Source organism: Macrobrachium rosenbergii, chromosome 16 (assembly GCF_040412425.1).
Source record: "Macrobrachium rosenbergii isolate ZJJX-2024 chromosome 16, ASM4041242v1, whole genome shotgun sequence".
Taxonomy (NCBI): Eukaryota; Metazoa; Arthropoda; class Malacostraca; order Decapoda; family Palaemonidae; genus Macrobrachium; species Macrobrachium rosenbergii.
Window position 1 is genome coordinate 31,788,750 of NC_089756.1, and position 65,012 is coordinate 31,853,761.

At 35.9% G+C, this 65,012-nt stretch overlaps 1 long non-coding RNA gene across 1 annotated transcript; it reads left to right on the plus strand.

Annotated features, from left to right (window-relative positions):
• Positions 1 to 6,037: 6,037 nt before the first annotated feature.
• Positions 6,038 to 60,553, plus strand: LOC136847019 (uncharacterized). Its single transcript, XR_010855580.1, has 3 exons — positions 6,038 to 7,936; positions 8,631 to 8,719; positions 60,438 to 60,553. It is a non-coding gene; the product is annotated as an uncharacterized lncRNA (long non-coding RNA).
• Positions 60,554 to 65,012: the final 4,459 nt, after the last annotated feature.

The window sequence follows — 65,012 nt, forward strand, 5'->3', positions numbered from 1 at the left end:
ACAATGGGACTTTGTTTATGTAGTTTCGGGACGGATTTTTATCGGAGAGAGTGAAAGGTTAATCTTAAGAGTTTCCCATTAAAATTGTTATCTGCTTGTAGTTGCAGTGTGATGCCTCTCTCTCTCTCTCTCTCTCTCTCTCTCTCTCTCTCTCCTGCAGTTATGCAAGGTAATTAAACGTGGATCATTTTCAGTGAATTAAAATAAAACGATTGTTTATTGCTAGTTAAAGTTGAGCTTACCTTATTTTGATTATGGGTATTATCATTCGATAATATTTTATTTTTATGCGGTTATGAATGTGCAGAGAGAGAGAGAGAGAGAGAGAGAGAGAGAGAGAGAGAGAGAGAGAGAGAGAGAGAGAGTGTATTTATATGGTATAATATACATGTATATATATATATAGTGTATATATGTTTATAATATATATATATATATATATATATATATATATATATATATATATATATATATATATATATATATATATATATAGAGATATATATAGAGAATATACATACTGGGGAGAGAGAGAGAGAGAAAGAGAGAGTGAGAGAATATTTATATGATAATATAATATATATATATAATATATATATATATATATATATATATATATATATATATATATATGCACTGAGAGAGAGAGAGAGAGAGAGAGAGAGATTGAGCTGATGATTTTTAGGTTCTTTGAATATATTGTGTTCCTGTTATAGGCAGTTACTACACCGTGATCTGTCTCTTCCTTGAATAACAACGCAGAAAGCAATAGAAAAAAAATTTAAAATATGACCAACCATAACCACAGCCCACTGCGCATGTTTAAAATCCCATGAAACCAAAGCCACATTGAAGAAATTATGTTGTTCGGTAATGGGACCCAACTAGAAATTAAGTAAATAAAAATTTCTCTCACCAGTGACTGCACAATACATTATTTAAACAATTGACTATTTACTGTTTTAGTTTTCTGAGAAGAAAACTATTGTGCCGACTTAGTCTGTCCGTCCGCACTTTTTTCTGTCCGCACTTTTTCTGTCCACCCTCAGGTCTTAAAAACTACAGAGGCTCGAGGGCTGTAAATTGGTATGTTGATCATCCACCCTCCAATCATCAATCATACCGAAATTGCAGCCCTCTAGCCTCAGTAGTTTTGATTTGATTTAATTTTAAAATTAGCCATAATCGTGCGTTTGGCAACGATATAGGCCAGGTCACCAACGGGCCATGGTTAACGTTTCATGGACCGCGGCTCATACAGTATTATACCGAGACAGATAGATCTATTTTCGGTGGCTTTGATTATACGCTGTACAGAAAACTCGATTGGGGAGAAGAAACTTCTGCGCATTTCTTACTCGCCAATATACACTGTAATGCAGAGACTGTTATTATTATTATTATTATTATTATTATTATTATTATTATTATTATTATTATTATTATTCAGAAGATGAACCCTATTCATATGGAACAAGCCCACCAAAGGGGCCATTATCTTGAAATTCAAGCTTCCCAAGAATACTAAGGTGTTCATTCGAAAGAAGTAACAGAAGGTAATGGGAAATACAGAAAGAGGAGATCTATTAGATAAACAGATAAATTAACTGATTAATAAATAAATAAAAATGTAAGTAAAATACTAAAATACAAGTTGAATTATATCAGGGTAGTAATGTGTTGCATCTTCGCTTGAACGTATGAAAAGTTAATTAATGATACACTGAAAAATATTAAGCAATGAATCAAGTCGACAGCTTGTATGAGCCTCGGCAAACTACCGTAATGGCAGCAGCTGAAGGCTCGCAACTACCGAAGTGGCAGTTGACGTTCGATTTTCTTCAACAGTTTATTCCGCGTTAAGGGTTTTGTTTACATTCCAAGGACCATCTTCCTCATTCAAGGCTTTGCGTAGCCTCGACACCGTCTGTCACTCCCGAGCTGAACTGTCAGAACTGTTGATTTTTGTTGTGTGACGTAATCTTCAGATGCGTTTGGTTATTGCTCCGAGGATTTAACTGAAGGATTTTTGATTATCATTTCATCGTTTTGATTCGCCTTTTAGGGGTGAGTTGTATTTTGATCTGTGCACGAGTCATCATCATAATTACGCTGTTAGGATTTGGTAGTTAGCAGCTAATGTAAGCTAATAAGGCTTGGATAATCGTACCCAATTCCACGTTCATATTACTTTATCGTAAATTGAGCTAGTTATGATTCGCTGACTTTTTTCTTAATAGCAGTATTTAGGATTGGTTTCAGTGGAATTATTTTTTTTTATATTGAATGACCATATGGATGTAACAAATTTTATTGATTAAATGAAAGACAATTTTGATCGTGTTTATAATTATTTGATTTTGCATTTTTCATATTAAAAGGTGGAAATGCACTTAGTCTTTGATAATGATGTGAAATGAGTTAAACAGCCATTATCTTGTACAAGACGTGCTGGCTAATTTAGTTTTATCCACGGATGTTGGGAGAAAATATTAGTAGTCATATCCATTGATGTCTGAAAGAGTGTCTAATGTTTGGCAAGTGTCCCAGGGTCCACGCCAGCCCTCAGACTCATTTTCATACCCTAACACACATACTGGTAGATTTACGATATCAGAAGGTGTTGATTGACAGGCCGTATAAAAAAGTGGTAAAATTTTATAAGTTGTCAATAAGACTCCAGCCAGCCATTTTTGATTGAAAACCGTTTTGGGTTTTTCATGCAAAAATGGTTAGGAAATGATAGGGCACTAAAAGAACCTAAAAATACCAACCTAACGTAACCTAGGGGTGTTTGCTGGTTACAATTTGCCGTATTAGGGTAGCGGGCACTGCCCGGGGCAAACACTGTTTATTGTTCCACTATACTGACCGACCGAGTATGGAGCCAAAACGATGTCAATGTCTGGTAACACTGCTTGAAAATTGCTGGAAGTGCCCGACGGGCATTAATGGACAATTATTTATTTATCATATTTATCATTTAGTGTTTATGGGGTTCAAAATAACGAGAATGAAGAGCTCTTTTCAAAAAATGTAGGTTACAATTTCTAACGTAGGCAATCGTTTCATGTACTTATCGGCCACAAATTGGGTTACACACCGGTTAGGTCGTGTTTTTTTAAATATATTCTATGGGAGCGTTATTTTTTGTGTGTAAATAGCCAGTGAAATCACTGATGAATCTTCGATGGCCTCGATTGAATGACAGTAGACATGTACTTTATTTTATACAAATGTGCGTCCACTTGAATTTTGTCAATGTTTGCCATTTTTAATGGTACCTCCGGGGAAAATATTGCTAAGTGGCCTGTGTTCTGTTATTTCTTGTATTGTTATGAATCGTGGCTAAATCTCTGTGTTGTAAAAGTTCCCAAAACATCTGAATAATAATAATAATAATAATAATAATAATAATAATAATAATAATAATAATAATAATAATAATAATAGGTACTTCATAACCTACCCACAATATAATCAGCAGAGCTGACCTCTTAGGGGGATAGTACCGTCAGTGCACCTTAAGCATTACTAAAGGTTCTTTGCAGCATCCCTTCGGTCCCAAACAGCAACCCCTTTCATTCCTTTTACTGTACCTCCATTCACATTCTCTCTCCCATCTTGATATCCACCTTCTCCTAACAATTGTTTCCTAGTGCAACCGCGAGGTTTTCCTCCCGTTACACCTTTCAAACTTTTCCACTCTCAATTTCCCTTTCAGCGTCGAATGATTTCACAGGTCCTGTATTCCATTCCGGGGCACCTCCGAAAATGTTGCCTTTATTGAGACCGAGGCCTTTCCTTGTTAAGGCGTTCCCCTTCCGTAAATAGAGAAAACGACGCATATAAGTGTAAAATGCGGCTTTGTTACATTCGTTTTCCCCCCGTAATAAGACGTTCGGGAACTCCTGAAAAGGACTTCACGTCTCTTGGTAAACTCTCTACCAAACTTTTCCTCGGCTTTCCAAAACTTATGGTTAGTTTATTGGTTTCGTTCTTTTTTTTTTTTTTTATTCCTTTGCTCCGGCTCTCTCTTTTGACCGCGTATGTGGAATGAATTTCTATAACAGTCTTATATTAAAACGTGTTGTATTTACGAGGCTATTGAAGTGGTGTTTGTTAAGACAGAGTCATTTTTGGTACGTGTTGAAGATGCTCTGTGTTTTTAAGACAGAGTCATTTTGGTACATGCTCTGTTTTGCAAAAAAAAAAAAACATAATGTGGAAACTCTTCTCTATTATTTACTTTCTAATGAGCGCCATAATCTTTGGAAGCTTGAATTTCAGGTCAATGGTCCCAGTGGGCTTGTTCCATATGAATGGGGTTAAAGGTTATTTGTAGAGACCCTTCGGCCCCTAGCTGCAGCCCCTTTCATTCCTTTTACTGTACCTCCATTCATATTCTCTTTCTTCCATCTAGCGATCCACCCTCTCCTAGCGATTATTTCAGACCTACCTACTCTCAATTTCCTTTCCAGCGCTGAATGACCTCATAGGTCCCAGTGCATCGCCTTTGGCCTAAGCTTTATATACCTTCTCTCCTTTCTTCCTTGTATTTTTCTAGAGTACAGAGTTTGTGCTTAATGATTTATTTTACAGAGTAAAAAATGTAAGCCAGTTAGATAGACCAAATCATGTCTAATAGAATGGGTTCTAAAAATAAACCTTAACGATGATGGTGAATGAGTGTACAGTATTATGAAAAATGACGGTAATAGGCGCCTTCTTCTGATAGATATGCGTGAGTGGGTGTGTGTGTGTGTGTGTGTGTGTGTGTGTGTGTGTGTGTGAGAGAGAGAGAGAGAGAGAGAGAGAGTGCAAGAATTAGTGTTTTCGTAAGGGGTTCTGTATTTAACTCGTGTAACTATATGTAATCGTAAACACCATATAAAATATCCGCAGATTTATCTCTATATTAATGCAAATGCGAAAAACGAACGGCTGAATTAATAGCGGGCAGAAGTACCAGTAAGCATCGTAGCTTCGTAAACTGGCGTTTAATGGCCTGTCCACACTAGCGGCCACGCCCGTCGGGCACTTCCAGCTGTTTATATTTTCTCCCGCATCTGAAGCAGTGTTACCAGACAATGGCATCGTTCTGGCTCCATACTCGGTCGGTCATTGTAGTGGAACGGGTTATGGGAACAGTGTTTGCCCGTCGGGCAGTGCCCGCTAGTGTGGGCAGGGCTTCAGGCTTATCAGTGGTCCCCTCCCCAGTTGAACTGTGGATGGCTTGTACGGTAAAACCTACTGGGTAAAAAGTGTCACTGCAAGAGATGTCACTGCAAGAGATGTCACTGCAAGAGATTTCTTATATAATGAAATTATGATGGTTCTGTTATGTGCCCATAACGTTATTTGCACCTCTCTCTCTCTCTTTCTTATATAATGTTATCTGTGCCGATATTTGCACCTCTCGCTCTCTCAACTCCTATGTAACATTATCTGTGCCCATATTTGCACCTCTCTCTCTCTCTCTCCAGCTAACTTGAATACACAGTCTACCAACTCGGAATTCTAAACCTCCCTTAATTCTCTGTCATTTAGTTGCATGACTAAGGGAAAGACAGTTACCCAGAAGTTAGGACATTTTTCTTTTAACTGAGCGGAATGTAATTGTCGTCTTTTTAGGAAATGTTTAAATTGCAGTTAAAAAAAAGTCATTCTTTTAAGTTAGGCTGGTGTGCTTAGTCTGGCTGGGAATTGGACACGTCCGCCGAACCAATCAGTAGATTTTAAGAAGTAGCAGTGCTTACGAGTGTGCTTACTGTGATGGACTGTTATCAGATGAGCACAGTACAGTGATTAGGGAATGGTGATTTCATGTTGATGGAGAATCCTTGCCTGAAATTTTAGGCGATGAAATTCTTGCACTCATGAGCTTTCTAAAAGGCGATATGATTATCCTTTGTGATTTAGTACTATAGACTTTTTTTTATGTTAGGGTTTTACAGTCTTAAATGCAGAAAAAGTAGGTTCATTATAAATTATAAACATCATACTAATGATTTTCATTTTTCTTCCAGAGAGATCATCTCCAACAGGTAGGTCGTTGCTTATCACTGTGCTATTGGAGTCACAAATTGTTGATTATTTACGTTACATTGTGTCCTGGTATTTTACAACATTTGACAAACCCTTTGTATTTTACGATGCCATCGGTTGGAAAAAGGAATTTGAGAAGGTAGTTTACTGTGGTCCGCATAAATTTTCGGTCACAAATTCGTGGTTTTATCATTTTTAGGTTCGTATTTTATACTTTTATATTTGCGCTGAGGTCTTTATCGAGTTCGTTTTTTTTATATTTTATATTTTTGTGTGAATTTTTTTATTTTTTTATTTTTTGTCGTATGTTGCATGTACCATCATTATTTTTTGTTGAATATTTTGTGGTTTATGTTACTTGTATGTGTTGATTCTAATATTTTAAATTTTGCCATTGTCTGTCTATACATTTATTATTTTGATGATGATTTTCAATTTTCCTGTCATTTTAACTCCAATAGCACGTGATATAAGCAACAGGTTATCCAGAATGATAAGTAAAAACAAGTCACCTCAGATCCAATAAGGAATTGATGCTATTGCTATTTTTTTCTAAACAAATTTGCTATTTTTTATTTTTTATTTTGTAGAATTCTTCAGTAAATTATAAAAAATCGTTCACTTGCTGAATCTCAAGTTGGTTTTAAAATTTACCGTTTGATCAGACCTAAGTTTGATCAACATTTCACTTGAAGTTAAATGCTTAAAATGTATAATTTTCACTATTCATTTTCACAATTTCTTTGGTATTCAAATTTACCGTTTGATGAACCCTAAGTTTGATCAACATTTCACTTGAAGCTAAAATACTTAGTGTACAATTTTCTTTATCGCATTTTCATCTCTTGCAATCAGTCTTTACCGTACTGAAATTTCATGTCATTCTGGATAGCTATAATTCGCTAGGGCCAACTTTACGGATTCCACAAAGGTATGGAAACTTCAAATCATGTTGACGTTCCGTCAGTTAGCTCAGGTCACTGTATAGAAAACATTAAGTGCATTAATTTTTAGAGTAATCTCTGCTTAAGCTCATTTGTGCTTTTAAATGTGAATGTAAAGAAAAGTCACTCTAATTCAATGGATTTTGAAGGATATTGTGCTTATTTAGGCCACATTTAATTGGTTCTGCAAGAGAATCTTGACACTGGAGCTGCTGATACTCGTCTAGAGAAGGAAAAGGTAAGCATGACTGACTTTTAAATTTTTTTTACTTTGGAAATATCTGAAATAATTATATAAGAGGAGTAAAATATGTGAATTAACGCAAATTTTTTTTCTCTTTGTACTCTGTACTGCTTTATTTTTCAGTATTGATATTTGGTTAAATTTCACCTCAGTTATTTTGGTAATCACGAATGAAGAAAGATTTAGACCAGTGGTTCTTAATCTTTTTCATTGCACGCCCCCTCTGAGAGTTGGTCCTTTCCTCCACGGCCCCCCTTTGCATCTATGAGTAAAATTCCCTTCCAGATTTAAATGAAAACGAAAAAAGAAAAGAGAAAGATAAAGGGTGTTTTTATTTTTAAGCCCAACGAGTCTAGCTAGAGTAGTAGACTATAGGAAACTAAGGTGATATTTTTGCATTTTTTCTTAAAATTCTCAACATTAGTTCCTCACTCTTGTTAAGAGAATAATGAATATAATTAGAGAATTTTTAATTTTTTCATAGGGCCTGCCCCCACCCCTGGAAATTGCTGACGCCCTCAAGGTTGAGAACCACTGATTTAGACAGAATAATTTCAGTAGTCACAACAGCCAGGCAGAGAAGTTTAACCTGACTGAGTGAGTTAAATATTGTTTTGTTATTTTCCAGGACTGGATGTTCACGTGGCCAATTCGAAGTTGATTTCCCCAGTTTCTCCAGCTTTTCCTCAGTTTATTGCTGGTGAGTAACTTGAAAGTTAACGAGTCTTTTTAGTAAAGAGGGCTATTTGCTCCTCTGTATTTATGTAGTGTTTTGGAAGGGGGTTTTATACGAGGAAGGAGAGTTTTTTTTTACGAGGAATGGAAGTTTTTTTGTGAGGAATGGGAGTTTTTTAAGAGGAATTGGAGTTTTTTTGAGGAAAGGGAGTTTTTTACGAGGAAGGGAAGTTTTTCGAGGAAAGGGATTTTTTTAAGAGGAATGGGAGTTTTTTTTTTACCAGGAATGGTTATTTTTCTAGGATGGGGAGTTTTTTCCGAGGAAGGGGGTTTTGTTACGAGGAAGGGCAGTTTTTTTTTTACCAGGAAGGGGAGTTTTTTACTAGGAAGAGGACGTTTTTTAATCGAGGAAGATGTGTTTTTTCTTTAACTGAGGAAGGTATTTTACCTAGGAGGGTTTTTTGTAACCGAGGAAGTTTTTTTTACTGAGGAAGGTTTTTTTTTACCGAGGAAGGTTTTTTTACCGAGGAAGGTTTTTTTCCGAGGAAGGTATTTATATTGAGGAAGGTTATTTTACTGGGGAATTTTTTTTCACCGAGGAAGGTTTTTATTGAAGTATTTTTTTTTTTTTTTACCAAGGAAGGGAAGTTTTTTTTTTTTTAACGAGGAAGGGAAGTTTTATTCTAAGGTTTAACACCTCTTCATATCATCATTTTCAGGTTCGTCAGTCCCCACGAATTGAGAAACCAGACCACCAATTGAATTTCTGACATTAGCAAGGGATAATCTCATCCAGGCTCTGGATTATGTGAGTGTTGTAAGCCAGTTTTTGTTGTGTAATTTTTTGGTGTTTTTTTTTTCAGCGAAAGTCTGATGTTTTTTCTTCTGCGAGTGCTTCATTTCGAAAGGATATTCCGTTCTCTTTTTGAGACGCCTTTTATGGGAGAAATGGATGTGTTGTTGCGTTCGTTTTAGTGGGAAAGATGCGCATTTTTCTTTTCGTTTTGTCTGGGAATGTAAGCAGCGTTATTCTCTGAAAGTCTGTTTTCGCTTGTGAGTTCGATGGTGTTCCTTTGGCAGTCAGTTTGTGGGAGACGGGAGTTAGGCCTTTATCTTAAATTTCGGGAGTCCTGTTGGAAAGGCCTGGTGGAGGTTTTTCTCTTGGATGTTCGTACATTTGATTAAAGTATATATGTCATCTGGAAGTAAGTCCTTTCGTTCGAAATTAGTATTATTTTAAAAGGACTTCTATGTAAGCAAAGCAATTTATTTCCTTTTGACTCTCCGTTCGTGTGAACAAGAATGTATAAATTTTCCCTTCAGAATCCGTTTGTCTGATAACGAGTCTCGTAAATATTTGAGATATTTCACCTATATTTCACCTATATTTAGCTCTTGTCTTTGATATAGTTTGTTACGAGAAAGATTAATATCTTTAATTTAAACGATAAAGAACATGCGTTTGAAAATCTTTCATACAGAAATTAATTTATCGTTTTCATGGTAAACAATCATATATCCCCCCTACCCTCAACTCTCTCTCTCTCTCTCTCTCTCTCTCTCTCTCTCTCTCTCTCTCTCTCTCTCTCTCTCTCTCTCTCTCTCTGCAGCTTCTTGCTTGCGTGTTTTGATCTTGCATGCTTTCCATTTTGAGTATTTTTACTTCTCCTTAAATTTAAATCGGCCAAAAAGCATTTGCATGTCTGAATCATAACTCGCTTTTACACCAACTCGATTTTTTATTGCACGAGATCTTTCTTTCCGTGGCGAACATTTTAGATTGTGTACATTATTTAATGGCGTTCTTTGTAGTTCCTTGAATACGTTATTGAAACAACTTTGCATTATCACCTGTTTAGTGCACGAGTGAATAGGCACGGCGATTTTACTTGAGTGTAATGCACGTACCTTTTTTTCACAACACGTATTTCCTTCAATCGTGGGTGGCTCCCAAGAAAAACGAGGTATTAGTCACTGACACACATTATTCGACTCCCACATTGTTCTTCCATAAGGAGAGTAGACTCTATGATGTTTCATACATCAAAATATTGATTTCCTTAAGCACTTCTCCAGTCTTCAAAATCTTCAGCATGCACCCAGGTGCCTTCCTTTGCTTCATCTAGTCTGCGACTCTTGATACCCTACCTGTAAAATGTCCATTATGGTAATAGACATCTTACTCCAAAACTCTTATACAAAATATCATCTTCGATTTTTCCGTCATCTGTGTTGGCATTCATTGGTCCATCTTTTTTTGTGTCCATTCACTCTCGTAGCTTTAATCTTTCTCATATTCACTTTCAATTTTTATTTTTCTCAAGCTTTTAAACTCACTAGTTTCTGGAGTCTTCCTTCATCATCAGCAAGCACAACCCATTCCCTCAGTCGGTTCATGGGCCACTTTCCCCAGCCATCTGGTGAATTTCACCCCACGCAGAATGGTCAGAGTGCTATTATTTTCTTTTCTCGTCATGCTGCTGGGGTGACAAAACGTTTATACTTCTGCCTTCAGCAGAAGAGGCTTATCTATCATTTTGAGGTCTTTTCATCATACCAAGGGGTCCACAGACCTTGGCTAGGCATTCCTGCATGTGGAGGAGGAACATATTTGTAAGTCCCCAGCAAATATAGCCTCCGTACGGGGGTAGCGCCGTTAGTGCGACTCATGCAGTGCACTGTAGGCAGTATTACTTAGGTTCTTTGCAGTGTCCTTCGGCCCCTAGTTGCATCTCCTTTCATTCCTTTTAATGTACCTCCGTTCATATTCTCTTTCTTCCGTTTTACTTTTCACCCTCTTCCTAACAACTGGTTCATAGTGCAACTGCGAGGTTTTCCTCCTGTTACACCTTTCAAACCATTTTACTGTCAATTTCCGTTTCAGCGCTGAATGGCCTTATATGTCTCAGCGATTGGCCTTTGGCCTAAATTTTATATTATGTTATATTCCGCAAATATGCTGACCTAACAGGCTAACAGAAGAGAAAACTGTAGTTGCTCCTGTACTTTTGTGTTAGGGTGTATTTGAATCTCAAGTCATTTATATTTCCTAGGGCAAATGTAGCCGGGTAGTGTCGCTTACTACCTTCATAATATTACATTTGCGTGACTTCCTTAAATGCTGTCCAATACTGCACTTCCATTATATAAAAGTTTCACGGTGTTCTGAATATGTTTATAAGATTGAAACTAAGATTCGCCAAGAAGCACGAATCACTTTCCTGAAGCTCTCGTTATACTTTGCCGAAAGTTGCAATGAAGATTTTTATTCCTTTACAGATGTCCGCATTTGCATTTTTAAACGTGTTATCAGTAAGGCGAAGCGGTTATTTCTCAATTCTCTGTTAGTGTATGTGTGTGTGTATTAGTTCTGCATGCAAACCACGGCTTAGTTTGCCTTTTAATTCAAACTCTCTTACTTACTCCAGCGTGTAAAGTGTTCGAGAGTTTGTGTCGTCAGCGATAAAGGCCACTTTTTATCGCGCAAAGTCATAACGAACGCTCGCAATCCGTAAAAAGTGATGGAGCCCACGCAGGCGAATAAAATGCTTTCGCGAGCTCACAGCAATAAAACAAAAGTGATAACACTCCCATTTCCGCTTTAATGGCGTACCTAAGCGAATAATAACGCTGTCTAATGATATCTCATTACGGTAATCTGCTTGTATAAAGGTGTTTATTTTTAACGGCCTTGAATTTATTTTAAGTTTTTTTCTTTGGGCAAATGCTTCGGAGAACCACTGCTGGCGTGGGTTGGAGCTTGTGAATATTACATAGTAATGTGCAGGTTAATGGCATTTTCTTGTATTTTCATTTTAAAGTTTCAGTTTCACATTTATAATATTGTTTCCATATAGTTTCATTGTTAACACACACAAACGTGTGTTTGTGTATATATATGTATATATATATATATATATATATATATATATATATATATATATATATATATATATATATATATATATACATACATACATACATGCCATTAATACGTTTTTGACTGCTCTTGGCAATACGCAATAAATATTTCAGCAGAAAAAAAGACCTGACATATTTAGAGAGATTTATTCTGTTATTATTTCCCCTAATTTTGTTTCTGCTATTTTCCACTTAATTTTAAACCTAACCTTTCATTTACAAGGAGTTTGAAGGCTCTCACGAAATCTGGTAGCTCTCTCTCTCTCTCTCTCTCTCTCTCCCTCTCTCTCTCTCTCTCTCTCCCCCTCTCTCTCTCTCTCTCTCTCTCTCTCTCTCTCTCTCTCTCTCTCTCTCTCTCTCTCCTTCTGAGCCAATTCTAGAGAAAACCATTTTTAAACCTTTCCATTTGTAAGGAGCCTGAATCCTCTCACAAGATCTGGTCGCCTCCCTCCGGACTCTCTCTCTCTCTCTCTCTCTCTCTCTCTCTCTCTCTCTCTCTCTCTCTCTCTCTCTCTCTCTCTCTCTCCCCTTTTGGAACTAATTCTAGAGAAAACATTTTAAACCTTTCTATTTATAAAGAACCTGAAGGCTCTCGCAAGATCTGGTAGCCTCCGTCAAGACTTGGCGACTTCTCTCTCTCTCTCTCTCTCTCTCTCTCTCTCTCTCTCTCTCTCTCTCTCTCTCTCTCTCTCTCTCTCTCCCTTTTGGAGCTAATTCTAGAGAAAACATTTTAAACCTCTCCACTTATAAAGCGTCTCACAAGATCTGGTAGCCTTTCTAAAGATTCGGCGACCCCTCTCTCTCTCTCTCTCTCTCTCTCTCTCTCTCTCTCTCTCTCTCTCTCTCTCTCTCCTCGTGAGCTAATTCCAGAGAAAACATTTTTATCATCCCCTTTTGTGAACAGAACGCTGCTCCGCCATAACCGTATCAACGAGTCAGTGAGAATTGAAAGAAAAAGTTGAGGGGAAAAAGTTTTCGATAGCGGCCGAAGTGTTTCCCCTGCTCGGTCAATATTTCGCGCTGGAAGGGGAAAAGGGTTATGTTTCCCTGGGCAGGGGTTTTCTGTGCTGCGTTCGTTGTTCCTTCCAGTGTATATATTTCCCTTTTCGTTTCATTTAAAACAATTTTTTTTTTTTTGCGTGTGAGGTGTTTGAATGATCTAAGTCGGATATTTCTTTGTCTCTCTCTCTCTCTCTCTCTCTCTCTCTCTCTCTCTCTCTCTCTCTCTTTTACATCTCTTTCTCTCTGTATTTTACATCTCTGTATATTCATTTCTTTCTCTCTCTCTCTCTCTCTCTCTCTCTCTCTCTCTCTCTCTCTCTCTCTCTCTCTCTCTCTCTCTGTTTTACATCTCTTTCTCTCTGTATTTTTTACATTCATCTCTCTCTCTCTCTCTCTCTCTCTCTCTCTCTCTCTCTCTCTCTCTCTCTCTCTTTTCATATCTCTCTCTCTCTCTCTCTCTGTTCTCATCTCTCTGTATATCCATTTCTCTCTCTCTCTCTCTCTCTCTCTCTCTCTCTGTACATGTATCCAATTCTCCTTCCCTATCCTGATTATTCATCCTGATTATCCTGATCCTTCGTTCTCAGTTGATTGATTAACTAATTAATTGATTTGATTATATACGTATAGAACATTATCAACGAATCTTGAAAAAAAAAACTGTTGAAAGATTCTTATAAGAAATTGCATAATAATTACGGTGGTGGTGGCCTATCCTATATCGTTGCCAGAAGCACGATTATGGCTAACTTTAACCTTAAATAAAATAAAAAGCACTGAGGCTAGAGGGCTGCAATTTGTTATGTTTGATGATTGGAGGGTGGATGATCAACATACCAATTTGCAGCCCTCTAGCCTCAGTAGTTTTTAAGATCTGAGGGCGGACAGAAAAAGTGCGAACAGAAAAAGTGCGGACAGAAAAAAGTGCGGACGGACAATCAAAGCCAGCACGATAGCTTTCTTTTACAGAAAACTAAAAGGGTCTTTGAAAATTACTAGTGATGCATAGAGGGAAATAAACAGTGGACAATATTTAGGTTACCAGAAATGAGAGAATCGCGAAGGTTGTCATATTTGATAAAATCTATCTGGATTTAGCTTGGAACTGAAAAATGCTGCACAGTAAATATTTGAAAGGTAACTGAAGCCTATACATATTCATTACATTAGCGAGATGGTGTTCAGTTCCTCCTTACCTTACATAAATAGACAGTTTACGACACTGGAGTAAGGTTAGGAAAACCTAATACTTGGAACTAGTAACTAAAACAATCACACGCTTGCTTACAAATCACTTGAATTCGCCAGTTTATAAAAGACGCAATTATGTTATGGAACCAACGGTCATTAATGTGAATTACTTAGTGTAGAGAAGAGAAATGGCTCCGAGTTTACAGGTTTATAATTTTTTTTATGTCCATTTAATGAGGACTAGTTGCATAGTGTTCATTGAAGTTTGAAATACCTCAGTTGGTCGCTTTGAGCATTATTCTTTAGAAGCCGGCAGTTTTAAAATTATTTTTATTCGGCAACAATTTACATAATGGATTGGGAACGGTATTAAGGTACAGTTCGCTTGTTCATTTCAGAATGGTCCTTTCCCTGATCTTTTAACATAAATAGTTAAGATTATCATGCAGAAAGAGAACTTGGCAAATATCCAGTATTATTATTATTATTATTATTATTATTATTATTATTATTATTATTCAGAAGATGAAGAACCCTATTCATATGGAACAAGCCCACCAAAGGGGCCACTGACTTGAAATTCAAGCTTCCAAAGAATATTATGGTGTTCATTCGACAGAAGTAACAGAAGGTAAAGAGAAATACAGAAAGAGTTGATCACTTATTAGAAAAACAGATAAATGAACAAATTAATAAATAAATACTCATATATAAGTAAACTATTAAAATACAAGTTGAATTGTATTACGGTAGTAATGCATTGCATCTTCGCTTGAACTTCTGAAATTCCAGTTGCACGACCGTAATAAATTGGTTGGTATTAGTCGATTAATAAAAACAAGTTTCAGTAAATAGGTTTGCCTGGGCCACACTTATGATTTCTATTAGTCATTAAGTTGGGGATTTTGACCATAAACTTTATTGATTATGTTATAAGACGTACAGATAAGGGCGTAATTCATGCACACACATATATATATATGTTGTATATAATATTATATATATGTATATATATATATATATATATATATATATATATATATATATATATATATATATATATATATATATATATACATATATATATATATTTATTCTGGCGTCCATAACGAAGTATTCGCTCAGAACAAAGTCTTTCTGTGGCTGTTTTTGTGTATTTTAAGGCTTCACAGTTCTTAACCCCTAAATTTCCCGCGAGCATTCCCATTCCTTGACGCGATTCCCGGAATTCCTCATCGGTTTTTGTCGATGTCATAAATTGGGAATTCTCGGAACGATATTCTTTCATTCGGATATCCTTTACGGTTGGCTGAATAGGTAAAAGGGGAATGTCAGTTTGTCTTTGTACGGCGAAGTGTCTTGCTTGTAGGGTACTGTGTGTGTGTGTATATGTATATATATATATATATATATATATATATATATATATATATATATATATATATATATATATATATATATATCAAATATATAGAAAAATGCCAAGATGTGGAAAATAAAGGCTATATTTCAGAGACCAAACACTCTCTCCTGAGGAGAGACACAGTTTGGTCTCTGAAATATAGCCTTTATTTTCCACATTTTATGTTTCTATGGGATCACTTATATTTGATGGAATTCTGTTTTAACAGAAAATATTTCACAGTCATGTAATATATTATATATATATATATACACATTTTTAGTTATATATATATATATATAATAATATAGATACATATATATATATATATATATATATATATATATATATATATATATATATATATATATATATATATATATATATATATATATATCAAACTCGAGGAGATCTTTCAACTACTGAACTATATACATGCATACATACACACGGGTGTATAACGTGTGTATATCGTAAAATTTTAGTGCTTATAGATAAATGGGTATACAGAAACCGGGAGATGGGATGAAATTTATTTCATTCTTATTCTTTTAACTGTTTACAAACTTGTACTTAAGAATTGTATAAATACAGGTTGGAGTAATGATTACTGAAACAGCTGAGCTTCTGATAGGAACTTGTCATTAAAAATGAAAAAAAGCCAGTTTGTTTGTTCCATATTTCGTTCCACTGTGGATCACTTCATTAATAACTAATATCTCTCTCTCTCTCTCTCTCTCTCTCTCTCTCTCTCTCTCTCTCTCTCTCTCTCTCTCTCTCTCTCTCTCTCAGGGTTCATAAAGCTGCCAGTAGCGCTTGAACACCTGTCATTAAAAAAAGCGAATGTGCATGTGTCTCATATTTTGTTCCACTGTAGATCACATCAGTAATAATCAATTCTCTCTCTCTCTCTCTCTCTCTCTCTCTCTCTCTCTCTCTCTCTCTCTCTCTCTCTCTCTCTCTCTCTCTCTCTCCCCCAAGGGGTTCATAAAGCTGCCAGTAACGCTTGAACACACACTTGTCATTAAAAAAAGCGAGAGTGTATGTCCCGTATTTTATTCCACTGTGGATCACATCAATAATAATTAATCTCTCTCTCTCTCTCTCTCTCTCTCTCTCTCTCTCTCTCTCTCTCTCTCTCTCTCTCTCCAAGGAGTTCATAAAGCTCCCAGTAACGCTCGAACACCTCGGAAAAGGTCTTTCCGGGAATCTTGTACAAAGCCCGATTCATGGATTACCTTCCAGTCGATCAACCCATCCGTCCTAATCTTTGAATTCTGCAAAGGCACAGTAGCCAAGGAGAGACATTACTCGTGCGGGAAGAGAGACATTACTCGTTTCACTCACTCCTCCTCGTATCAATGGGGGTTATTTGTGAGAGACATTGCTATCTTGAGAGCGAGGCAACCTTAATTTATGGTTGGGTAGGGTTTCGGACGTAGTGTTCGATCTCTCCATTATGTTGGAAAGTTAAAAATTCCATTAGGTTGAAAATTCCATTTGGTTGATAATTACAGTGTATGTATGTATGTATGTATGTATGTATGTATGTATGTATGTATGTATGTATGTATGTATGTATGTATGTATGTATGTGTTTTTTCTCGAAAAGGTGGGCTAATGTCGAAAGGGGGCATTACTTAAATTCGACTTCTCCATGATGTTGGAAAGTTAAAAAATTCCTTTAGGTTAATAACTACAGTGTATGTATGTATGTATGTATGTATGTATGTATGTATGTATGTATGTATGTATGTATGTATGTATGTATGTATACCCGTCTCGAAAAGGAGTGTGTAATATCGAAAGGGACCATTGCTTAGACTTTATATTTGAAGATGAATGTGAAAACTGATGCCCCCATTGTCCACAGTAACAATAGCAGACTGTATAATCAGGGGACTGTCCAATATGGCTTCCATGAACGCGAGGTACCCCCCACTAATATAATAGACTATGGAACCAATCTACATTATAATCAGATGTTTCGTTAACAAAACTAAGTCGTTTCAGCGCTGAATGACCTCATAGGTCCCAGTGCTTGGTCTTTGGCCCTAAACTCTATATTCCATTCCATATATATAACTGGATTTGTTTCTCCATTTCAAGACTCAAGCTACTATGAGTATTTTTAATAATAATAATAATAATAATAATAATGATAATAATAATAATAATAATAATAATAATAATAAACTTTCTTTGCATCTTTTACCTCTTCCATTTGGGGTCGATGAATAATAATAATAATAATAATAATAATAATAATAATAGTAACAGGAAAAATATGTAAATGAATACTTAGACAATTTGTTTTTCTATTAAGTGCAATGAATGGAATTCAGGCAGGAAGATAGATAAGAAAAATGATATTTTTTCTCAGCGAATAGAGCAACGTTTGTTTTTCTCTCTCTCTCTCTCTCTCTCTCTCTCTCTCTCTCTCTCTCTCTCTCTCTCTCTCTCTCTCTCTCTAACATGTAGACGAGTTACACTCGCGAGAAAACTTATCGACAGATCTTAAGTTACGGAAAAGACAGAACAACGAACTGGATATTTTTTTTCTTTTTGTCAGTGAAGGAACATAAATTCATTTAGTCCGTTTCATGGTCTCTCTATTTTTATTTTCCTTTTTGGGTGCGGCGGTGGTGGGGAGGGAGGGGAGGGTAGGGAGGGGGACAGTTCCTGTACCATATTTTTTTTTTTTTCGAGGGGAAAAGAGAGCAATAAGGACAGGAGGAACTTAACAATGTTTTATTTGAACTGTGTGATTTATTATATATATATATATATATATATATATATATATATATATATATATATATATATATATATATATATATACATATATATATATATATATTTTTTTATTCATTTTTTTTTTTATTTCAGATTTATTATTGGTATTAGACTGTGTACTTGTTGTAAGTAGGTTTCATATTTGTATATATCTATATATTTATCTATAATTATATATCTATCTATCTGTCTCTCTCTATATATATATGTATATATATAATATATATACATGTATATATCACATATATGTATATATACCTATATATACATCTATATATATTATATATATCAAAAAAGATACCTACATATATATTATATATATACATATCATAAAAGATACCAGTATGTTTTGACTCTTTAAACTTTAACTGAAAGCTATAACTGAAAGCCATAATATTCCTGGTTATTGTGCATATACTGACATTAAGCTGAAGTATTTATATTACAGATTTTCTTTCATGACATTTTATTCCATTTGAGAGTATCCCTCTCTCATTCTTTTTTTTTTTTTTTTAAGAGGTCAGAGAATCTGTCGAAACACTATCAGTCCAATCGAACTTTTTGTTTTCTAATTCATTTTCACTTCTTACCTTTCTCAAGTAGACTGGTGTCTCTCTTGATCAGTTCTCCTGTGTTCAACTAAGTAAGTTAAGAGAGAGAGAGAGAGAGAGAGAGAGAGAGAGAGAGAGAGAGAGAGAGAGAGAGAGAGAGTAAAATGACCCTCTGAATCTTTGAGAGAAAAAGAGAGAGAGTGGGTGATACTAGAATGAACCTCTGGGACTTAGAGAGAGAGAGAGAGAGAGAGAGAGAGAGATTAAAGTTATCCTCTGAAACTTAAAACTTAGAGAGAGAGAGAGAGAGAGAGAGAGAGAGAGAGAGAGAGAGAGAGAGAGAGATTAAAATTATCCTCTGAAACTTAAAACTTAGAGAGAGAGAGAGAGAGAGAGAGAGAGAGAGAGAAGAGAGAGAGAGAGAGAATAAAATGATCCTCTGAAACTTAAAACAGAGAGAGAGAGAGAGAGATCCTCTGAGAGAGAGAGAGAGAGAGAGAGAGAGAGAGAGAGAAAGAGAGAGAGAGAGATTAAAATTATCCTCTGAAACTTAAAACTTAGAGAGAGAGAGAGAGAGAGAGAGAGAGAGAGAGAGAGAGAGAGAGAGAGAGAGAGAGAGAGAGAGAGAGACACTAAACTGATCCTCTGAAACTTAGAGAGAGAGAGACTGACTTTGATGCCTTTGGACCCGAATGACTTTTGAGGGGGGGAAAAAGACCAATAGATAATTTTTTCCGCCCTCCGCCAATTTTTCTTGTTTCTGCCAGTTGGGCTTCCAAAGCTGCCGGTAAAGCTTAGTCATTAGTATTTTTAAATTCAGTCCTTTTAACCCGTTTTCTTTTTATTTCGTCCTTGGTTTATTTTTATCTTTATTTTGAAAACCGGGGAGTGGAACGTTAGCTGTGGAGGAAAGGGGATAATGATTTGTTGACGTGCTTTTGTCATCCGGGTTTAAATCTTGGACGATGTCGATTTACATGGCGTGGATGTATGTCACTTGTTAAGGGGTTAATTTTAACATTTTATCTTAACTTTCATTTTTCGTTTGTGGGGGAGAGGTTGACGTGTTAAAGAATGCTTTCATATAACAGAGCTGCATTTTTTTGTGTTATTCCTTTTAACTGATACTTGACATATTTGTTACATGGGTGAAAAATGCGTTTCTCATTTTGTTATTCCATACAAATGACGTTATGCATGTGTTATATGGGTGAAAACTACATTTCTCTTTTTGTTATTCCATACAAATGACTGTTATACATGTGTTAGTATGGGTGAAAAATGCATTTCTCTTTTGTTATTCCATACAAATGACTGTCATGCGTGTGTTTTATGGGTGAAAATTGCGTTTTTCTCTTTGTTATTCCATACAAATGACTGTTATGCATGTGTTGTATGGGTGAAAATTGCGTTTCTCTTTATATGTCGTTCCATTTATATATCATTAATATTTTATAGGGGTGAAACCTGATATATTTTATCTGAAGGTATCGGGGTACTAGGAAATTATAATTTGTTGAAATGCATGATCTAAACCAGCTGTCACAATAACAGATGTTCTTTATAGTCAGTTTATAATTACATCTGTACTACCCATTTTGGTGCCTGACTCCTTGAAGCGGCTTCAAGAATTATAAGAAAAACTTTTGGAGCTCATATTACTATCTCACGTATCTAGATTGTGAGTATTGTCTCTACTTTGTATATTCCATGTGTATGGCCTTGAGATGAAATAAAGTTTATTATTATTATTATTATTATTATTATTATTATTATTATTATTATTATTATTATTATTATTATTATTATTATTATTATTATAATACCCGTTTCGAGGGTTTCAGGTTAGTATGACAGGGATTTGGTGTTACACAGAAGTCTTGAAATTCATCCATCAGGTTCTTGAAGTAAATTCTCTGCATTATCCCTCAAAGGGGCACCAGAGTTGTCACAAGAAGAACATCTCGGTTCCAGAGGTCCTTTATTCCTCACACCATTGGACTGTGGAACAGTCTCCATGTCAGGACGACCTTTGAGGGCGTAATCCCGTAGGGGGATAGTGCCGCCAGTGCACCTCACGCGGTGCACTGTAGGCATTACTTAAGGGTCTTTGCATCCTCCCTTCGGCTCCTAGCTGCAACCACTTTCATTCCTTTCACCGTACCTCCATTCATATTCTCTTTCTTCCATCTTACTTTCCACCCTCTCTGACATTTGATTCATAGTGCGACAGCGATGTTTTTCCTACCATTACACCTTTCAGACTTTCTTGGTGTCAATTTCCCTTTCAGCGGTGAATAACCTGATGGGTCCCAGCGCTAGTGGGCCTTTGGCCTAAATCCTATATTCAGTTCCATTCTATAGCGGTTTTAGGGAAGAAACATCTGACTCAGGGCGAGAAATCGGGTGGCCATTTTGTTTAATTTTTTTTATTTCCTCATGTTAAAATAACCGAGAACGGGAAAGCAAAGGAGTTGGACAGAATACCGTCAGCTGCGTGCTGGTCGTTGCGCCCTTAATACTTAATAATCAGGTTGATTGGCAATAACCTTTCGGATTTTTTTTCCCCCATCATATTTGTCAGTATTGCGACATTTGCATGGTAATAAAATACATTTAATTTTCCCATAAAGGCGAGTGGTATTGGGTATAATTCTAAGCCTAAGCTGATAAGTAATTTTTGTGATTATTGCGAATGTGATGAGAAAATAATTGGAAAAGTTTGTCTAAATTACGGGAGATTGTCTCTCTCTCTCTCTCTCTCTCTCTCTCTCTCTCTCTCTCTCTCTCTCTGAGTCTTCGTAGGGGGTAGTGCTGTCAGTATACCTCACGCGGTGCACTGTAGGCATTGTTTAAGAGTCTTTGCAGCGTCCGTCGGCCCACTAGCTGCAACCTCTTTCAGTGATTTTACTGTACCTCCGTTTATGTCGTCTTTCTTCCATTTCCTATCCACTCTCTCTTAACAATTATTTCATAGTTAACTGATTTGAGGTTTTCCTCCTGTTACACCTTTCAAACCTTCTAAACTGTCAATTTCCCATTCAGCGTTGAATGACCTCATAGGTCCCTGTGCTTTTGTCCTAAACTCTCTCTCTCTCTCTCTCTCTCTCTCTCTCTCTCTCTCTCTCTCTCTCTCTCTCTCTCTCTCTCTCTCTCTCTCTTCAGCAGTAATGGGAGATCAAAGTGGATTTCTAATTATATACTACAATAGTTTATTTAAGGTTCTGGTTACGATGGTAAGTTGATCCAAGTTCTTTAATGACGCCATATCTTTTCGAAAGTGTTATTGTGTCCAGGAAGTCGTCTGAGCCCTCTTGATGCCAGGATTATTTACGCTGTATTTTAGGATAATGCTTTCATTGAAAAGGGAACTATGGAAAACAGAGAGGAAGCAGAGACCCCTAAAAGTCACTCAGCCGTTTGTTTATAGCTTTTAATAATCTTATTTAAAAATGGAAAGTTGGAAGTTTGATTATGAATATTTCTGTCAATTGCTTTAAATGATTACGGAAATATAATTTGTAGGCAGATGCGTACACTCGCGGATCTTTTAGATTATGACAGAGGTTGCATTTAATATCTAACCAAAGGTTCTTTTGAACCTTACGTGCACTCTGCGCATTGTATTAATTATATGATGATCACAGAGAATAATAAATTCCAGTGTACGTTTTTTAGTTTTTTGTAAAAGAAAACTATTGAGATGGCTTGTCTGTCCGTCCGCACTTTATTCTGCCCGCCCCCAGATCTTAAAAACTACTGAGGCTAGAGAGCTGCAAATTGATATGTGGATCATCCACCCTCCAATCATCAAACATTCCAAATTGCGGCCCTCTAGCCTCAGTAGTTTTTATTTTATTTAAGGTTAAAGTTAGCCATAATCGTGCGTCTGGCAACGCTATAGGACAGGCCACCACCAGGCCGTGGTTAAAGCTTCATGGACCGCGGTTCATACAGCATTATACCGAGACCACCGAAAGATAGATCTGTTTTCGGTGGCCCTGATTATACGCTGTAGCGGCTGTACAGAAACCTCGATTGCGCCGAAGACACTTTGGCGCATTTTTTATTTGTTTTTTAACTGATACGAATGAAACCCTTTCTTTCTGCTCGTATTTCATTGTCTTGAAACTGGAATGCTGTGCAACTCTGTCAGTAAAAAATCATTCATTTTCATTTTAGATTTCAGTATTCCGATTATTTTTTCCCCTTTTAATAGCGTAGGGTACAAACGTCCCAACGACAAACTGTTCAAAGTAGTATAAAAATGATTTCCCGCGGTCCTTTCACTTTCCCGGAGAATTTTTGGGGCCCAGGAGTAAGAAACGCAGGAGGGCAATCAAAAGTTTATCGCCAGGGAGCTGTTATGCCTTGATAGTCCCTTATTTCTGTTTGATGTCTTTGTTACAGTCCATGAAGAGGTTTTATTGTTTCCTCGCCATTGTCCTGGAATGTGTATTGGATCCGTAATAATGTTAAGTTGGTAAATAACGTATATTTGTGGAAGCGCTCTCGGAAATTAAAGATGGCTGCCTGGTGAAATTTTTTGGGTAGACGATCACGTTGCAGAATGAATTCAAGGAGTGAAGGTTGTAGTTTTAGTAATTTGGGTTCTATTGGAGGCATTTATAAGTTTAGGCTGATTTTATAGTTATGATAATTTGTGTTGTATTTGAGGCGATTATAAGTTTAGATTGATTCGATTCGCAAAATATTGAGTGTACCTTGAGCAGCAGAAGAGGCATTGATCATTGCAGGAGTTAAAGAAGGTTATGAAAAATTGTTCTGAATATAAGAACACCAATTCCATCAGAGTTTCGTACCATTTCAAGATAAATAATGCAGGAGGTTTCTTCGTCTTGATTAAGTAACATTCAACCTCTGGAATTTGCAAATTAAGTTCAGTAATAAGAAATATTGATTTTTCTCTTTACTTTTCTGGTCTGAAGTTTGACCAGTGTTGTAGTAAGATTGGGTTTTCCTCTTAGGTGTCGATCCCATAATATGCGTCGAGAGAGAGAGAGAGAGAGAGAGAGAGAGAGAGAGAGAGAGGAGAGAGAGAGAGAGAGTATGTTGTCCACCATTCACCTTTTCTCGAATATGTTCCTCTGAGGCTGAACGGAAAGAGAGAGAGAGAGAGAGAGAGAGAGAGAGAGAGAGAGAGAGAGAGAGAGGGAGGCGGGTAGGGGACGTGTTAACGAGAATCTTGTCATTTTCCAAACACTTTCCTGCAGAGAGAGAGAGAGAGAGAGAGAGAGAGAGAGAGAGAGAGAGAGAGAGAGAGTGTGTGTTCCTCTGAGGCTGAACGTAGAGGGAGAGAAAGACAGTTCTTCTGAGGCTGAACGAAGAGAGAGAGAGAGAGAGAGAGAGAATATGGTGTCCACCATTCACCCTTTTTCGTATAACTTCCTCTGAGGCTGAACGTAGAGAGAGAGAGAGAGAGAGAGAGAGAGAGAGAGAGAGAGAGAGAGAGAGAGAGAGAGTGAGTTCCTCTGACGCTGAACGGAGAGAGAGACAGAGAGAGAGAGAGAGAGAGAGTAAGAGAGAGAGAATATGGTGTCCACCATTCACCCTTTTTCGTGTAACTTCCTCTGAGGCTGAACGGAGAGAGAGAGAGAGAGAGAGAGAGAGAGAGAGAGGAAGGGGGGGGGGAGCGGAAGCGGGTATAAGGGGGCGGCGTTAACGAATCTTGTCATTCTCCAAACATTTTCCTGGCGTGCAGCCATTAACGAGGGAAGGAAAGAAGATTTCCCCCGCCCTCGTATCCTTTACCTCGTTACCCTTCTCCTTTCGAGTTCGAGAGATAATTGAACAGTTAAATGTCTTTCAAACGATTTCCCCCTCCCTGCTTCTCCTGCTTCTGCTGCTGCTGCTGCTTTTGCTTCTCCTGCTTCTTTGTATACTGCTTCCCCCTTTCACGTCAGCCATCTGTATTGTCGGTGGTGCTGCCCCCTTCGCATAATGTTACAACTGCATGATTTTCCGCTGAAGTGTATGTCAGCGTTTGGTGCCGTTTCGTTTGCTGCGCTCAATTAAACGGTTTGTTTTAAGAGTGGAGAGGAACTCATTCTTTATTTCTTTATCGTTTCTCCTTTTTTTTTTTGCTTTTTATGTTATTCTCCTTTTCATTTTTTCCCAGATTTTATTGCCAGTGTGTTTGTTTTTTTTTGTTATAAGACCAGATTGGAACTTATTCTTTTTTTCTTTTTTCAGATTTTTCATCATTTTTTTGTATTTTTTCTCTGATTTTATTGCTAGTATGTTATTTATTTTCTTTCAAGACTAGAGAGGAACCTATTCTTTTTTTATTCTTTTTTTCTTCATCATTTCACAGATTTTATTGCTAGTATGTTGTTTCACTATTTTTTTTTATTTTTTCTCTGATTTTATTGCTAGTATGTTATTTATTTTCTTTCAAGACTAGAGGGGAACCTATTCTTTTTTTAATCGTTTCTAATTTTTTTGCTTGTATGTTATTTATTTTGTTTTTTTAGACTAGATATGATCTTAATCCTTATTCTTCAATATTTTGTAAGACTAATTAGGAACATGTACTTTTCTTCGTTATTTCTCAGATTTTTTTTGCTAGTATGTTTTTTATTTTGTTTTGAGACTAGATAAGAACTTTTTATTTTTTCTTCATTATTTCTCAGATTTTATCGCTAGAATTTATTTATTTTCTGAACGAACTAATAAGAACTTTGGCCATAAACTGCTTTCATTGAATTTTGTGTTGGTGCAATTTATGTCATATTGTATGTTCATATAACTTTTCCGTTTCGGTCGAGGTGATTTTAATTTAGTAACATTTATGCCAGACATCGTAATCCTATTTTGGAGTTCATGAATATGTCAAGCCGGTTTTAGGTATTGTCGGCATAGAATATGGGAATTAGTTATTTGTTACAAATGAAAACAAGCGCAGCTCTTATTTTTATTACGTTTATTTGGATATTTTTTGGTGGATTTTGGAGTTTGTCATTTATATTATAAATGAAAGTAAACCACCTCTTATTTTCATTACGTTTATTTGTATATTTTTGGGGGATTTTGGAGTTAGTCATTTTATATTATAAATGAAAACAAGCTCAGCAATTATTTCCATTGCATTTATTTGTATATATTTTTTTTTATTTTGACTCTTTCATCCGTGAAAGAGTTTTTCCCTGCAGTCACGCGAATAATTCAAAGATGATTTAGGGGTTTTACATATTGCACGTATACTCGAGTGTCTGTGCGCGCGTGCGCGCGTGTATTAGGGAACTGAATAGTTTATAGTTCCATCCAAACAACATGAAGCTGTTAACGAAGACATAAAAACGCTCTTTGCCCATTTTTGAAATGGTGAAAGGGACGGCGCTAAACCAGATTTCCCTCTGGTATGAAAACTCTGTTATTGCATTCCGAGATGACCCGTCAGTAATACTGAATATGGGGACTGCCGTGAAAATGCTAATTGTCCATTTGATTACAAGGTTTTAATACGCATTTCTGCGTCTTTTCTGGGTGGGCTGGGTATCTTGGAAGTTTCTGAGGAACGAGAGTTCTGTCGAATGGTAGGATTATTGTTCTGTCGGAACGGTAGAATCAAGGCTACATATATAGCATTTTAAGGTGAATGTCGATGTTATTTTTATGGATATTTTTAAGGTTTCTTTTGAAGATAGAGAAGCCACGTAGATGAACCGTGCCAGAGTGCCACCGGGGATGGTTATGAATAGGATGTAGAAGGAGGTTATGAATAGATGTAGAAGCTGCAACGTCTTTCATTCCTTTTACTGTACCTCCGTTCATATTCTTACCGTCAGTTTCCCATTCAGCGCTGAATGACCTCATAGATCCCAGCACTTGGCCTTTGGGCCTAAATTCTCTATTCAATTCTAGAAGAATCATACGGAGTTTAAGTTATCGGAGAGATGGCGCGAAGACTTTAAGTTTCTTTTATTTTTATAAGGCAGATTGCAGAGACGGTAAAACTCAAAGTCACATTCATCATTTACCTACTGAATTGAGGATGAAGTTATCCTACCTCACTCATATCCATCCTCCAAAGACTTTGTCATTATTCTCCCATTCTCTCCACGCGACCGAACAACCTCTAAGCACCCATCTTTTCGTCAGCGCTAACATTTTGACCTCATTTTGGTCTTTGCATTCACATCCGCTCAATTTTTTTTTTTAAGTTAATAAATATAACATGTAAAGTAGGTTCCACTATTTTCTTTTGTTCTCATTCTGCAAACAGGCTACAGACACAATCTTTGTTGAGTATATATATATATATATATATATATATATATATATATATATATATATATAAATAAATATAATATATATATATATATATATATATATATATATATATATATATATATATATATATATATATATATATATATATATATATATATATATATATATATATATATAATCATATAATCATTTAAAACCTAAATAAATGGACGACAGAATTACAATTGATAGTATTACCGTCTGTTCTTGAAGCCAATTTATTGAAGCGTTGCACAGTTTGGGAATGTGGGGGCAGGGGGCAGTTATGGAGGCAACAGGCTTAGTCTGAAACAGTACCCAGGGGATGGGGGTGGTTTCACGTACCCCGGGGGTGGGGTGGAGTTTCAGTACCCTGGGGGGAAGGGGTATAGGGGTGGGTCCGTGACGTGCATATTGTCAGCGTATTGACTCCAGCCACGTAGAATGTAATTGACATCACTGGCTAGCAAATAGTTGCAGGGTCGTTGTGAATAAGGAACGTCTCTTCGTTACGTTGTTAGGTAACAACGCGGGGCCGAAGGCTCTAAGGGAATCTCGAATGTATATATATATATATATATATATATATATATATATATATTATGTATGTATGTATATATATAATACAATATATATATATATATATATATATATATATATATATATATATATATATATATATATATATATATATATTATGTGATATTCAGGTTCCTTTTCCAAAACGTTCAGTTAACACACGACACGCCTGTATGTGAAAGTCATATCGAATGAGGCCAACGCGGCATGAAAGATGCCCACGCAAATAAATGAAAGTCGACGTCATAGTTGTAGAGCTTGGTAAATTCTCGTGAAGAACGCGTTATCAGCTTCCACTCCGCCAAGCGAACGAATTGAAAGAAATGTATCTAGACAACTTTAATTAGAATTGATCGCAGATACATTAGTCTCTCCAGTTTGCATGGCCCCCGAGTTGCGTTTATTATTCATCTTGGCCGACGTTCTCTTATTAAGTTAATTCAATAATTTTCGTGTGTTAATTGCAGAGCGAGAGTTCTTATCAGCTGTTGCAGTTTGATGCAATGTAGGTACATCGAACGCCAGGTGGTTCCTGCAAGTTTTGCAATGAGGACGTCCGGAAAACTGATAAAAGAGTTACGTAATGATCAAGAGTGAGATAATATTTTGTTCGTGATTTAGCACTGGCTTGGAAAATACTTAGGGCGATGTTATGCAGTAATGAGAAGCTGTTGCAATATTCAGGGTACATACATTTATATATGTGTATATATATGTGTGTATATATATATATATATATATATATATATATATATATATATATATATATATATATATATATATATATATATATATATATATATATATATTGTCAGGTTAGTCAGTTTACTGAGAACTGCTACTGCTCTGACGGTTTGTGTTACAACGAAACGTTTCTGACAAAGGAACCCCGTAGGGGCATAGTGCCGTCAGTGCACCTCGCATGGTGCACTGCAGGCATTACTGAAGATTCTTTACAGCGTCCCTATGGCCACTATCTGCAACCGTTTCCATTCCTTTTACTGTACCCCCGTTCATATTCTCTTTCTTCCATCCGAGTTGAAACCCTCTCTAACAATTGTTTCCCGGTGAAACTGCGAGGTTTTCCTCCTGTTACACCTTTCAAACCACCTTACTGTCAGTTGCCCTTTCAGCGCTGAATGACTTTATAGGTCCCAGCGCTTGGCCTTTGGCCTAAATTCTATATTGTGTAATCTATTCTGACAAAGGAAGTGCCAATGGCTTTTGATACTAATATATTGCCTCCAGAGCGTTCCTGACAAAGGAAGTGCCAATGGCTTTTTGATACTAATATATTGCCTCCAAAGCGATCCTGACAAAGGAAGTGCCAGTGGCTTTGCCTCCAAAGCGTTCCTGATGAAGGAACGCTGTGGAGGCAATATATTAGTTCCTGATAAAGGAAGTGCCAGTGGCTTTTAATACTAATACACTGCCTCCAAAGCGTTCCTGACAAAGGAAGTGCCAATGGCTTTTGATGCTAATAGATTGCCTCCAAAGCGACACTGATAAAGGAAGTTCCAATGGCTTTTTGATACTAATATATTGCCTCCAAAGCGTTCCTGACAAACGAAGTGCCAGTGGCTTTGCCTCCAAAGCGTTCCTGATGAAGGAACGCTTTGGAGGCAATATATTAGTTCCTGATAAAGGATGTGCCTGTGGCTTTTAATACTAATACACTGCCTCCAAAGCGTTCCTGACAAAGGAAGTGCCAGTGGCTTTTGATACTAATATATTGCCTCCAAAGCGTTCCTGACAATGGAAGGGCCAGTGGCTTTTGATGCTAATATATTGCCTCCAAAGCGTTCCTGACAAAGGAAATGCCAGTGGCTTTTGATGCTAATAGATTGCCTCCAAAGCGTTCCTGACAACGGAAGGGGCAGTGGCTTTTGATGCTAATATATTGCCAAAGCGTTCCTGACAAAGGAAGTGCCAGTGGCTTTTGATACTAATATATTGCCTCCAAAGCGTTCCTGACAACGGAAGTGCCAGTGGCTTTTGATACTAATATATTGCCTCCAAAACTTTCCTGACAAAGGAAGTGCCAGTGGCTTTTGATACTAATATATTGCCTCCAAAACGTTCCTGACAAAGGAAGTGCCAGTGGCTTTTGATACTAATATATTGCCTCCAATGCAAAAGCTTCTATTGATGGATCTTGCTACTCATGATAACAGGCCTGGTGCCAGTGGCAACGAAGCTCGCACGTCAATCGGATGCCAGGAGATTAAATGAATAGCATTTCAGTGCTCTGCAATGTGCTATAAATTACCAAATGTGCAGAGAAAAGGGGTTTGAGCTTGATACCCTGAGCTGTTAATGAAAAGAACGAGATGTGTAGGTCTCTCTCGCTCTCTCTCTCTCTCTCTCTCTCTCTCTCTCTCTCTCTCTCTCTCTCTCTCTCTCTCTCTCTCGTAAATTTACATGTGTGTGTGTGTATGTGTGTTTGTATGTGATATTTAAGGAGAGTCATTTCCGTCCATTCCTATTTGCAGCTTTTTACCATTGTGTGAGATTCCCCAGCCGAAAGCCTCTTAAAGGATTTCAGGTTTTTCAGGCTAAAAACAATGGAGGAGACACTCCGCTTTGAAGTTTTGAGAAGGGCTCCCTGTCACCCCCGATAAATTTCGTGGCAGGTCGCTACTGAAGAACGAGTAAAACATATACCGGTCGTAAAAGTCAAGCCTTTCCATTTCCATTACGGTGCTAAAGGGTCTGGTGCTTTCGTGGAAAGCATTTTCGAAAATATCTCCAAAGCACTAACCCCCCTGCCGTCAGCGGACCTCTCGCGGTGTGTGCTGTAGGAATTACTTAAGGACCTTTGCAGCGTTCCTTCGGCCCCGAGCTGCCACCCCTTTCGTTACTTTTACTGTACCTCCGTTCATATTCTCGTTCTTCCGTCTTACTTACCACCCGATCCTAACAATTGACTCATAGTGCAACTGCTTTGAGGTTTTCCTTCTGTTACAACTTTCAAACCTTTTACTGTCAGTTTCCGTTTCAGCGCTCAGTTACCTTATAGGTCCCAGCGCTTGGCCTGTGGCGTAGATTCTATATTCTGTTCTGTTCTATCTGAAACTTTATTTTCATTTTCTATGAAGTAATTGTTAAAGCCAGGTTTTTACAATAAGACGAATTCCGAAGCTACAAAGAACCGCAAGTCATCGTCAATACTTTACCTCTTTCTTTGTGGTAAACATCCAAAATTAATTAGGTTCTCACAACCCATAAACTGTAATCTTCACGTTATTACTTGCGTAATAGGCTAATCATTAATTTGGTGTAATTACTTCAGAGTTTCATATTCTCATTCCTTGATAATTCACCGCATGTGTTTTTAAGCGACGGAATAAACAAGTTAAAAATGCGCCGAAGTTTCTTCGGCGCAATCGAGTTTTCTGTACAGCCGCTACAGCGTATAATCAAGGCCACTGAAAATAGATCTATCTTTCGATGGCCTAGCCGATATCGTTGCCAGGAGCACGATTATGGCTAATTTTAACCCTTAAATAAAATAAAAACTACTGAGGCCAGAGGGCTGCAATTTGGTATGTTTGATGACTGGAGGGTGGATGATCAACATACCAATTTGCAGCCCTCTAGCCTCAGTAGTTTCTAAGATCTGAGGACGGACAGAATAAAGTGCGGACGGACAGACAAAGCTGGCACAATAGTTTTCTTTTACAGAAAACTAAAAACTCAGCCAATTGACGAATATATGAAATGGAAGACCACCGCTTCGGACAAGTTGTCAGCAATCCTGATTAAAACAAATCAGCGAGTGTTTACTGCGGCGTTGTATCATCATTAACCCAAATCGCCTGATATTACAATTTGGTTGACCTGTTTCTGTCGCCTCCAGTATCACGTAATCCTCCCTGGACGACTAATGCACTTAACTCATCTGAAGCTGCCAGCATGCTAATTATTCTAACTCACTAGCGTGATGTGCTCATCTCTCTCTCTCTCTCTCTCTCTCTCTCAGTTTGACGCGATTGCCAAATCAGTTCCGTTGCAGCCAGGTGGATATCGAGGAGAGACCTGACATAATATGATAAGACTACCAGAGGATTAGTGCAATTGGAACTTCAGAAGTTCAAGCGAAGATGCAATGCTTAACTGCTGTAATATTATTCTCCTTGCATTTTAATACATTTTTATATATTTATTAATTTATTGATTTCTTTTTAACAGTGAGATCTCCTCTTTCTGTATTTCCCTTTACTTCCTCTTACTTCTTCCTAATGAACACCATATTCTTTGTAAGCTTGAATTTCAAGTCAGTGGCCCCTTTGGTGGGGTTGTTCCATAGGAATAGGTTTCATCTACTGAATAATAATAATAATAATAATAATAATAATAATAATAATAATAATAATAATAATAATAATAATAATAAAAATACTTTGAAGTAAAGATTGCCAAACAGTGGCATAATTACAAAATTGTTATGTTTTATGCTAAGGAAGAATTGGTTGCATTGATATCGGACTTCATTGATACTTCTACACTGTGACTGGACGTTCTGTGGTACTTACAGGTACATTTACCCTGTGATTGTACCCTCTGTGGTACTTTCATCCTGTGACTATATCAGTGGTACATTTACATTATGAATATACCCTCAGTGGTACAGTTACCGTGTGAGCAAGCCCTCAGTGATACTTTCAAATTATGAACGTACCCTCAGCGGTGCATTTGCGTTGTACCGCCAGTGGTTACAGTTACTTTGGGATTTTGCCCTTTGTGGTACATTTTCATTGTGAGTGTACCCTCAGTGGTACATCTACCTCGTGATTAGACCATCAGCGATAATTTTGCATTGTGAATTTACCCACAGTATCATGGTTACTTGAGGTTTTGCCATTTTTGGTACACGTACCCTCAGTGGTACATTTACATTGTGAATGTACCCTCAGTGGTACATTTATATTGTGAATGTACCCTCAGTGGTACATTTACATTGTGAATATACCCTCAGTGGTACATTTACATTGTGAATGTAATCTCAGTGGTACCTTGTGATTAGAGTTAAGTGATACTTTTACATTGTAAATGTACCTTCAGTGGTACTTTTACATTGGGACTTTAGATCGTCAGTGGTGCTTTTACATTGTGAGCGTACCTTCAGTGGTACATTTACACTGCGGGTGTCCCCTCAGTAGTACGTTTACCCTGTGATAACTCTTTGAGGAACTTTCATATTGTGAATGTTCCCACAGTGGTATATTTGCGATTGTGTCCTGAATGTACGTTTACATTGTGACTGGACCCTTATTGGTACTTTAGCAGTGTGGGAGTACCATTGTTTGAGCAAGCTTTCATGAGTGCAGTTAAATAACAAGTAAAAAATGCGTCGATTTTTCTTCGGCGCAGTCGAGTTTTCTGTACAGCCGCTGCAGCGTATAATCAAGGCCTCCGAAAATAGATCTATCTTTCGGTGGTCTCGGTATAATGCTGTGTGAGCCGCGGCACATGGAACTTTAACAGCAGCTCGGTGGTGGCCTATTCTATATAGTTGCTAGAAGCACGATTATGGCTAACTTTTACCTTGAATAAAATAAAACTATTAAGGCTAGAGGGCTGCGATTTGGTATGTTTCATGATTGGAGGGTGGGTGATCAACATACCAATTTGCAGCCCTCTAGCCTCAGTAGTTTTTTAAGATCTGAGGGCGGACAGAAAAGTGCGGACAGTTAAAGTGCGGACGGACGGGCAAAGCCGGCACAGTAGTTTTACTTTATAGAAAGCTAAAAATCATATAGTGACGCATTTTCCAATGCTAGTGTTCATGGTGGTAATGTATGGAGACAGAAATATTTTTATGATTTCAAGTGACTCTTAAATACAATTGATTCATTTCTGGGGGCGAAAGTAAGTCCAATATACTGTGACCTACTTTTCAGTAGAACATTCGGTTGGCAAACGGAGAAATAAATGTTGGAAGGGGTCTAGAAGCTTAAGTATTTAGACGTCCTCGTTTCATATAATACAAATCGAGGTTTTGGTAAACTGCCCCGAAAACCTCAGCTTGAAAATAACGAGTGAAAAACAGAAAAACGGGCTGCGTAGCTTTACACAGAAGGCGGAGCTACAATTCTTCATGCAAATTCCCCTTCCTTTCCCGTCTAAGAGTCTTAAATATAGAGAAATTTCAAGACCCCGACTTAATCCTGGCCTCACGTTCAGGAAAATCCTCACTGGATAATTCATTGTTCTCAGATCCCTTGCTCTTGATAACAGCGAAGAAATGCATGTCATTCCCCTTCTAGAATTTAAAGCATTTTACGAGTTTAATGTAATGCGGACGTGCATATAGAAATTGTCAAGTGAAAAAGGTGAAATACGGTCATTGGTGACTTGAAGTTTAGCGCGGGCAAATGATTTTATTTGTACTTATTGGTGTATGCGAAATGCACATGATAAAGAGATGTTGGTCATTTATTTTCCGTGAAAGCTAATATACGCTTTACGCAGATATTCAAGTAACGTCATGTAAAAGATTGGAAATATGACAGGAAAGCTAAGATAGCAGTTGAAAGGGGCTAAAGGAAATCCATATTTCTGACACCTCATTAAAAAAACTATTACTTTAAAGAAATGAAATTTGTAGTATTTTGGTTTAACTGAATAGATTGTATATTGGAAGGACCCACGAACGTATGAATTATCACTCTATAAAGAAATGAAACTATGTAGTATTTTGGTTTAACTGTATAGATTGCATGTTGGAAGGACCCACGAACGTATGAATTACCACTCTATAAAGGAATGAAACTATGTAGTATCTTGGTTTAACTGTATAGATTGTTGGAAGGACCCACGAACGTATGAATTACCACTCTAAAAAGAAATAATACTACGTAGTATTTTGGTTTAACTGTATAGATTGTTGGAAGGACCCACGAACGTATGAATTACCACTCTAAAAAGAAATAATACTACGTAGTATTTTGGTTTAACTGTATAGATTGTTGGAAGGACCCACGAACGTATGAATTACCACTCTATAAAGAAACGAAACTATGTAATATTTTGGTTTAACTGTATAGATTGTTGGAAGGACCCACGGACGTATGAATTACCACTCTAAAAAGAAATAATACTACGTAGTATTTTGGTTTAACTGTATAGAATGCATGCTGGAAGGACCCACGAACGTATGAATTACCACTCTATAAAGAAACGAAACTATGTAATATTTTGGTTTAACTGCATAGATTGTTGGAAGGACCCACGAACTTATCAAAACTGAATAAATAAAAAAAAAAAAAGGTGGGGTTGAGTGAAAGATTATACAAATCTGAAGCAGAATGCAAGACGAAGAGAGGGAATGGTAACCCAATGAAGGGGACACAATTGAAGTGATGAGAGGGGGAAGTGAGAAGGGAAATTGCCAGATATTTAACAGTCCAATTACCGACGGACTGCAAAAGGAAAAAGGGGAAATGCCAAGCGGGAAGTAAAGTAAAGCAGGGGGGAACTGAGACTGGAAAATGATTGTCTCTCTCTCTCTCTCTCTCTCTCTCTCTCTCTCTCTCTCTCTCTCTCTCTCTCTCTGCCTGAAAGCTGCTGCCAGTTGAGATAGTAAATGTCCCACTTTCTGTCACTTTTGATTTTTGTTTGTATGGTCAATAGAAGATTTTTTTTTGAAGTAGAGGTATACACATACACGCACACAAAATTGCACTAACATACACACACACACACACACACACACATATATACATATATATATTATCCATATCTGTAGTAGGCTTGTATATCTATCTATCTATCTATATATATTATATATGTATAGTATATATATATATATATATATATATATATATATATATAATAAATTAATATATATATATATATATATATATATATATATATATATATAGATAGATATAAATGAACACACATATATACTGTATATATATATATATATATATATATATATATATATATATATATATATATATATATATATATAATTATCATCATGATTGTCATTCGGAAAATGAACCCCATTCATATGGAACAAGCCCACCAAAGGGGCCACTGACTTGAAATTCAAGCTCCCAAAGAATATGATGCTCATTAGGAAGTAAGCGAAGGTAAATACTCGCATCAAACTGGTGATAATGTAGAAATTTAAAAATCCCTCCAGACTCATTTCTCTAATGACTTTAAGCGGTTCTCCTCATCATCCACTAGGGTGCAGTAATGAGAAAGTTTTAATTAAGTTTTAATTCCCTCGCTCATAAACCTTCGTTTCATTATACCGCCGGAGTACAAGTCCCCTGTCTCTTGTCTGCAATGCACACAATTGCTCAGTGGGATAATCAGTGGGTCGTCTGAAGTATTCAAGTACTCTGGATGTTATCAAGACCAACAGCTTCGATTTTTCTACCTGAAAGTTCGTGACTCATTACGCCAACTCTAGGCATTAGTTAAAGTTCTTTGCTGTACCTCCATTCATATTCTTCTTCTTCCATCTTGCTATCCACCCTCTCCTAACAATTTTCATGATGCAATTGCGATCTTTTCCTCCTGTTACACCTTGCAAACCCTCTACACTCAATTTCCGTTTCAGCGCTGAGTGACCTCATAGCCCCCAGCGCTAGGCCTTTGGCCTAAATTCTATGTTCCATTCCAGGACGTCAACTTTTGTATAGTGTAAAACATTATCAACTCTGTTAGGTCGCATACATATACTTATATTTAATCCATGCACCTTATCTTAGCGTAAGATTTGGTTATTTCTATTTAATCCAGAAGCTGTTATATATATATTATATATATATATATATATATATATATATATATATATATATATATATATATATATATATATATATATATATATATATATATATATATTTATATTATACATATTATATATATGTATATACGAGTACATATACATGCATATATATACAAATATATATTTATATACATATATGTAATATATACCCATATACATATACATACACATACATATACATACATACACACACATACATACATACATACACATATACATACATATACATACATATAAATATTACACCTTTGCATTCTGTTCCAAACATCTCCATATTTTTGTATCAATATCAAGAGACGTCCTTCCGAACACGCTCTCACGCTGGAACATACATACATACATAATAAATAATACATACATACATACATTTTACATTTAAATAGTTTTCCCCGGGTGTAAACGCCTCGGTCCTCCGCCAGTGTCCTGGGATGAGGTGACGACCCTCATGAAAAGCGTTCAGATGCAAACTCAAGCGAGGGCATAAATGCAAAGCTTTTTCGATGCCGGGGGAAGAGTACTACTACCGCTACGCAGACGAAAGCGAAATAATTCTGGATTGTTTTGTTGTCACAGTATTTTGCCAAAGTCGTCTTTGCATGCGAAATGCATATGCATGCTAAATGAGGTCGCCCAACCCCCCTTTTCCGGTGTGTGGTTTTATGCAAATGCGGAGGGAGAAGAATATCACTCAATTAATAAAACATTAAGGATTTAGTCACTTTTTCGTTCTCTGTAGAAGAAAGCTGTTGTGCCGGCTTTGTCTGTCCGTCCGCACTTGGTTCTGTCCGCACTGTTTCCTGTCCGCACTTTTTCCTGTCCGCACTTTATTCTGTCCGCCCTCAGATCTTAAAAACTACTGAGGTTAGAGGGCTGCAAATTGGTATGTTGATCATCCACTCTCCAGTCATCAAACATTCCAAATTGCAGCCCTCTAGCCTCAGTAGTTTTTATTCATTTAAGGTTAAAGTTAGCCATAATCGTGCTTCTGGCAAGCATACAGGATATGCTACCACCGAGCCGTGGTTAAAGCCTCCTGGGCTGCGGCTCATACAGCATTATACCGAGACCACCGAAAGGTGGATCTATTTTCGGTGGCCTTGGTTATACGCTGTAGCGGTTGTACAGAAAGCTTGATTGCGCCGAAGAAACTTTTGCCTATTTTTTACTTTATTTTTTTACATAGTAAACCTTCTTAATGAGCTTTCAATTTTTTTGTTGTATTTTACTAATTATATTTAATTCTAATTATTGTGACTCATTCTTTATTTTCTACAAAGAAAATTACTTTTTTATTAAGGATATTCATCTTTCCATTTCCTTGCGAACTGACTTATTTTTACAAAGAGACTGTACCAATAAACTCCTTTAATATATCGTACAAATATTATGGAGAATGTCTATACACATTTCATGATATTTTTGTCCATAATTCATTGATTGGTTGTGTCTTCTGTCATTAAATATTATTAAATATCAATCAGTGAAAAGAAATGGACTTTATCGGCGATTCTCAGCTGTTGCTAATACTGATCTTAGTTAATGATATTCCCATGATTTTAGTATAATAATAAGATATTAAGCAAAACAGCAACATTGGGCAGCGAGAATGAACTTTCAGTTATCGTGCCCTGGCAACATATTTTCAACATTGTGGTCGATTTCTTAAAGGTGAAAGTTAAATACGCAGAGGAAGTATATTTCATACAGTGAAAAATACACAGAGGAAATATATTTCATATAGTGAAAGTTAAATACACGGAGGAAATATTTCATATAGTGAAAGCTAAGTACACATAGGAAATATATTTCATATAGTGAAAGTGAAATACCCAGAGGAACTATATTTCATATAGTGAAAGTTAAATATGCAGAGGAAATATATTTTATATAGTGAAAGCTAAATACACAGAGGAAATATATTTCATATAATAAAAGTTAAATACACAGAGGAAATATATTTCATATAGTGAAAGTTAAATACACATAGGAAATATATTTCATATAGTGAAGCTAAATACACAGAGGAAATATTATTCATATAGTGAAAGCTAAATACACAGGGGAAGTATATTTCACATCGTGAAAGTTAAATACACAGAGGAAATATATTTCATATAGTGAAAGTTAAATACACAGGGGAAATGTATTTCATATAGTGAAAGTTAAGTTAAAAACACACAGGATAAATATATTTCATACAATGAAAGTTAAATACACAGAAAATACATTTCATATAGTGAAAGTTAAGTACACAGAAGAAATATACTTCATATAGTGAAATTAGAAATACTTCATATAGTGAAAGTTAAGTTAAAAATACAAAGAAGAAATGTATTTCATATGGTGAAAGTTAAATACACAGAGGAAATATATTCCATACAGTGAAAGTTAAATACACAGAGGAAATATATTTCATATAATAAAAGTTGAATACACAGAGTAAATAAGCAAAAAAAAAATTGCACTGAAATCCGTTTAACTCAAAGAAACTGCTTGTGCAGAATGGGAGCAGGTGAATAACCTGGTTCTCAAAGAAAGAAAAATCTTTAAATGGTAAAAAAAAACAGAAAAAAACAAAAGCAAAAAAAAAAAAATATAAAAGGATTGTTTCCCTCAGCCTCCAGTGAATAACTTGTCATTTCTAAGCGAGATTTTAGTTTCTTCAAATGCGCGAACGAAAAAGGAAATAGCCCAACCGCTTTTATAATTCATTCACTTTTATTTTTTTTAAGAGTCGCTCGAGCAAATCTTTGGCAATTCCCTCTGTTGGGAAAATAAAGCCAAGTGAAAGAAAGATGTTCATTTCCTTTTTTATTTGGTCCACCTCCATTTTTTTTATGAATAATTACCAGAAACGAGAATAGTGGGACGGAAGGAAAATATAAATGTCTCGCTCCAAATCGTAAATATTAGGCGCCGCGGGATCAGGGAGTCTCTCTGTCTCTCTCTCATGCAAAATACCTACTTTTCTCTCTCTCTCTCTCTCTCAGGCAAAATACCTACTCTCTCTCTCTCTCTCTCATGCAGGATACTTACTCTCTCTCTCTCTCTCTCTCTCATGCAAAATACCTACTTTCTCTCTCTCTCTCTCTCTCTCTCTCTCTCTCTCTCTCTCTCTCTCTCTCTCTCTCTTCTGCAAAATACTTAGCTTTTCTTTCTCCTTCTCATGCAAAATTCTCTCTCTCTCTCTCTCTCTCTGTCATGCAAGATACCTACAGTACTTCTCTCTCTCTCTCTCTCTCTCTCTCTCTCTCTCTCTCTCTCTCTCTGTCATGCAAGATTCTCTCTCTCTCTCTCTCTCTCTCTCTCTCTCTCTCTCTCTCTGTCATGCAAGATAAGATACAGTACTTTTCTCTCTCTCTCTCTCTGTCATCTCTCATGCAAGATACCTACTTTTCTCTCTCTCTCTCTCTCTCTCTCTCTCTCTCTCTCTGTCATGCAAGATACCTACTTTTCTTCTCTCTCTCTCTCTCTCTCTCTGTCATGCAAGATACCTACTTTTCTCCCTCTCTCTCTCTCTCTCTCTCTCTGTCATGCAAGATACCTACTTTTCTCCCTCTCTCTCTCTCTCTCTCTCTCTCTGTCATGCAAGATACCTACTTTTTCTCTCTCTCTCTGTCATGCAAGATACCTACTTTTCTCTCTCTCTCTCTCTCTCATGCAAGTTTTTCTCCCCTCTCTCTCTCTCTCTCTCTCTCTCTCTCTCTCTCTCTCTCTCTCTCTCTCTCTCTCTCAAGATACTCTCTCTCTCTCTCTCTCTCTCTCTCTCTCAAGACTAAGAAATGGAAACGCGTCAATTGGGAATGCGTCAGTTAATTTACCCCCCTCTCTCTCTCTCTCTCTCTCTCTCTCTCTCTCTCATGTACTCAAAACTAAGAAATGGAAATGCGTCAATTAATTTCCCCTGACTCGTTCGTCTCCCTGGTGGAAGGCAAGTGGCGTGTCAGACGGATGACCTTCTAAATCCTCTCCTCTCTCTTTCTTTGTCACTTATTCCCTCCGGTTATCTGAAATGCACGTGGTTCCTTTGTCTGTCTGTCTGTCTGTCACGCTCCGAAGACTCTTCGATTTCCTGGGATCCATATTCGCTTCGTCACCGCGTCTGTTCTTGAGATGGCTGTGTCTGTAACTATATAGATTTCTAAATTTATATGTATTTGTATATATATTATGTATATATATACAGTATATATATGTGTGTGTATATATATATATATATATATATATATATATATATATATATATATATATAACTATATAATATATAACTACTAATATTGTAATCACCATTATTATTATTATTATTATTATTATTATTATTATTATTATTATTATTATTATTATTATTATTTCTTACCAAAAGCTTCGCCATCACTTTGGTAGCTTAGACAGACAAAATTGAAACGAAAGAGATGCGATTGAAAGAGCATTATATCTCAGATATTAAGAACCATTAGAATCGAATATACAGGACCACGGGAGAAAATCGCTGGATATAAAGAGTCGTGAAAAATAACTATTCATTGGCCGCTGATTCGTGCAGTAGCAGCCAAGTGTAGCAACGCGATGTAGTATCCTAGTATGTTAGCAACCTTAATGTAGCAACCTAGTGTAGAAACCTGATACAGCGACCTAATGTAGTATCCAATTGTAACAACCTTATGTAGTATCGTAATGTAGCAACCTAATGTAGCAACCTATTTTAACGACCTAGTGTAGCAACCTAATGAAGCAACCTGATGTAGCAACCTATTTTAGCAACCTAGCGTAGCAACCTAATGTAGCAACCTGATAGAGCCTCCTAATGTATTACCCTATTGTAGCAACCTAATGTAGCATCCTAATGTAGTATCCTATTGTAGCAACCTAATTTAGCAACCTGTTTTAGCAACCTAATGTAGCAACCTAGTGTAGCAACCTAATGTAGCAACTTAATGTTGCAACCTAATGTAGTGTCTTAATGTAGCAATCTAGTGTAGCAACCTAATGTGGCAACCTAGTGTAGTATCCTATTGTAGCAACCTAATGTAGCACCCTAATGTAGCAACCTGATATAGCGACCTAATGTAGCAACCTAATGTATCCTAGTGTAGCAACCTAATGTAGCAACATATTGTAACAACGTAATGTAGCAGTCTATTGTAGTATCCTATTGTAGTAACCTAATGTTGTATCCTATTGTAGCGACCTAATCAAGCAACCTAATGTAGTATCCAGCTGTAGCGACCTAATGTGTCAACCTAATGTAGCGACCTAATCTAGCAACCTAGCGCAGTATCAGTGATCGTAAGGGAACTAAGTGGACTCATGAAATGACAAATTACTCTATCTGCGCACTGGGCCCAACGATAAAAATTTGATGGCAGTGTGGTCGCCATCTTATGTTACGATGGGAAGCGATCTGCAATATCTGAAATTGCGTAGCAGAGGCTGCGTAAGAGGTATTGCTTTTGCCTAATTACGCTGGAAATTTGTATTGCATCAAAATCTTCAGTAGAGAATAACACTGCCCTAAAATGGAAGACTGCGGTATCTGCAAAAATACAAAGCTGAGAAAAATGGTAGATACTCCCTTGCCCTACCACTGATTTTGCAGATACTGCAAGTGGGACCCCCTAAATATTCGTGGAAAGCATTGTAGAATCATTCTGAAACTGCAGTAACTTGCGTATTAGTGTTTCACGAGCCCAGTAGGTGGCATATCTCAATTTCGAAGTTTTGCAGATACTGCGGTTTTCCATTATAGGGCAGAACAGTATTCACCAGGCAGATAAAAAAAAAAAAAAAGACATGAATAGATTGCAGCTGAAGATATGGTATATTTTTTGAAAATCTGAAAGATTATGCTTCTTCTTGTACCATTACCACACTTTGTCTTGAAAATCTAACATATTCAGTAACTTGTGACAGTCAAAGATGCAGCATCTGAAATAAACTTAATAGAATACTATATCATTTGTATCAACGACGCCACATAAAATAAAATAGAATACTATGCCATTTGTATCAACGACGCCACATAAGATTATTTCTTTAACTTGGAATTCTTGGCAAAACATACTGGTCAGGCCCAACTAATTATAGCGAATCCAGTACGGCTGAAAATGAAACTACCATATGAATACATTTGCCCGTAAGAAAGTATTGGATAGCAGATTTTCCATTGGTCACGCAGTTTCTAGTAAGCGAACAGAATATTCATGAAGATAATCCATTCAATTTTAAGGTCTTTGCGATGGTACATAAATTTGCATATATGAATACGTATAGAGACATATATGACACATGGTTGTAATGGTAATTACCTATGTGTATATATGTATGTATATATATATATATGTATATATATATATATATATATATATATATATATATATATATATATATATATATATATATATATATAAAATCATTAAGCTACAAATGTCCTTTAATATCCAAGTCGCTCTACCTCTGAAATAATATATTGTCATATATATTACCCGAAGGGGAATTTTTTTTTTTAGTTGATATTAAGTTCGTCGTCTTGCGGGCTCGAACCACGGAAGACAAGAACTCAGGACTACAGTGACGCGCATTAAACCACACGTCCATCAAGTGAGCTTAATGCATGTAAATTATATATATATATATATATATATATATATATATATATATATATATATAATTATATCTAAGGGGCTTGCTTATAGATACTGTCAAGGCAACCGCTGTGGAAAATATAACAGTTCATAGCTCATATTTAAAAAAACATTTAATGAAAGAATTGGCTGGTAAATTTAAACAGAAAACGGGGAGTCTTCTCCAAGTTAACATGTACGAGTTGACGAGAGGGATACAGAGTTCAATAAGACCTCTATCATCATTTACATAAAGGCTAAATATAACTCGATTATCCGGGGTCAGATGCTCATTTCCAAATGGTACTGCTGTCATTAGAACGTATGTATGTATCATGTAAATACCTTATTTTTACATACAGATATAAAGTGAATAGTGAGTTTTTTTTTTTTTCGAAATGGGGTCAAAGCGAAGTAGCTTTTTGTTCATTATAAAGGATTGTGTTTAAATCCTTTTGAACAGAGATATTTCGGAATATTATGCTCGCAGTGTTTTAAAATACTGACAGCCAGAGTCATCACAAATAAATCCCCGTTCTTTGTTACCTTAATTGAAGGGTATTTCCATGTAAATTTTCTGAAAGTTCTCGTTACTGAAATGTGTAATTCGTATTGCGATTTGAGTCACGGTATATCGTTTTAAGGAAGAGGGTCACCGAAGGGTTATTCCGATAATGATTTATGCTAATGAGTCGTAACTCGGCTTGACTCATACCCACTAGCGGATCCAGAAAATTTCATGGGGTGTGGAGGCGGGGAGGGGGCAGGGGCACTAATTTCATATGATTCATACCCACTAGCGGATCCAGAAAAATTCCGTGGGGGTGGGCACCAATTTTCATATCCCTTGCCAGACATCATCTTTCAACTTAGTATAGCTTGGTTGTGCCTGTTTAAATTTTGTATTATTATTATTATTATTATTATTATTATTATTATTATTATTATTATTATTATTATTATTATTATTATTTCAGTAGATGAAACCTGTTCACATGGAACAAGCCCACCAAAGGGGCCACTGACTTGAAATCCAAGCTTCCAAAGAACGCTGGTTTCAACCTCCCGCCGCAGCAGATCCCACACTGCAGCAGTAACTGATCATGATACAGACCCAGTGATTTTTTTTATCGCCCCGGGGCGAGACGCGAACCCCCCGGCGACATCTGAGTGGCATGCCACGACACTAACCACTGTCCCAGCGGATTTAACTTGAACAAGTCGTTTTTGTTGCATGTGTTAGTTGTGAGAAACCCCACCAAAACTTTTGCGTGAAGATTTCTCAATTCAAGAGACGGGATAAAAAGCCCTTGTTTATTCACGTGGGAGTAAAGTGGTTTCATTTAAACAGCAGGAATAGCTCAAAGGTCAGTCAATACTCTGAAGTTTTAATTCGACAGGAAAACGATCGAAGTTTTACTTCGAAAAAACAATTCACATCAGTTTGCGAAGGACATTCCCTTGAAATAAAATATCCCAACTCTTATACCTCATTACTCGACCATTGAAATTGTGAGCAGAATCCTAGTCCAGACATTTATCCGTGAAACTTAAAAATAGAAATTTGTACCGAGAGGAGAAATTTGACCTTCGTTTTGACAAACGAGGAGAAATCCCGACCTGCTAAACTGAGCAGAACGGACAGTGCTGTAATGATGTACTTGATTGCACGCTTTAAAACGTAACGACGGGACATAATGGTCCGCCATTATAAAAATTAGTTTGGTTACTGACAATTAGCTTGGGATTCTCATAATGATGTCGAGCGCACACAATGAATGAATTTGTCTGAAAATATTTTGAAGAGTTATTTCTGTATTTTAGCTGTTTTCGTCTGAATGTGTAGAAGCTTTTAACACTGGAATTATATTTTCTGGTTTTTAAAATATATTTTCTGAATTTTGAAAACGGGCAAGTTACTACGTGAGAGATGGAATTCTTACTTTAAATGAAAAGAAGATTCACAGACAGACACACACATACACACACACACACACGCGCGCGCGAATACATAGAATTCTTCACTATAATTGTTGTATAATGTCAACCAGTTCTAATTTTTTTTACGAATGCAACGAAATCTTCACTATGATTGTTTTTATAATGTCAACCAATTCTTTTTTTTTTTTTTTGGAAGGTGGGCAGAGACTGGGGAATGTGGGGGGAGGAAGGGGGGATTTTTGTCTGTGGGGCGAGCTTCCTAACTAAAATGAAAGGATGGGTTTATGCCAATAAATGTTTTATATCTGTGTACATATATATATATATATATATATATATATAATATATATATATATATATATATATATATACATACATACATACATACATACATACATACATACATACATACATACATACATACATACATACATATCAATCAAACAGGAGATCAGTTCTGTCAGTGCACCAGAAAAAACATCTTTGCAATAAATGTAAAAGTTTTGTACCTGGGAATTTAAGAAGAATATTTTGTTTTTTCAAATAGCATAATTATATGTTTTATATATATATTCACATATATGTGTATATATATAATGTGTATATATATATTATAAATATTCAAATTATGCTCATTTTGAAAAAAATAAGAGTTTCATACAAAGGTTCTTTGTCAAAGATCTGTCGTTTTAGACAAGAACAAACTTATATTTTCTTTCGCCTTGTTTTAACATATAAAAAGACAAGAGACTCGGAGCTTAATAAGCAGCGCGGGACCAATTTGGCTGCAAGAGTATAACGCAGTCCTCGCTTAAACTTATTACTTAGCATCAAAACCCCACCTCCCCGTCTCTCTCTCTCTCTCTCTCTCTCTCTCTCTCTCTCTCTCTCTCTCTCTCTCTCTCTCTCTCTCATTAAAAAATTATGGAAAAGAAACATATTGAGATGGTAAAGATTAAGCTGCTTTTACAAAATAGTTCTGCTAATGCAAGGAAGGATTTTATTTAGAAATTTAAGTTAAAAATTACCAGTAAGTGGAAAAATTATTTTAAAAATGACCGGAAGAGTTTACAGTTTGTAATTGAGTTTTCTTCAGTATTGAGTTCTCCCTCCCTTGCCTACGCACGCGCACACACACACACACACACACACACACACACACAAAATCCTTCATCCATCTCATTATCGTTGTCATAGGATTAGTGTAAATAAGAGTGTAGGTTTGGCTTCCCCATTTGCCTATTCATTCGAAAATATACGAGAACAATACTGACCTAAAATGAAAATTTTGCTGTATCTGCAAAATTTTCGAAACTGAGATATGCCACCTATTGGGCTCGTGAAACACTAATACACAAGTTACTGCGGTTTCAGAATGATTCTTCAATCCTTTCCACGAGTATTTAGGGGGGTCCCATTCGCAGTATCTGCACAATCAGTAGTAAGGCAAGGGAGTGTCTACCATTTTTCTCCGTTTTGTATTTTTGCAGAGACTGCAAGTCGTCCATTTTAGGGCAGAGTAGTTGAGCTAGGATGTTGTATAGATACTAGAAACAAATAGCAAAATAAAGTTGGGAATTAACTCACTCTATTTATCCACATCCGGTAAGTAATTTTTTTATATTATTATTATTATTATTATTATTATTATTATTATTATTATTATTATTATTATTATTATTATTATTATTATTATTATTATTATTATTATTATTATTATTATTATTACCCTGTTCATATTGAACAAGCCCACCAAAGGGGCCAATGACTTGAAATTCAAGCTACCAAAGAATATTTAGGTGTTCATTAGGAAGAAGTAAGAGGAAGTAAAGGGGAATACAGAAAGAAGGTACACCACTTAATAAAAAGAAGAATAAATAGATACATATAAAAATGTAAAAAAAAATTGGTAGATAAATAGATAAAAATGCATCAGAATGTATAAAAAGATTCAGATCCACCAATTTGAATGAAATGGGTTACATACTCTGTACCCTTACATTCCATTATGTATTACCAGCTTTAAGTTTATGCAATGTCAGTGCCTTTGTTAGTATTGAAAGAGTCTTTGACTACCTGAAACGATTGTATATATATATATATATATATATATATATATATATATATATATATATATATATATATATATATATATATATATATATATATATATATATATTTTTTTTTTTTTTTTTTTTTCGTAAAACTTGCAATACCTGCCTGCTCCCTTCCTTTCAACAAATACGAGGATTTCCTTTCCTGTGACTTCAATATTTTCTTATTTCCTTCTCTGGGGAAACTTCCGGCGGCTATATTTTAAGCAGGTTGTTGAGAGAGAGAGAGAGAGAGAGAGAGAGAGAGAGAGAGAGAGAGAGAGAGAGAGAGAGAGGATAATCCCACATTTTCCCATGCCCACTATGTATATTTTGAGAAAATGTGAGAACCTGTTATTTATTTTGTAATATTCAGTCCCACAGAAAACAAATATTTGCTTATGAAATTTCTCTTGGCCTTTCCAATTCCTAAATGACATAAAATTTGCGAATCTCAGCTCACATGATTTCTTGTGGATATGTGAAACAAATTTTATTTTGGCTCACTTCAATACTTTCACAGGTATTCTTTATGTAATATGCCAAACGACTCGTTTTGAGTTTGATAGTTTTGGTGTTGGTCAGTAATTCAGACAACTTAAAGACAGTCCTTTTTGGTGTGTACGTAATATTTTTTCCCCACAACATTTTGAAACTGGCTGCTGAAGGAGTAAGTATATTGAATCCATTGCCTATAGTTTGTTATATGTATATATATACACACACACACATTTATGTTTTACCTTCTGCATTGCAATACCTTCGTTTTCTTCTGGAAGGGAAATGGAACCAGAAGTAAACTCGAGATAAAGACTTCCCGCAGAAGAAGTAACTAGAAGACTGAATTCTGATAAGCAAGCCGTAAAATCTGGCGTCTCCGAATGACGAATTCTCTTCGTACGCCGAAGAAAATATTCCATTTCTGGAATTCTCTGGAAAAAGGTTGCTGAAAAATGGTTAAATGGCAAAAAGGCGGATTGATGCAGAATACACAAATGAAGGTGGAGGTCTTCCCCGTCTTCTCTTGAAAGGGCAATTATATCAAACTTCGTGAAAACATAAAAGTGCAGGCAATTTTTGTTGCTATTTTGGCAAGGCTCTCTTTTCTCTCTCTCTCTTGCTATTTTTTTGGGAACTCTCTCTCTCTCTCTCTCTCTCTCTCTCTCTCTCTCTCTCTCTCTCTCTCTCTCTCTCTCTCTCTCTCTCTCTCAGTTATCTATTTGTACAAGAAAGATTCTCTCTCTCTCTCTGAGGTCTTTTCCAGTTATATATTTACACTTATTGGTCTTTTCCAGTTATATATTTTAATCTCTCTCTCTCTCTCTCTCTCTCTCTCTCTCTCTCTCTCTCTCTCTCTCTCTCTCTCTGAGGTCTTTTCAGTTATATATTTGTACAAGAAAGTCTTTTCAGTTATATATTTGTACAATGAGGTCTTTTCCAGTTATATATTTGTACAATCTCTCTCTCTCTCTCTCTCTCTCTCTCTCTCTCTCTCTCTCTCTCTCTCTCTCTCTCTCTCTCTCTCTCTCTCCAGAATACAGTCAACAAATTCTTTTGAAAACGAAAAATTAAATACTGTCGTTCCCTGAAAGGCAAGTAAAACTTTCAAAGTATATTTACCACTGAGCATATTTAATTACTTTTTTCAAAATATTCGCTTATTGACTAATAACCATATCTAGTGTCATACTGCCTTTTGCAATCATTTAAAGTATTGGAAATAATATCGTCATGCGTATATTTTGTAAAAAAATTGACTGTCAACTGTATTTTAAGATCCTTCTGGTAGAAATAGATATAATTATCCACATTTCAAATATCTATAATATACAGATGAGTAAATTGTCCATTTCGTAATGTTAGAGGAATATAATGAATGATTGTATTGGAATACAAAATTCCTATATAATTAGTCATCATCTTCCTGAGTGTGTAGCTTACTACTAATCTGTCTTTCAAGTTCTTGTCAATCGCTCTGTCATTCTGTATTTGATTGCACTAATAATGTCTTACATATTATCAGCAGTCAGGCTTTCAGTTCTCGCATTGTGTATATATATATACATACAGTATATATATGTACATATGTATATATATATATGTATATATACATATGTATATATATATATATAATATATATATATATATATATATATATATATATATATATATATATATATATATATATATATATATATATATATATATAGATAGAGAGAGAGAGAGAGAGAGAGAGAGAGAGAGAGAGAGAGACTGCCCAATTCAATCTGGAAAGTGTACGTTATATAGTATTTTAACCGCTTAAAAACTTCATGCATACAGAACTCAAAACAGGATCAAATTTTCCCACGTTGAATAATACATCCTGAAGTTTTTCTTTCCGAACCATTTCCTCATCGCTTGCAACTGCCTTTAGCGTGATATTAAACGCGTTCGTAATTGCATGATAAGCCACTTAAAGATTCAGTCGACTCAGTGAGGCGTGAACTGATAAGGAAGGCTTTGATGGGGGTCGTTCGCGATAAGAATTTCCATGCTTATGAGGGCACCTGATCTCCTTGCGTTATCATTTGCTTTCTCCCATGAAGAGTGTCGAAGCAGGTATTCGGATGGCGTAATAAAATGAAGTTTACGAGCAGAGAGATAAAACTGTTTTGTTATGGTGGTGTAATTGGTTTCCTAATTACAGCACGTACCAGAGAGAAACGAATAAAAATGCTTCGGCGCAATCGAGTTTTCAGTACAGCCGCTGCTGCTTATAGTGAAGGCCGCCGAAAATAGATCTCTATCTTTCGGTGGTCTCGGTGTATGTGCCGCGGCCCATGAAACTTTAACCACTGCCCGGTGGTGGTCTATCCTATATCGTTGTCAGATGCACGATTATGGGTAAGTTTAATCTTAATTAAAATAAAAACTACTGAGGCTAGAGGGCTGCAATTTGGTATGTTTGATGACTGGAGGGTGGATGATCAGCATACCAATTTGTAGCCCTCTAGCCTCGGTAGTTTTTAAGACCTGAGGGCGGACTGAAAAAAGTGCGGACTGAAAAAATGCGGACAGAAAAAAAAAGTGCGGACTGAAAAAGTGCGGGACAGGAAAAGTGCTGAAAATGACTGTGAAAAAGTGCGGAAAAAGTGCGGACTGAAAAAGTGCCGACAGAAAAAGTGCGGACTGAAAAAAATGCGGACAGAAAAAGTGCGGACTGAAAAAAGTGCGCACAGAAAAATTGCGGACTGGAAAGAGTGCGGGCAGAAATGGCTAAAAAAATGCGGACAAAGCCGGCCCAATAGTTTCCTTTTACAGAAAACAAATAAAAAGGGAAGCATTTGAGAAGTGACTGACCTGGTAGCAGCAGCTTTCCTGACTGGGCCATTATTCGTCCAGATTTCCATTCTATATTTCCCCTTTTGGTATCCTCTCTCTCTCTCTCTCTCTCTCTCTCTCTCTCTCTCTCTCTCTCTCTCTCTCTCTCTCTCTGTATCTTTGCTGTTGATTTGATTGGTAAATAGCTTGTGATATTTCCTCAAACTTTCGACTTTATATCGCTTCTCTGTCTAGCCTGTTAAATGGCGTCTGTCTATCCTGTCAAATGGTGTCACATTAAGACATCAGATTTACATGAATCTTACTTTTGGGATTTATTTTCAATATTTATTATTTTATCTGAATTTGATAAAAGGCTGTGTAAATGACTGATCATTTTGAATATCATAAAATCAATTATATATTTGTATATATATATAGTACATATATATTATACTGTATATATATTATATATATACATATATACAGTATATATATACAATTTGGTGTCCTAGACATGATAATGAAAATAAAATTTTGTTTTGCCAGGCGGTTATAGAGAAGACTTGATAGTTATCGTCAGTTTCGTAGTCTTATTTCATAATCAGTTATTCACCGGATTTTCATTTATCACAGCGTGTGAGATAATTGTTTTTGAATGATTCTGCATTTTGTGCTTTTCATGTAAATGCAATATAACGTTATTTTGTATGAATGCTATTAAAATCGCGTTCCCGGAATTTACAGCTACGACCTAAAGCAACGTTCTGGGTTCATCTTTTTTTTTTTTTTTCAGCAGACATTTCGTGCATTGGATGAATATGCGTTGCCTATACTTATGCACTGATTTCGTATTTGTGTGTACCTGTATATCTTATATGTATATTTATATATGTATATATACATACAGTACAGTGCATACAGTACATATATAAATATGTATATAATATATATATATATATATATATATATATATATATATATATATATATATATATATATATATATATATATATATATATATATATATATATATATATATATACACACACTCACACACACACACACACAATATCCAATTCATATGATTCCCAAAAAGCCGAGCACGCAGCCCGTCGGAAGAGGAGAAAGTAGCGACATGCATTCCTTTTGGCCTAGCGCCGAGGGACGGGGGAGATTTCTGAAAAAATGCATTATCTTGTTGCGGATTTCCTGGACGGGAGGATGGGATTAGCGTCGTCCTCGAAATCTCACAATACTTAAGACTCTCGGGCAGGAAAGGGAGGGGATTTAAAACTCTCTCAAGTTGGAGAGCTTTCAAAGAGTCGTTCCGTCAGTATTAAAACCGGCAGCGTGTCTGTACCTCCTCGGAGAGACTGGGTTTGAGTTTTGTGTAAAACTATTGTGCCGGCTTTGTCTGTCCGTCCGCACTTTATTCTGTCCGCCCTCAGATCTTAAAAACCACTGAGGCTAGAGGGCTGCAAATTGGTATGTTGGTTATCCACCCTCCAATCATCAAACATACGAAATTGCAGCCCTCTAGCCTCAGTAGTTTTTATTTTATTTAAGGTTAAATTTAGCCATAATCGTGCATCAGGCATCGATATAGGAAAGGCCACCACCAGGCGGTGGTTTAAGATTCATGGGCCGCGGTTCATATACAGCATTATACCGAGACCACCGAATGATAGATCTATTTTCAGTGGCCTTGATTATATGCTGTACAGAAAACTCGGCGCTTTTTTTTTTAAATTTTTTTACTTGTTTAATGTTGATGTTCTTGTTTAAGAGCACTTGAATAATGTTTGTGTGTGTATGTGTGTGTAATAATTGATTGATTTATGGCTGTTAAAACTGGCGTCACAAAATCTTGATTATTTACGCTGTAGGAAAAAAATAAAGTTTAAATAGGGAAATATCTAAATTAAAAGATAGATATAAATAGAATAAGTTTAAAATATAGTATCATATATAAAGAAATATATATATATATATATATATATATATATATAAATATATATATATATATATATATATATATATATATATATATAAAAATATATATATATATATATATATATATATATATATATATATATATATATATATATATATGAAATACAAGCATTCTCAAGTAAACAAAAGAACAAAAGGAATAAGTGGAATTAAGAGGGGTAAAAGAAAAGGAGGATTTCCCCCAACCCCCTTCGTAAACATCCACAATTGCTTTGGGATTCATATCGGCCCTCGGCGATTTTGTTTTTCATCATGTCGTGTAACGATATTATTGGCGCGTTTAACACGCGGATAATGATGGAAGTCCTGTTCCCTGTAATGCTTTCCATGAAACAAATTGGAATAATCCGTCTTTTTAAGTTTAGAGTTTTTTTTAACAATCTTGAGGTATTTTCCAGTTATAGATTTGCACTTAGTGGCTGCAGATTCTCTCTCTCTCTCTCTCTCTCTCTCTCTCTCTCTCTCTCTCTCTCTCTCTCTCTGCAGATTCATTCTCTCTCTTTCTGTCCCTCTCTCTGCAGATTTTCTCTCTCTTTCTCTCTCTCTCTCTGCAGATTCATTCTCTTTCTCTCTCTCTCTCTCTCTCTCTCTCTCTCTCTCTCTCTCTCTCTCTCTCTCTCCCAGCGGATGGAAACTGGAACTAAACAGATTCAACGCTAGTCATTATGGAACAGATTTCCCGCTGAAGCTGTGAAAATTACAACTATCGGCCAAGTCAACAAGAACTTAGATCCCCGTAGGGGGTTAGTGCCGTCAGTGCACCTCATGCGGTGCACTGTAGGCATCAATTAAAGGGTCTTTGCAGCGTTCCTTCGGCCCCTAGCTGCAACCCCTTTCGTTCCTTTTACTGTAACTCCTTTCATATTCTTTCTTCCATCTTACTTTCTACCATCTCTCTACAATTGTTTCAGCTTTTCAGCGCTGAGTGACCTCATAGGTACCAGTGCTTGGCCTGTGGCGTAAATTTTATATTCAGTTCAATTCAAGTCAGGATCTAATGATGGTTTACACTTAGTTCTCCTGACAAATGGCCGAACTGAATTGTTTATTATTATGATAATGCGTCAATTTGACAATTTCTGAAACAGTTCACACAAAACTCCATCTGTATTGCCTGTCCGGGAGTTTTCTTTCTTTAACATGTCTAAAAATAACAACACTTCATATTCTAGAAAGATCAACAACATAAAGAGGTCATTCAGTGTTTGTGAACATTACAACACTCATATACATCAGAAAATACCAGGCGAAATAAATGAAGCATTTGCCGTGCGTCTGTCGTATTTCTGAGCCGTTCCCTCACACTGGGTGTTCGTACATCGGGCCTAATGGCCCCACGTATTCCGGCTTCAGAATGCTCGCGGCAGATCATCCTTTAATTCGAACTCATCTGCACACTGGGCTGGAATTGTTTAATTCCTTAATTGGAGTCTGGCGGAAATGAAAGGTTTATTGGTTGGGTATTTGTGATTATTGGTCCGTGGAACGGCAAGACTTGTCTCGTCGTTTGATTGTTATAAAAACGTCTGTCTGTCAGTGCGATGGGCGTCAGTTTGTCGCTGCAACTATGTGAAATTAGTTATTCATGTGTTATTAATACATTCTCTTCATTTTTATGTTAGCTCCTGATAAAAAAGAATCTTCAAAAACCTTTCACACCACCAGCCGCTTTTTAGTTTTCTGTAAAAGAAAACTATTGTGCCGGTTTTGTCTGTCCGTCCGCACTTTTTCTGTCCGCCCTCAGATCTTAAAAACTACCGAGGCTAGAGGGCTGCAAATTGGTATGTTGATCATCGACCCTCCAATCATCAAACATACCAAATTGCAGTCCTCTGACCTCAGTAGTTTTTTTATTTTATTTAAGGTTAGAGTTAGCCATAATCGTGCGTCTGGTAACGATATAGACAGGCTACCATCGGGCGGTGGTTAGACTCACGTGCCGCGGCTCATACAGCATTATACCGAGACCACCGAAAGATAGATCTGTTTTCGGTGGCCTTGATTATACGCTGTACAGAAAACTCGCATTTTTTAGTTGTTTACAATTATACTCGTACTGCCCACGCCCTGCTGTGTCAGCTTCCCCCCGCCCCCCGCGTGTGCATATGCATGTTCGTCTAATTGTCACGTTTTACCTTTTTCGCGATTTAAAATCAAACACACACACACACACCTATATATATATTATATACATTCTTTGGTTTTATAACCCATATAACTTTCATTTTTTTATGTAGCTAGTTAAGTCTTCGTTGCTCCCTAAGATTCTTTATTTATTATCATGGAATTTCGGTGATTTGGAATTTATCGTCATGACCTTTTGGTTTTGTTCTTGGTGACATAGTGATTTTTTTATATATATATATATATATATATATATATATATATATATATATATATATATATATATATATATATATATATATATATATACATGTATATATATATATATGAGTATATATGTATATATATGTATACATAGATATAGAAATAATCAACACACAGTCACGCGTGGAACAGAAAGTAAATTTCTGACTCACATCAGGATCGAACCCAGGTATTTTAGGTAGCGCCCTTGCCTTTCAATTGAAAGACCTGGGGATCCTGATGTGGGCAGTGCATATACCGTATAATTATATATATATATATATATTCAGTTGATAATATATATATATATATATATATATATATATATATATATATATATATATATATATATATATATATATATATATATATACATACACACACACACACACACATATATATATATATATATATATATATATATATATATATATATATATATATATATATATATATATATATATATATATATATACACACACCCACACACATTTATACATTTGAGATATACGGCTCATATCAACTCCAAAATGGAAGAAAACGTACATCCCGTCCTCCTTTGTTTAGACAGTAATGTATTGTAAAATCCCATTTGCATACGAAATGTAATTGCATATTAAGTAAGCGCGTCCTTTGTCCGAGTTCTGTTTACCCAGATACATAACATCCAGAAATGTGAATAAATGTTGAGAGTAAATCAACAATGTATTGCGTGTCAACGCCCTTCTGCGGGTTTGACTATTTGTACTTCGCTTTTGGTGCAAAGTTTTTAAGATATTTCCAGTTTTTCTCGTGGAAGATGAATATATATATAAATATGTATATATATATATATATATATATATATATATATATATATATATATATATATATATATATATATATATATATATATATATATAATATTAGAGCCATAAAAATGCCAAAATGTTGAAAGTATAAGCTACATTTCAGAGAGCAACTGTTCTCTCTCTTCAGGCACTACTACTTGCCTGATGAGAGAGACGGTTGGTCTCTGAAATATAGCTTTCACTTTCTACATTTTGGCGTTTTTATGGGTTCCTTATATTCGATGGAATTCTGTTTTAACAGAAAAATATTTCACAGTTTTATACATATATATATAAATTTTTTGTGTGTCCTATAACAGAAACGATAAAGATAACGAAAACTTGAGCTATTTCTCCAATTTCACCGATTTTTTTTTTTTTTTTTTTTTTTGTGAATTTCGAACGTTAATTTGAAGGGGGAAGGAAAAGTCCCGCAAAGTCTTGACCTTCCCCCTCTTATGATTTATGACCATTTTTCATCTTTCTCTCTCGCGCCTTGCGAACTTTTTTTCTTCTCTCTGAGAGAAAACTTTGCTGACGATGCGATTTTTCCCGCGGAGACCCGGGGAGAGAGAGAGAGAGAGAGAGAGAGGGGGAGGTCTCCACGGAGAGCCAGAGTGAGAGAAGTCTCCACGGAGACCCAGAGAGAGAGAGAGAGAGAGAGAGAGAGAGAGAGAGAGAGAGAGAGAGAGAGAGAGAGATTTTCCCAATGAGACCCAGTGAGAGAGAGAGAGAGAGAGAGAGAGAGAGAGAGAGAGAGAGAGAGAGAGAGATTTTCCCAATGAGAGAGAGAGAGAGAGAGAGAGAGAGAGAGAGAGAGAGAGAGAGAGAGAGAGAGAGAGAGAGAGATTCCTGCCAAGTTTGTGACGTTTCTTTGATCCGCAGCAGACGTTCAATGTGCAACAAAAAATATGTATTTATTTCTTCCCCGTCTTACATTTCTTGTTTCCGACATTCACTCCTGGAAAGACGGAAATGTGAAAGAGAGAGAGAGAGAGAGAGAGAGAGAGAGAGAGAGAGAGAGAGAGAGAGAGAGAGAGAGAGAGAGAGAAAGGACCGTCTCACTATTAGTTTATTCCAGGAAACTTTTTTCATTTTTTATTTTTTGCCTTTTGAACCGAGTCCTTTGGGGGAAGTGTGCAGATTTGGTCCAATGAGTCTAGAAAGCAGAAAGAATAAAAAAAATAAAAAAAATAGACGTTTTCTGCCATTGTTGTATTTGCAGAAGGGAAAATCTTGGTAAGGAAACGGCCAGTTCTTTTCGGTCGGGATGTTGAGGGGGAAAAATTATTTTCCTTTTAATTATTTGGTGATGATTTTCCTCCAAGAACTTGTAAGGGGTTTTTCTTTCGACGCCTTTGCCGTTCCGTATTTCTTTTCTTATTTGCTGTAGCATTTTAATATATATTTAAGGAGCCGTATTTTTGGGAAAAACCATGAGATATATTTTTCATTTGTTGTAGCATTTTTATATATATTTAACGATTCGTATTTTGATTGAAAAACAGATTTCATACAATTAACTTCCAGCTAAGGGACCTTAGTGGTTACAGAAGTCAGGTCCAGAAGACTAAATACGAAACTTGAATAAAACAAATCTCAATAATATTATATTTCTTACACCCTTAACCTGGAATAGTTTCTCTACGTAGTAACTCACTTATTATTTTCAGTCATTCCTGCCGTCTCTGTTTCATCTTTGCTTGGCAAAATATTGGTTTGATTGGAGTTGAGTGAACTGAAAAAAGACGAAATGAAAAGCTGCTTACCAAATTCATATAAGTGCAAAATCAGATTTTCGTTGGTAGTGGACATCCTTTTGTGGTCACTAAAAAGGCTTTGATTGTATGCACCAATATTGTCTCTTGTGATACATTGTAATTCACTGCTTTATTACGATACTCATTCACGTAGTTTAATAGCGTGTCAGTTTATATTGACTATACGTCATCACCTTGAATATTTAAAAATTTTTTTTTTTTGCCGTTCGACATTGACTCACTTGCAAGAGAACGGTTTTTCATTTCCTCGTTATAAAGTTATTCATAAAGTTATTCAGTGTTATTGAAAGTTATTCAAGAAACCAATACTACTTGATTGCAAAACATGTCTCGAATTCGTGATTGTTTTACCTACCTCCATTAACTGACGTTGCAATTATAGATAAGAGTTTTCTTCACGTCAAACGACATACGAATGTTACCTAATTAACGAACAGAAGTTTGTCCAGTTATATTTGACGCAATTATAAACAACTAAAAAATGGGCCGATGTTTCTTCGGCGCAATCGAGTTTTCTGCACAGACGCTGCAGCGTATAATCAAGGCCACCGAAAATAGATCTATCTTTCGGTGGAGGTATAATTCTGCTTGAGCGGCGGCCCATGAATCTTTAACCACGGCCTGGTGGTGACCTGTCCTATATCGTTGCCAGAATCAAGATTATGGCTAACTTGAACCTTAAATCACAATCTAGATGAAGTCTCTCATTTATTATTATTATTATTATTATTATTATTATTATTATTATTATTATTATTATTATTATTATTATTATTATTATTATTATTATTTGGGCTTTTTCAGTTAGTAGCCAGTGTAATGTAAATTCGATATGAATGGGCATTTGTGATAATATATGAAAATATATATAAAAAAATCAAAATTGACAAATGTTTTTGTGTATAAATATATATATATTATTATATATATATATATATATATATATATATATATATATATATATATATATATATATATATATTCATACACACAAAACGGAAATTGATATGAATGGGTATTTGTGATAATATATGAAAATATATATAAAAAGTCATGTTGGAATTATTGACAAACTTTCCGTTTTGTTTGTATGAATATATATATATATATATATATATATATATATATATATATATATATATATATATATATATATATATATATATATATATATATATATATATACACAGGATATATATATATGTATAAAGAATTTTTTTATAAGTTACAAAACGCGTTTTGAGAAAGACGGTTATATAAACCAGGTTATTCTCACGCTACGGAAGGAGTGTCTCTCTGCACTGCTTATTGAGCTCAAGACTCAGTCCTCTTACGCTTTGAAATGAGCTGCACGAAAATATAATTTGTTCGTGAATGGGAAGAGAGAGATTTTTTTCTCGTATCTTTATATAATGGCGTTACCTTCCCTTCGTGGGAGGAAGATGGTGTACTTATGTTTATTTTGCTGTTAAAATTATGAATATATATTTTTTTATGTTTCTATCTTTTGTTTTTAAATACAGAATTCGTTGCAAAGGGAATTATTTATGCTGTTGTTCTTAAGAGAGATTGAAAACTGTTTGAGTGAATGAGTTTCAGAGTCTGTATATAATAGCATTACCTTCTTTATTTTGCAGTTAAAATTATGAATATACTTTTTTTTAATATTTCTCTCTTTTGTATTTAAATTCAGAATTCCTTGCAGAGGAAAGTATATGTGATGTTCTTAAGGGAGATTGGAAAGTGTTTTAGTGAATGAGTTTCAGTCTTTATATAATAGCGTTACCTTCTTTATTTTGCTGTTAAAATTATGAATAAATATTTTTTGAATACTTGTCTCTTTTTCAAAGGAAATTATTTGTGTAGATGTTCTTAAGAGAGATTGGAAAGTGCTTAGTGAATGAGTTTCAGATTCTCTATATAATAGCGTTATTTTCCTTCGTGGGAGTAAGATGATGCACTTACGTTTGTTTTGCTGTTAAAATTATGAATTTTTTTTTTTATATATTTCTTTATATTTAAATACAGAACTCCTTGGATAAGAAATTATTTGTTTTTCGTAAGGGAGATTTAATAGTGCTTTGCTGAATGAGTTTACTGATAATAATTACTTTTTTAAAAATACCAAACTGCAAAATGTCCGAAGAATGAAGGTGTCTTTTTGCAAGTATCAAAACAAAATGTAAAAATGTCCGCATCTTTGTCCAAAGATTATACGCAGATTACGAAGGATGATATTTGTATTTTAACAAAAAGTATATAGCAAAAAGCAGTGAGTAACCGAGGGAACAGTGAAAAAAAATTATTTTGAAATAAAAATGTTTTTATTTTTTTTTTTATGCTGGCAATGATAATTTTTATATGCCTCGATAGATACTAAATGTTTTCCCGTAGGGAGTAAGTGCCGTCAGTGCATCTCACGCGGTGCACTGTAGGCATTACTTAAAGTTCTTTGCAGCGTCCCTTCCCCTAGCTGCAACCCCTTAAATTCCTTTTACTGTACCTCTGTACATATTCTCTTTCTTCTATCCTACTTTTCTCCCTCTCCTAACAACTGTTATACCTTTCAAACCTCCTTGCTGTTAGTTTCCGTGTCGGCACTGAATGACCTCATAAGTCCCAGAGCTTGGCCTTTGGCCTAAATTCTATATTCTACCTATCTGTCTATCGATACTGAATGTTTCAAACATCATTATACCTACTTGAAATGTTATAAAGTATATAATGTATTATTATGGCTTGTGTTAAATTTTGAACTCGAATACAGCGCACGTTTTTATGTTGTGAGTCGATTAGGTTACGTATGTAAATATACTTGTTACCTAATATGCTCACAAAAGCATATGTATAATTATGCGGTTTATTAGTATTCTAAACTTAAATAAATAAAGAAATTTACAGAATTCCAAAACACTTTCCTGGTATTGTATTGTTATAATGACCAGACATAAATGGTTAGTTAACTCCCGTTTTAATTTTAGGTATTTTTGGCTTCCACGAGTCATTAATTTAAACCTATTTACATTTTTCATTTTCCCTTTTTCCCCCAGGAAATGAAAAGAATATGGCTTGTTTTTCCTGGAATAACACGTCTCCAATGCCGTCATACTTCCAGGAAGTTCCCGCAGAACATGGATACTTCCAGGAAGTTCCAGCAGAACATGGATACTTCCAGGAAGTTCCAGCAGAACATGGATACTTCCAGGAAGTTCCAGCTGAATGGAAGACTGGTAAGTTAAACTTAGTTTTCTAGCTTCCAGTATGTTGAGTAGATTTGCTGCTCTTGGAAAGAAGTGGCATTGAATGTCTTTTCTTTAGGAATTGGTTCTTAATTATATTCTATATTAATTTCCAACTCGTTTTTCTATACGTTTTACACACGGGAAAATTGGTTATATCTTCCGTGTATTTAGTGCTTTCATTACTTTGGGTGATCTTTTGTGCTTTTGAAAACCCAGACGTGAATATGAGTTCCAATAGTGTTATGTATGTATGTATGTACATTATATATGTATGTATATATGTACATATATATATACATATACATATAGATATATATATATACATATATATTTATATATATATATATCATAATCATAATGACCTCCTTGTAATTATGGTGACGCGGGTTCGTTTCCCGCGTACTGGTCATCACAGCCACCCCAATTTCTTGCGCTTGGATCTTACGGCTTTGTAGTGACAAGCATATCCAAAAAAGCGCGAAGAATTCGAGAAGTTAAGAGGGCATTGAGGCTATTACAATTACATATGTATCTGGTAAAAAAATATGATATATATAGATTCTATATATATATATGTATATATATATATATATATATATATATATATATATATATATATATATATATATATATATATATATATATATATGTAATCAGCTAGATAAAGAAATTCCCTCCTTTTGGAACTTAATTATGTTACCCATCACAATACTTTGCTTCATTAAAATATGATTCTCGTCAAGAGAACCATTGCAGTAGGATTAAAAAAGGATTAAAAATGAAAAAGTGAAGGCGAGGGAGGGAATAATAAGACCAATAAAAAGGTGAGAATATATCAAAAGAGATAATGATGTCCAGCTTTCGTGAGGTCACAAAATTGCTTTTGGGACCAAAATGGCTCCCACCGATTACGTTTTCCATCGTGCGATGTAACGATGTTAAAGATGGCGAGCTGAATTTTTCCAGTAGTTTTGTTTAAAGTGTCAAACCCATAACTATCGTTAAAATTAATTGAGGCATTAATAATTTATTTTTAGTAGTGATTTTGTGTTAATATTCTCATTCCCATAACTGTTGTTAAAATCAATTTTGGCAATTAATCTCGAATTTTTAGTGATTTAACTCAGTTTCTGAGGAAAATGTTACCTCCACTAACCTAACCTAACCTAACCTAACCAACTTCCTCAGGCAGACTGTTCCACAGTCCCACGGTGTGAGGAATAAAGGACAGTGCATGGAGTTTCCGTTCCTATCCTCTCTTATATTACCTTGATTTTTGGCGGTTTTGTTGATCCGCAAGAGTGTGTCCTTGCTTGTATATGTTTGTGCATGTTTGTACATTCGCGAGTCATTGCTGAATGTATGGTGGCAGCTGAGTTATTTTAAATAACATTATTTCTATTTCTCTTAGAAGCTAAATTCATTGCTTAAATAAGTGGTTCTCAACCTGGGGGGCGTCAGCAATTTCCAGGGGGCGCGAGCCCTAGGGAAAAATTTTAAATTCTCTAAATATATTTGTTATTCTCTTAACAAGAGTCGCTAAGAAGCGGTGTCAAGTATCTCACTAATTCATTCCCATAAGAATAAAAACACTCCTTCTCTTTCTCTCTCTCTCTCTCTCTCTCTCTCTCTCTCTCTCTCTCTCTCTCTCTCTCTCTCTCTCTCTTTTTTTAATTTTCCTTTAAATCTGGGAGGGAATTTTACTCATAGATGCAAAGGGGGCGGGGGCGGGGTTGGATGGAAGGACCAACTCTTAGAGGGGGCGTGGCAATGAAAAGGTTAAGTAACCACTGGCTTAAATGAAAGAATCATTTTAAAGTCCGAAAAGCAACTATTTTGAACATCTATTAAACTTAATTCCATTCTTCCTAATCACCCCCAGACCTTTTCAGGCTAAACGAAAACTTAATGGATGATGTATATTTTCGTCATAAAAAATTCATTGTATTATAACGAAGTTTTCCAACGAATGCATTCATCACGGAATCTCAGCGTAATTGTGAGCAATTCGATGTCATTAATTTCATGTGTTCTGCTTTTAATTAACTAATTAAGTCGATCATTATAATGTTCATCATTGCATTCAATGTGGCAGCCTGGGTTATCTCGTTGATTTATGAGGATCTCAATTTGTGTGGATGTGTTTACGTAATAGTGCCGTCAGTGCACCTCATGCGGTGCAATGTAGGCATTACTTAAGGTTCTTTGCGGCGTCCCTTCGGCCCATAGCTGCAGCCCCTTTCATTAATTTTGCTGAACCCACATTCATAATCTCTTTCTTCCATCTTACTTTCCACCCTCTCCTGACAATTGATTTATAGTGCAACTGAGATGTTTTCCTCCTGTTACACCTTTCAAACCCCTTAGTGTCAATTTCATTTTCTGCGCTGAATGACCTTGTAGGTCCCAGCGCCTAAATTCTTCATATTCTGTGTATATTTATGAAAGGTATATGTACGTATTTATGTATGTATGTATGTTGTTTGTTTAAGCTTTTAAAAAATTATCATACTTAAAAAATTATTATTACTGGTATGAAGATAACATCTTGCTGATGCATTTTTCTCTGTGAATGATATGGGTCTCTGAAAATCTTACATTGAAATTTTTACTTTGATTGGATCTAGAAATGTTTCTCCTCTTCATTTCTGCAAGTATTTTGGGATGACACACCATGTCTACTAATTACCCGGTGTCTAATCCAGTGCTTAGATCAATATAGACACATTGGAAGTGGAACTGTGGACCTCTCGTAGGTGAGCCGAGGAACGTACCCACTAGACCACGGAAATTTCTTTTGTTAAACCTGTTAAGTTTATATTTTGCTTTTTATATATAATTATGCAGATACTAGATTACTTCTGTTTTATAGAAATATCGTATTGCGTTTGAAAAATAATACGCTGATGTGTCTTTTATACCGTGATATTTATCGTTGAAGGTTCACTTATGCTGAGTAGCTCATTCCTAGGCTTACTTAGTGATTTCACAGCCATCGCTCCCGTGTTGAGTTGAGTTACTCCTTATTGATAGGTCAGTTTCCCTACTTTACTGCCACTTCCTAAGTTAGGTCGGAGTAACTTCCACTGGTGTAGTACTATCATGACCCATTTATTCTGGTGGTGTTTCTCATTGGGCCTGTAATTCGATTTTATTTACTCTTGGGCGTCAGATCTGTTTTTCTTTGCAATGCTGGTGTTAAGTTTTACAATTTGTATTATTATTACTATTATTATTATGGAACAAGCCCACCAAAGGGGCCATTGACTTGAAATTCAAGCTTCCAAAGAATATGGTGCTCATTAGGAAGTAAGAGTAGGTAAAGGGAAATGCAGAAAGAAGAAATCTCACTTATTAAGAAGAAAAAGAAAAGAATAAATTAATAAATCAGTAAATAGATAAAAATGTATTAAAATGCAAAGAACGGCATTAGGTTAGTGATGCATTGCATCTTTGCTTGAACTTTTGAAGTTCCATTTGCTTGGACGTTTGAAGTTTCAATTGCTTGAACTTTTGAAGTTCCCATTGCTTGAACTTTTGGAGTTCCAATTGCTTGGACTTGAGTTCCAATTGCTTGGACTTGAGTTCCAATTGCTTGGACTTTTGGAGTTCCAATTGCTTGAACTTTTGGAGTTCCAATTGCGTGAACTTTTGGAGTTCCAATTGCTTGAACTTTTAGAGTTCCAATTGCTTGGACTTTTGAAGCTTCAATTGCTTAAACTTTTGGAGTTCCAATTGCTTGAACTTTTGGAGTTCCAATTGCTTGAACTTTTGGAGTTCCAATTGCTTGAACATTTGAAGTTCCAATTGCTTGAACATTTGAAGTTCCAATTGCTTGAACTTTTGGAGTTCCAATTTGCGTTTTGAACTTTGAAGTTCCAATTTGAACTTTTCAAGCTCAATTGCTGGTTTGAAGCTCCAATTGCTGGAACTTTTGAAGCTCCAATTGCTGGAACGTTTGAAGTTCCAATTGCTGGAACTTTTGAAGTTCCAATTGCTGGAACGTTTGAAGTTCCAATTGCTGGAACTTTTGAAGTTCCAATTGCTGGAACTTTTGAAGTTCCAATTGCTGGAACTTCTGAAGTTCCAATTGCACGCGGTCGTGCAACATTAACTGATTGATATAAATTTTTTGTATTGAGAATTTGATTATGGAAAGCAACAGTGAAAATGATGTAGGTAGTGATGGAGATGACTGTGTGTGTGTGTAATATTATCCCCTTTTACAGCTGATGGACCCATGTGTCACCCTCCTGGTTCTCGTTACTGTCATGGGATGAGGTTGCTAGGCCCTATACTCATCCTCTCTTGGTGTGATCATTTACGATCTCATAACCAAGAGGTACTGAACTCTCTTCCTAAATCAACAGAAGCACAAATGGA